This window comes from Nicotiana tabacum, chromosome 6 (assembly GCF_000715075.1).
Source record: "Nicotiana tabacum cultivar K326 chromosome 6, ASM71507v2, whole genome shotgun sequence".
NCBI classification, from domain to species: Eukaryota; Viridiplantae; Streptophyta; class Magnoliopsida; order Solanales; family Solanaceae; genus Nicotiana; species Nicotiana tabacum.
This window is the reverse complement of record NC_134085.1, coordinates 116,702,133-116,774,221: the sequence shown is the minus strand read 5'-3', so window position 1 is coordinate 116,774,221 and position 72,089 is coordinate 116,702,133. Positions and strand designations below refer to the sequence as shown.

Genomic DNA, 72,089 nt, shown 5'->3' with positions numbered 1-72,089 from the left:
TGTTTGGAGGCACCATTTTCATAGCTCGAGAACGCCATGCCATGGCCTGAGGACCCCATTTTATCTTTTGCATATCATTATTCAAAGGCATCATGGTTCAGAGGCACCATTCTCATAGCCCGAGAACATCATTTCATAGCCTGCGAATCCTTTACCATACGCCTCATGGCCCAGGACGTCATCCTAACCGTCCGAGGACATCATTCATGGTTCAATGGGAATTTGCATCACGTTTAAATTTACGCACAATATGCGCTCGTATTGCTTACTTGCAGGTGCACCGGCTGGCAATGACCGTCTCAGCAGGAGCGATCCCGCTCCGGTTCCCGCAGCCTATCGATTTTTCAGAAAACCTCTCTCAATCTAAACATCGCATTCGGCCGTTTCAAATCTCCATAGGCATATTCCGTCAATGGTTCCGGAACTACATATGACCTGATTCCTGTAAGATCAGGGATATGTAGGCGGCTCAAAAACCAGAGCTCGGTCAAAACTCCTTTCAAATCGCCACTTCCGGTCAAAATTGACCATCTTATCTTTACCCGACAACTCTTTCATCCTTCCCGGGTAAAGAGGGGCAGTTGTTGATACCCAATTTTTTCCTATATATTTTTGTACTCAAAATACTTTCAAAATAGCATGTGTATGCATATATAAGCATGCCCAAGTATTTTGGTATTTTTCCCAAATTTTTAAAGATTTTCAAAACCAATTTATTGTATATTTTAACAGTACAAAATCCAATAATTATTTCCGAAATTATCATTTTGGTGAATAATTTATTTTCATCCTCATAGTTACACCAAAATATAATTAACGTGATTTTTGCATATTTTTACAAATTCATTTGATATTTTTAAGCTAAATTACATAAAATTGCAATTATGGCCTATATTACGATTAATAGCGTTTTGCAATCATAAAATCATTTCCATCATTTTTAGATTAATTTTTATATATTATTAATTAGCTCAGTGCTTTTAATTTATTTTTAAAATCATTTTACCATTTTTTATAAATAAAAAGGGTAAAACTGGCTATTTAACATGTAGCCTCAGTTCATTTCAATTGTAGCCCCATTACATTTCAATTCTAGCCTAAAAGTGATCCAATTTCAAACTCAAATTCGGACAACCCAATTCTTATTTTTACCCGACCTCTTAACCTGTTTTCAAACCCGTCCGGATTTTCTTTTAAATCATGGTAGTTGATCATTTTGATCAACGACCCTGATTCACCCTTTCCTTTTTTAATCCCTTAACCCCTCTAACCCTAACCCCATTTGCACAATGATGCCGCCTCTGAATCCCAAAACTCTCTCACGACTCTCAAGGTCCTTCGGAACCCTAGCCTCCTCCTACCTTGTTCCACCGTGTTTTCACCGGAGTCCATGGCTTCTCAGGCCATGGACAGCCTATACTCACCTCCTCCGGCTCTTGCATGCATGATGCTTGAAGGTTCGAGGTCAAAACTCGAAGGTCTTCACTCAGACCTTCACCGATTCGAAGATTCCGGCCATCTCCGGCCTTGCTCCGGCATACCATGGTGTTTTGAGCCTGATTCTGACCTCTCCGACTCAGATCGGTGACATTTTCAAAGCTTTCTCTAGGGTTCTTCTGAAACCCTAACCCGTCGAGGTTTTCCCCGATTTTTCTTTTAGATCTGTTGTGTATCTATGCTCTACTTAAGTGTTCAAACGATTTCCCTAACTTTTCTTTCAAAAATTACTTTTCGAAGCCTCTTTTACCATCTAGGGTTTTCTGAAAATGCGTAAGTGTTTATCTGACTTTCTTCTCCTTTTCTTTTGTATGTATTTGCCTCTACTGTGTTCTTATGTTTTCCTTCTTCCACGTATGTTCCTATACCGTGCTTTCTATATTCCGTTCTTGTATGTTCTACTATTGTGTTTTCTACACTATGTCCTTGTATGCTTTTCTACTATGTTCTACTATTTTCTTCTACCATGTTCTGGTATGTTTCACCTACTGTATTCTTCTATCATGTTCTTAAGTGCTCTTACTATTTTTTCCTTCTACTGAACTTTGTTTAAGCCTCTTCTAAAAGAATCTTTTTAAGCATGCTTCCTTCTACTGTTCTTATCAGTTTTTTCTCATCATGCTTCGAATTAGTTCCTTTACTCTGTTGCTTTGAACTCTTCTATTATATTTACATGCTATTCATGAGTTCTGTTGCTGCGAGAAACATGTTAGAAGTTTCAGTTCTTTTCAGAAACCTCTGAACATGTTTCGATTCAACTGCTGGCCCTCTCATCTTTGCTTTATGGTTTGCCCGAACTGGGGTTCTTATTTCAAAACCCCCAACTCTTTTAGATCAATTTCGAAGTTTCATATGATTCTGACCTTTTGACAAACTCTTCTAAACTCTGTTACTGGATTTTCCACTGATTTTACGATGGCATGATAATTTTTCTTTCATACTTAACGTGTCTGTATGCTCTTTGTCTTAATCCTAGAGCAGCTTGTGGTTTACCCCGAGATTTTATTTTTCCTTTAAAACGTGGTCTAGAATCTAGATATTTCTTGTTTAAAATTATCCAAAATTTGACAATTTAAACCTGACTTCAAAGCCGTGCAGCATTTGAATTGTAAAAACATTTTTTTAGAAAATAGTCAATTCATTTAGAAAATCGAGTTTCTTACATGTAAGAGAATTCCTTTTTTTAAAACACAGGTTGATGCTAATTTTCACAAAAAATTAGTCCACAACCAAAATTTAAAAACACGATTATTCAAAGCATGTTGTTCACGTACTTCTCTTCATGATTTAACACATGAATGTAGGACTCAATCCAATATTTCCTTGTTAAATTGGGTTAAGGGAATACAACTTTAGCTGCACCGTCCCTCTCCCTTCCTAATTTTCTTTTAACAAAATATTTTAATTTATTTGTATTATATTTAGGATCCACAACAACAACAACCCCTAGTATACTTTCGCAATTGGGAGACCTTACCTTTACTTCGTGGAGGTAGAGAGATTGTTTACCATAAACTCTCGGTATCATGTTTGATAAAGAAGAACAGTACTAAAAAAGCCATATAAAAAATAATAAATGCAAGAACAGTAACAACAACAAAATAACAAAATAATATATAAGAAAACCGATAAGAGAAACAATAGATAGCAATAAAATTGAAGTTATCATAGTAAAGTGAAAAGTCAGAAAGACGAAAATCCATTTTCATTTTTTATTTTACGAATCGAACAAAACTTATGTTGGTCGCGTTGAATTTTTACATCTACAAAATGGAAAATCCTAAATTCAAACAATAGAAAATGAAACCTAGCTAATAATCGGAAGAGGAATTTTTTTGACACCACTATTATTTAGTGGTTATTAACTTCTTACAGTTACCAAATACATAATACTTTCTATAACTACTATTTAGTTGTTACACGATTGTATTCATGAATACAGTAGCAGAATTTGCTTAAAAAATAGGAAAGTCCAGCTGTACGACTGTATTCGCGCTACTGTATTCATAAATACAGTAGCAAAATTTGCCTAAAAAATAGGGGAGTCCAGCTGTCTAATAACAGAAAGAGAATCAACTAGCGTGTGTCACTCCTAATTTAACTCAACAAAATCAATTCTACATAACGCTACTACGTGACTGTATTCGCGCTATTATATTCATGAATACGATTAATAGGGGAGTCCAGATGTGCGATTGTATTCACTGTATTCACACTACTGTATCCATGAATACAGTAGCAGAATTCGACTAAAAATAGGTAAGTCAAGCTGTTTAATAATGGAAAGAGGATAAATTAGCGTGTATCAGTGTTTTAAAAGGCTTTTCTGGGACTCGCCCGGGGTGGGGCACTATCAAAACGCCTTGAGACTCATGTGCGGGGGCTTAGTTCGTGAGACTTACGCCCCCAAGTGCCCGACTGTGCGCCCTAAAATAACTAACACTCAACGTTCAGGATTCGCCCAATAGTTCATTTGCAAATCATGTGTTGAATTCATTATTTTGCACCTTTGACTCTTAAAATTCTTTAATGGATTAAATGAATGATTAAAGTTCTTTTTATCTATAGAAATATAAAAATTGTGAAGAACTCAAATAACGAATTATAGTATTGCATATTTACTAATTGAAAACATCGTGAGGGTGAATATCATTTGAATATTTCTTCTAGAAATAAATAACCAAAATTTATATCTTTACTTGACAGATCTTCATGTCTTAGTCTATGTCTTTCAAAATTATCATACATTTCTTATTTTACTATTTAAAAACAATTTTATATTTACACATGAAGGGGTATAAATTACAATGTTGATAAAATTTATTGAGTATATACTTTTAAAGAGGTAAAATATACAGTTTGATAATTTTTTTTGAGAAATTATAATTTTTAATTGTTTGAAAGTTAAGAGATTATAGTTAATTTATATTTTATAGTAACTTTAACAATATTGTATTATTTATACTTGTAAAATATGTTAAATATTTTATTTTATATGAGTTTCTTTAATCCTGTTTAGTTTTTTGAACTTTTAATGTATCCTTTATATTTTTATTGTGTTATAATGATATATTATTAATGTATAAATTTAAAAAATTAAAGATCCGCCCGTTGTCTCAAGGTTTTCCTCTTGCCCCGTATTAAGTAAAACGCCCTGCTTCACGCCCTCACCTTTTAAAATATTGGCGTGTATCACTCCTAATTTAACTCAACAAAATCAATTCTACATAAACTTTACTACTACTGTGTTATATTCCATATATTTGCGTAAATGTATTTATAAATAAAATAAGGTAATGATGAAATAGGGTGTATATTGTTCTACTCAATTCGACTCTATACATTGTATTTAATTTACAAATATTCATTATTCACTATTATACATTGTATTCAATTCACCGTATTCAATTCGACTGTATTCAAATAACAAAAAATTACAAAACACAGTGATATTCGGCTATATTCAAAAAATACAGACCTTTGGAATACATAATAACATGCGAAATAATAATGTATTTATATAAAATATAATATATTTGAGTGTATTTGTATAGAATATAATTTATTTGTATCATTATATGTGACTAAATTAGCAAGAAGAGAAGAAAGTTCGCCGGAGATGGCTTTTTTCGGGCAAGTAAAATACTGTATACATTGTATTAAAACTAAAAAGGGAGACGAAAAACCTGGCCCTCAAATCTTCTCCAGCGTAGCCATGGTCAGATCTGTCCGCTAAGAGAATGAGCCAATAGCGGATGATGACGCCGGCAATAGAAATTGAGTGCTTTAGTGAATATACCTCGTGTAACCCTATTCGGAGTTGTTGAAGCAGCCATTGAAGATGAAAATTGGAGTTTCTTCCTAAAAACCTAACAATGGCGAAAACTAAAAAAAGAGTAAAGAGAAAAAGAAGAATGACAGAATAATTTGGCGTGAACCGGCCAAAAGGTTTACCAATTACCACGAACTTTTGGAGTAAAAATATTGAGGATCAATTCTGAAAAATTTATTCATACAATCTTGATGTGTGAGAGAGAGATCGTGGAGAGAAAGAAGAAAAATGTTGATGTGATTTGAGAGAGAACATGTGTTAACTGAAAGAAAGAGAGTGAAAAAATATAAATAGCGTATTTCACACCTCAGCGGTGGTGTATACAATAAATATCTATTTTGTTATAAAATATAAAAGATAGCTATAGATAATAATATTTTAAGATAATTTTAGTTTATAATAATATGGTGTATTAATTTGCTATATGATGTAAAAATTAGGAATGCATGCAACTGAACCGTTTAAAAGGATGCCCTCGCATTTTTCATCTGAATCCAAAACTAGATGTCATATCACGGTCCATGTTGTACTTAACTTTGGGCCTTCAGTCTTTATTTGAGCCCTAGGCCTATGAGACCAAAAAAGGGTGTCATATGAAATCCGGCTTTCATCAATTTATTGAGTAATACTAGTGTAATACACATATTATTTGCTTATTTATAAGCAGTTTGGCTTTGCAATATCGGGCAACAACATTAGTAATTTAACTTTCATTTCATTTATCTTTTTTTTTTTTTTTTTTTTTTTTTTTATAATAATAATATAAGAAATTATCTATAAAAAAACTAAACAAATAAACAAAAAAAAAGGGGAACTTAAAACAAGGGCCGAAGCCCATTAGAAAAGAATGAAAAAAAAGGGGTTAAACAAAGCTTTCAAAAGCTTTTTGAAGCAAAAGCCGCACAAAGTAAAACGCAAGCAAAAAAAAAGAAGAGAGAAACGAACAGAAGAAGAAGAAGAAAGCTTTGGGTAAAGGCCTTAAGAAGAATTGAGAATTGAAATTGAATTTATTAAAGCTCTCCTTCGACTCAAGAGGTTAACTTCTTCTCCTCATCTGTTGAATTATTTCATTATATTTATGCAATTTCATGTGGTACAAAGGAATTCAATATCAACCTTCTTGTATATAAAAAGAAATATATAATTACTATGGAGATAACAAGGCTATAAGGGTTTGGTTTAAGCAATGATAGGTCTACTTCTAGAGGAATAAATTATATTAAATAGTTTGAAATTGATAGAATTATGGACTAGTTCTATGATTAAATATAAATACCTTTTTATTTACAAGATTTTTGGACTAATTTAAATTACTCATAGCATGGGTAAATATAAATTCGCAAATTAAGATTCAAACATGAACCCCGATGATTGGGTTTTCTAAAATAGCTATGGATTAGCCTAAATAAGGAAATTAACATGAGATCGATATTATGTAATTATAGATTAATTGGAGGAATTTGTACGAATTGCTCGATGTGAAGCATTTGGTATTTCGGCATGAGTACTGTGAGTAGTAATCTTACTGCAATTTGTGTTTTCATAACTTGCATGATTTACACATGATTTTTAATATGAATATGTTACCGATTATTTTGAGTTGCATGTGGGACAAGTCTTTTACTCGATATGATACCGAAATAGTTATTTGAGAAGATTATCGTGTTTTAAATATTTTCGTTGTTACTAGATCAGTTTTACCGTTATTTGAATTTACTGTTATTGAAAAGAAATTATATGATTTGATAAGAACCGAAATGCCCTATATTGGTTTAAAATATTTTCTACGAGTATATACGGATTACAGAGACAAGTATAAATGGGAGTAGACATTGAAGGATCCCGTAGCTAACGGCAGGTTCATTGGACCTGGTGCACCTTGTAATTACAGATTACCTTTATAGCCCTCGCTAGTGGGAAAGTATAACTAACATATTGTTACCGACTTCCCTCGAGTAGGGACTACCGTTATATTTGACTTCTTGCGAAGAAGTCCACAGTTATACCGATTACATGATCCGTTTATTGAAACCTCCCAATGTGAATATTGATATTGTACAGTGGTTACCGAGCTTATTACTAAATTGTTATTTGTATTATACTACAAGAAGAACATGATGAGAATGAAAATTTATTATTGTTTCTGAAAGGGCATTTTTATGTTATCTTCTGTTTGAGATACTAGCATGTTTTCTGACTTGTCCCCAATAAAAACGGTTGTGGTTAAGTGTTATTACTCACTGAGCTAGCGACTCATTCCCCGCTATTTTTTTTTACAGAGGCAACAGTTCACGCAGGCGAGGATTTTGTTAATTAGAGCACACAGGTTGATATTTCTCGGTGAGCCTCACACTTGTTCGCGTGGGCAGAGCTTTTATTTATTGTTATGGTCTTTTCATTGAACTCTTAGAGTCACTCCATAGTCATTATTTTAGTGTCATGAGCATTCTTTTGTTATTATAGTCTTATGTTGAGTATCGTTCTCATTTATCAAAGTTGGAGATAAATTAGTATTTCTAGTGGTTAGTTAGTGGTTTAGTTATGGTGGAGACTTGTATTGGTTAATTGACAAGTTGTCAATTGTTTGGTATGATATTAGGATGTTTGGTTGTTGATTTGAGACAGGAAAATTTTTGGGATGGTCCAAAAACTGGAGAAACTCTGTCCGATTTTTTTGTAAAATTTCGATGAGACTTACTTGGGAGCACTTGCTCCTAAGCGCCGGTCACAATCCTAAATTGGGTCGTGACAAATTTAACTTTCATTTCATTTATCTTTTTTTTTAGTAAAAGAGCAAGTGGATTTAGTACTTTTATACTTTGTCGGACGAAAAGGGGTGAGATGCATAAATAGACATTTTTAGCAATGTTTTAAAAGGCGGGGCGTGAGGCGAGGCGTTTTAACTCTAACGAGACGAGGCGTAAGCCCTGAGATATGGGGCATAAGTTCCACGAATCTTTAAATTTTACTAATGTCAAGAATTTTAAGATTGTATAATAAAAAAATAATTATAAAAATTACATTAACATCACAAAATTAAAACAAATAATCTATTTAAAATATTTATAAATTATAATTCAACTATGAATAATAGTAAGAGTATGACATATATCATAATATGCAAACTAGCTTCAATGTCGTTACAACTCAAACATCAAAAGTAATGTATTCGATACGAAAGTTTATCTGTATCTCTTAAGGAGTAATAAATCTTGAAAGAATTCCGAGTTATATTTGAAAGAGAATTTATATAAAAATATAATTCACAATTTAAATATGATTCTCTAGCATCATTTATTTTTAAATTTAATGTCCAAAAGGTCCAATTCATAAACTAAAAGTTCAACTACAAATCCTAAAATTTAAATTTATATCCTAAAATTTCAATTCATAAACTAAAAGTTCAACTAGTACTACTAAACCCTAGATTCTAACTAAACTATTCAAGACTATACAAAATATAATTCAAATCTTACTAAATTATTCAAGACTAATTAAACTAATTAGTTAATAAAATTAATAAACAAAACTAATTAAAACAACACCTAAACCCTAGTCATCAATAATATACAATATTCAAAGAATTGAAACACTAATTGAAACAATAAAATACAATGTTCAAATAATTGAAACAAAAACTAGAAATAACAAAGAAATGGTTGTAATTCAAACCTTGATTTTTTAGGGTTATGAGAGAGGCGGAGCAGTGGCAGCGGCAGCTCCGGCGACGGGGACGACGTTGGGCGGTGGCTACACGAGGTGGGGAAAGAGATTTGTGTGGGGGAAATAGAGAAAGGGAATAGGGAGGAGTTAGAAAAATTTGAGGAAGAAAATAAGAGAAATGGGGGAAAACCCGTTTTTAGTTTCTGATTTTCAGAATTACCGACCAAAGTAATTTTAGTCAGTAATTTGATCGGTACATTAAGTGTTGACCGTTTGACCAAATACCGACCAACTTTGGTCGGTTTTCTAAAAAAAACTATTTTGTTTTAATTTTTAACATATTATAAACTATAAAAAAATTATTAATAACTATAAACATTTATTTTATTTAACTACAGTTATTATAAATAATTATAAACTATAAGCATAATCTTTACAAAAAATTATATTAACTAGATAATAACTTTTAATAGATTATAATAGCATCTATGTAAGTAAATTTTTAAGTTATATTTAAGTATATGAGTAATTTCTCACATACACATAAACTATATTGTAATTGATGATCAATCTTATACATTACTACGTACGTATGAATGATTTATTAATTTATATATATATATATATATATATATATATATATATATATATATATATATATAGGTGAGATCGTTGAATATTAAAAACAAAATGTCTCACCTATATCTATATCTATATAGATAAGAGTCAGGTTCTTTTAGGGATTGATAGACTTGTGAAGATCCTAATTAGTATATACAATTTATCATCAAATATATTTGTTTGTAAATTGATTCATCGACTTATAACTTACTCAGATGCATCGTTGAATATTAAAAACAAAACGTCTCACCTATATACTATAACATGCTATATATGTAATTAAAGTAGTACAACGAAGCGTGTTATATATATAACGTCTCACCTATATCTATATCTATATGGATAAGGGTCGGGTTCTTTTAGGGATTGATAGACTTGTGAAGATCCTAGTTAGTATATATAATTTATCATCAAATATATCTGTTTGTAAATTGATTCATCGACTTATAACTTACTCAGATGCATCGTTGAATATTAAAAACAAAACGTCTCACCTATATTTATATGTGATGACCCGAGAGGTCGTACTACTTTAACTACATATATAGCATGTTATAGTTATATATTAGTGTATTCATCTCTTATTTTACAAAAGTGTTAACGGATTACTTTTATACTATTTAGATAGTAAATATAAAAGTGATTTAAATTTTGACCAATGTTGACCACATAACCGACCAAACTTGGTCGGTTACTTTCTAGATGTTAAAAAAAAGCGACCAAAAGTTGGTCGGTAAATGCTTCCCCTGTATTAACCGACCAACTTTGGTCGGTAATTTTAAATAAGATTTCTTTTTATTTTATAAAATATTTTAAATAATAATATAACTATTAAATTTTTTAACTGGCCCCACATTACTGACCAGAGTTGGTCGGTAATGTAAAATTTTCTTTGACTATACAATGCTGACCATCTGGGCCAACATATTGACCACTTTACCGACCAACTTTGGTCGGTAATTTATATAAAATAAATATAAAATATTTTTCTCTCCTTTACCGACCAACTTTGGTTGCTAATCTGGACAGACCAAGTTTGATCGCAAAATGTTGGTTGCTAAATTCCCGATTTCTAGTAGTGTAACAATGAGAAATTTTAATATAAATACAATAACATTTTAAAATAAAATAGAAATAGCAAACATGTAAAAAAATACAAAATACCATTACGAGTTTATTGATATACCTTCTCAAATAATTTGTACTCATTTCCTGTTTATGTTTATTCTCTGTTCGATTTTGAAATGTGTACTAATTTGAAAGAAGTATATCTTATAAGTAGTAATTATCTTGAGTTACTTTTTCTTTTTAATTTTACTTTATGCTGTTAGGTTGATATTCATATTCTTTCACGATTATCGCTGGGTGCATAAGGTAGTGTGGCTTCCAAAAATGTGCATAATTACACTGCAAATTAATACAGAGGTGATCACGCCCAACTATGCTTTATAAAAAGGATAATGCGATCGCTGCAAATATAATCTGAGTATTTAGCCCAGAGTCGAATCCTCAGAGAATTAGCCTATCAATTACTTTTGTTAGACTCACTAAATTCTTTGTAATCAACTTCCCAGATATTTAAATAACAATTGGTGATGGTTTAACTAACTGTAACACCCCGTAAATTCGGCTTAGGTGTGAATGTGTTAAATGAGTGGTAAAGTTATATCTTGAACATGTGAAGTCCCATCAGGATGATTATGGGTGAAAATAGTTACTTCAAAATCAAGATGGAAAGTGAGGTGCATAAGATTTGACAAAATCGACTAAGTATGCAGAAGGTTCGTATTCCATCAGGTTTTAGTGAAAATGTGTAAGGAATTTGGGAAAACGCAAAGCATGAAAGTAGTAGGCCATTGAAATAGATTTCCAACGATATATTATGGAGCCCGAACGGACCTTTGTGCAAAATGTTATGCGCATTTTATATAACAGTATGCGATATAGCGTGCCCCTAGCGTGGTCGCACTTCTTTTGAGGCAGTGTTACTGCCGTTTTGCTTGGTCAGTAGTGCGGTTAGGTCTTCAGGTGTGCAGGAACGCTTGTGGGGGGTCGTTTTAAAGCCATATTCCGTCCCCCACAGCCCCAAAACATAAAAACTTGCTCTAGAAAGAGGAACTCTCAAAACCTAACTCCTTAAGGGTCCTACCACCCAAGGTAAGTTCTAATGGTGATTCTAAGTTAATTTGAATTTTCCAACATCTTATTAACATGGGTAAACCCTCCATATCATTAGATATTCGATTGAGATATCATTGTTGAGAGAAGGAAGCCTAGAACTCAAATTCAAAGGGTTTGAACTTCAAAAAGGTAATGTCTTCACCCTCTAATTGATTCTAGCATTGGTTTAATGATTATGAACCCTAGTTCATGAGATATGAGTTGATGGGTTTGATAGAAAAGCATTAACGATTATAGGGTTGGGGTGTTGAGCGTTGATTATTGGTTAAGGGTATTGTTTACATTATGGGTGATGAAGAGTAATGTTGATATAATCATTTGAGACTTTAAAATTTATCTAGGAACAAGAGAATAGGTTGTTGGGTGTAGAGACACCATTAATAAGGACTATGAAGCTTTATTTTCACCAAGTGTTTGATAAAATGCTTAAGTGACCAAAACATGAGCATCATAGCTAATATGGAATCCCTTTGACTTGTATTGTTATAGATTAAAGTTGAAAGGGTTGACAACCATTGTATTACGCTCAAAGGCAGGAAGATAAGGTATGTAAGGCTAACTCTTTACGTTTGGTGATGTCTACGATTCTCCCTACGTCCCATTCATTATGACCATTATCAGTTTCCTCAGAAAGTAACTGTGCCTTAGTTCCCTGAATAGCAGCAGAACTTCTATTCTCTAGATGGCATAGTTTCATAATCATTCGATATTCTATGAGTTTCAGTTATGACGAATCAAATCATTATGAATACTTATCTCAGTCTAATCCTATTCACTATTCCAGTGTCATGTAACTCGATATGACTCATTATTTCAGTATCATGTATTGCAGTATGACTCTCAGTTCCTGATTTTAAATTCCTGAATGTTGAACACCTGTATTTGGGCCTGAGGCCGTAGTTTCTGCTTTACGCATTTTTTGCCTGAGGTCGTAGCTTGTGCGCACGCACATACATACATCAATCTCACACACACACACACAAAATATGTAGCTTGCGTATATATATATATATATATATATTGGGCCCGAGGCCGTAGTTTATCAGATAAACAGGTTGTTCATCATTCAGAAGAGGGAGTATTCATATCCTTACTTCCTTGTTCAGTTATCAGTTTATCAGCTAGCAGTTCAGTTTCAGTTTCAGTATTTACAGTTCCTTTCTTTAGTTGTTTTACATATCAGTGCAATTCAAATGTACTGACGTCCCTTTTGCCCGGGACCTACATCTCGCGATGCAGGTAACGATTTTCAAGTTGACGATTTTGCTTGCTAGGACATCTCGTATCAGCTATTGGTGAGCACCAGTCTTTCAGGGCCTTATCTCTATTTTGTTTTAGTCATTATAGTATTTCAGTTAATAAGGTATACCGGGGACCTTGTACCGGTAAACAGTTAGCATTTTCAGTATTCTTTAGAGGCTTCGTAGACTATAACCCAGTCAGTCAGATATTAGCAGGCCTTCATGTGTTAGCCTTGTCGGCTACTTGTTTATTCTTGCAAAACTTTCAGTATTTTCCGCATCTATGACATTTCAGCCAGACTCTTCAGTAGATTGTCATGTTTTACATTTACCTCTAGCTCATAGTTATACCACATGTTGATCCAGCCATGCAGTTGGTTCGCTCGGTCACATGCAGTCAGGCCTCAAGTGCCGTGTTACGCCTAGACCATAGTTCGGGGCGTGACAAAGCTTGGTATCAGAGCCCCAGGTTCAAGAGTCCTAGGAAGTCTACAAAGCGGTGTCTAGTGGGGTCTCTTTTATGTGTGTGTGCGCGCCACACATGTAAATAGTTGACCACCAAGACAACTAGGATTGTTCCATTTCTTTCATACTCTAGATCGTGCAGTTAAAGCTTTGCTTTCAGGAATCTTTCTAACTTGTGCGAATTGCGTATTTCAGAAAAATGTCTGCAAAAAGAAAGTACACCAGGAGGGCCTCAGCTACTAGCCAAGGGGCCACAACTAATGCTGCTCAGGAGGGGGACACTCCAGCGTAGGGGGTTGCATCGGGCTCAGTGCCTAGTGCTTCAGACATAGATGTCAGGGAAGCTATCCAGTTGCTCACCCAGATTGTTGCTAATCAGGCTCAAAGGCAAGGAACAAGTGATGTTCATGAGACGGGTATTTCCAGGTCTAGGGAATTTCTCAACATGAAACCTCCCATCTTCACAGGGTCCAAAAAGGATGAGGATCCGCAAAACTTCATTGATGAGGTTCAGAAGATATTTCGAGTGATGCATGCTACAGACACTAAGGCAACAGAGCTTGTTGCGTACCGGCTGAAGGATGTTGCTAACACTTGGTATGAAACATGGGAAGAGTCCCGAGGGGAGGATGCAGATCCAGCGACTTGGAAGGAGTTTATAGATGCATTCCTTGAACACTTTCTACCCATTGAGATCTCGGAAGCTAAGGCTTTGGAGTTTGAGAGGCTGAGATAGAATGATATGAGTGTGAATGAGTACTACCTCAAGTTCGTCTCTCTGGCTAAGTATGCTCCAGAAATGGTACGTGATATGAGGGCCAGAGTTAGGTGGTTTGTGTTGGGGCTTTTAGATGATTTGTTTGCTGATGCTAATATAGCTGCTCAGAATAATGACATGACCATCACTAAGATGGTTGCCTTTGTTCAAGGGAACGAAGGCAGGTTAAAAGAAGATGAGCGGCTACAGAAAGAGAAGGACAGGGAATTCAGCAAGAGAGCTAAGTCTGCAGGAAATTTCAGCCATGGGGGATCTCAAGCAGGAGGCAGTCGCCAGTTCTTCAGGAAATCAAAATCAAGACCCGCTCCATCTTCATCTAGTTCACCAGTTTAGAGGTCCAAGTTTAATAAGAAAAACCAAAATTTCAGAGCAGCAGGCTCACAGTCACAGACTAGTGTGGGCTAGAGAGGCCTTGAGTACCCAACTTGCAACACATGTGGTAAGAAGCATCCAGAGGTGTGTCGTTTGGGCACAAATGGTTGCTTTGGGTGCGGTCAGCAGGGCCATTTTTTGAGGGATTGTCCATCAGCAAAGCAGAACAATGAAGGCAATGTAGCTCAGTCCACTAATTCAGCAGCCCCTCATAACTCTCAGGCCCAACAAGGGCGCAGTGCAGCAAAGTCTAGTAATGCAGGCGATGGTCGAAACCGCTTGTATGCACTGGCAGACCGTCGGGATACCGAGGCTCGTGGAGATGTTGTCATAGGTATGCTAATAATATTCACTTTTGATGTCTATGCTCTTATAGATCCGGGATTCACCCTATCTTATGTAACCCCATATATTGCTAAAAAATCTGGGATAGAACCAGAAAAGTTGTGTGAACCCTTTGAAGTGTCCACTCTAGTTGGAGAATCAGTTATAGCAAGGTGTATCTATAGGGGATGTCCAGTCAAAGTGCATCATCGTCTTACTGTAGCAGACTTAGTAGAATTGGAGATGTTAAACTTTGATGTGATCATGGGCATGGATTAATTAGAGTCATGTTATGCCAAAGTGGGTTGTAGAACCAAAATAGTAAGTTTTGAATTTCCCGGTGAACCAGTCTTAGAATGGAAGGGTGATGTCGTAGCATCTAAGGGTAGGTTTATTTCCTATCTTAAGGCCAGAAAGATGATCTCCAAGGGATATATCTATCACCTGGTTCGAGTTAAGGATGCAGATGCTCAGATCCTCACTCTCCAGTTGGTACCAATTGTAAATGAGTTTCCAGAAGTGTTTCCTGAAGATCTCCCTGGAGTCCCTCCCGATAGAGAGATTGACTTTGAAATTGATCTACTTCCAGGCACTAAGCCGATATCTATTCCGCCTTATAGAATGGCTCCAACAGAGTTGAAAGAGTTAAAAGCCCAGTTGAAAGATCTTCTATATATAAGGGATTTATAAGGCCAAGTGTCTCACCTTGGGGCGCACCGGTCTTGTTTGTCCGAAAGAAGGATGGGTCTTTGCGTATGTGCATTGACTATCGTCAGTTGAATAAAGTCACCATCAAGAACAAGTACCCTCTTCCCAGAATAGATGATTTATTTGATCAACTTCAAGGTGCCCAGTGTTATTCCAAGATTGACCTCAGATCGGGATACCATCAGTTGAAGGTTAAAGAAGTTGATATTCCAAAAACAGCTTTTAGGACTCGATATGGGCATTTCAAATTTTTGGTAATGTTATTTGGCTTAACGAATGCACCAGCAGCTTTCATAGACCTTATGAATAGGGTATTCAAGCCTTATCTAGATTTGTTTGTTATCGTGTTTATTGATGACATCTTGATTTATTCCTGTAGCGAGACTGACCATGCAGAATATCTCAGAATTGTGTTGCAGACACTGCAGGAACACAAGTTATATGTCAAATTTCTAAGTGTGAATTCTAGTTGAAATTAGTAGCGTTTTTGGGCCATGTCATCTCATGGAAGCCGTGAAGGTGGACTTTCAGAAAATAGAGGCAGTGAAGAATTGGCCTAGACCCACCTTCGTATCCGATATAAGGAATTTCTAGGTCTAGCAGGCTATTATAGGCATTTCGTAGAGGGATTTTCTTCTATCTCGTCCCCTTTGACTAGATTAACTCAGAAGAAAGTCAAGTTTCAATGGTCGGACGCGTGTGAGAAAAGTTTTGAGAAGTTAAAGAAGAGGTTGACTTCAGCTCCAGTCCTGACACTACCGGAAGGAACCGAAGGGTTCGTTGTTTATTGTGATGCTTCAGGGGTTGGTCTTGGGTATGTATTAATGCAGCACAGTAAAGTCATAGCCTACGCGTCGAGGCAACTCAAGGCTCACGAGAAGAATTATCCGACTCATGATCTTGAATTAGCAGCCGTGGTGTTTGCGCTAAGATCTGGCGCCATTATTTGTATGGGGTACATGTTGACATTTTTACAAATCACAAAAATCTCTGGTACATCTTCAAGCAAAGAGAATTAAATCTACGTCAGAGAAGGTGACTCGAATTACTTAAAGATTATGATATTGATATCCTCTATTATCCGGGGAAAGCAAATGTTGTAGCGGATGCTCTCAGTCGGCGTTCTATGGGCAGCTTAGCTCACGTTGAGGCAGACAAGTGAACTATGATGAAGGAAGTCCACCGCTTAGCAAATCTAGGAGTTCGACTTTTGTACTCCGAAGATGGTAGCGTTGTTCTCCAGAACAGGGTTGAATCCTCCTTAGTAGCTGAAGTAAAAGAAAAACATTTCAGTGATCCCTACTTATTGAAGCTGAAGGAAGGAATCCACAAACACAAGACTATGGCTTTTGAACAAGGGGGAGATGATGGTACTTTGAGATATAGAGGCAGACTATGCGTTCCAAACGTAGATGGGCTCAGAGAGCGGATTATGTCAGAAGCCTACAATTCCAGGTATTCTATTCACCCAGGTTCCACTAAGATGTATCATGATCTTAAGGAGGTTTATTGGTGGAATGATATGAAAAAATATATAGCAGATTTCGTGGCTAAGTATCCAAATTGCCAGCAGGTGAAAGTCGAACACCAGAGGCCTGGCGGTTTAACTCAGAATATAGAAATTCCCATTTGGAAATGGGAGATGATAAACATGGACTTCATAACAGGTCTACCTCGCTCGTTACGGAAACACGATTCGATTTGGGTGATTGTAGACCGACTTACCAAGTCAGCTCATTTCTTGCCAGTGAAGACTACAGATTCGGCCTAGGATTATGCCAAGTTGTATATCAAAGAAATTGTCCGATTGCATGGGACTCCTTTGTCCATTATCTCAGATCATGGTGCTCAGTTCACAACAAACTTTTGGAAATCCTTTCAGAAGGGATTGGGCACAAGGGTGAACCTCAGCACCGCTTTTCATCCTCAGACAAATGGACAGGCGGAACGCACCATTCGGACTCTGGAGGATATGTTGAGGGCGTGTGTTATTGATTTTAAAGGTAATTGGGACGATCACCTACCTCTCATTGAGTTTGCTTACAATAACAGTTATCACTCTAGCATCAAGATGGCACCATACAAAGCTCTGTATGGGCGAAGGTGTAGATCACCAATTGGTCGGTTCAAAGTCGGATAAGCGGAGTTGTTAGGACCCGATTTGGTCTATCAGGCTATGGAGAAAGTCAACTTGATACAAAGGCATTTGAAGACGGATCAAAGTTGCCAAAAGTCCTATTCAGACGTGCGGCATAGAGAATTAGAATTCCAAGTTGATGATTGGGTGTTTCTGAAAGTATCGCCCATGAAAGGCGTTATGAGATTTGGGAAGAAGGGGAAGCTTAGTCCCCGCTATATTGGTCCATATAGAATCATGTGAAGGATCGGACAGGGGGCTTATGAGTTAAAATTGCCACAAGAGCTAGCTACTGTACACCCAGTGTTTCATGTGTCCATGTTGAAGAAATTCATGGGAGACCCGTTACTTGTGGTTCCTACAGAGATTATAGGGGTTAGAGACAGCATGTATTATGAGGAAATTCTAGTGGCTATTCTTGATCGAAAAATCCGCAAGCTCAGAACTAAGGAAATTGCTTCGGTAAAAGTGCCTTGGAGAAATCAAAAGGTTGAACAGGCTACATGGGAAGCCGAAGAGGACATGAAGACTAGATATCCCCATCTCATTGAAGAGCAAACGGAAAATGTGGAAGGTAATTAACCTTTCCATTCAGGTCTTATATTATAATCTCCATGTCCTTCAGTATTAACTCAGCTTAGAACTCAATTATTACATACTCATTCAGTTTGATACACATGTATTCATGATATTTCAATATTCGCATATCACCATCACACCCGTTTAATGTCCATAGATAGTTGTAGTTGCAACCAGGACCATCATTCGAGGACGAATGATTCCAAGGGAGAGATAATGTAACAACCTGTAAATTCGGCTTAGGTGTGAATGTGTTAAATGAGTGGTAAGGTTATATCTTGAACATGTGAAGTCCCATCGGGATGATTATGGGTAAAAATAGTTACTTCAAAATCAAGATGGAAAGTGAGGTGCATAAGATTTGACAAAATCGACTAAGTTTGCAGAAGGTTCGTATTCCATCAGGTTTTAGTGAAAATGTGTAAGGAATTTGGGAAAACTCAAAGAACAAAAGTTGTAGGCCTTTGAAATAGCTTTCCAACGATATATTATAGAGGCCGAAAGGACCTTTGTGAAAAAGTTATGCGCATTTTATATAACAGTATGTGATATGCGCGCTCGGTAGCGCGCCCATAAGCGTGACCGCGCTAATTTTGAGGCAGTGTTACTGCCGTTTAGCGCGGTCAGTAGCACGGACAGGCCTCCAAGTGCACGAGCGTGCTAGTGGGGGGTCATTTTAACGCTATATTCCGTCCCCCACAGCCCCAAAACATAAAAACTTGCTCTAGAAAGAGGAACTCTCAAAACCTAACTCCTTAAGGGTCCTTCTACCACCCAAGGTAAGTTCTAATGGTGATTCTAAGTTAATATGAATTTTCCAACATCTTATTAACATGGGTAAACCCTCTATATCATTAGATATTCGATTGGGACAACATTGTTGAGAGAAGGAAGCCTAGGACTCAAATTCAAAGGGTTTGAACTTCAAAAAGATAATGTCTTCACCCTCTAATTGATTCTAGCATTGGTTTAATGATTATGAACCCTAGTTCATGAGATATGAGTTGATGGGTTTGATAGAAAAGCATGAACGATTATAGGGTTGGGGTGTTGAGTGTTAATTATTGGTTAAGGGTGTTGTTTACATTATGGGTGATGAAGAATAAGGTTGATATAATCATTTGAGACTTTAAAATTTATCTACGAACAAGAGAATGGGTTGTTGGGTGTAGAGACACCATTAATAAGGACTATGAAGCTTTATTTTCACCAAGTGTTTGATAAAATGCTTAAGTGACCAAAACATGAGCATCATAGCTAATATAGAATCCCTTTGACTTGTATTGCTATAGATTAAAGTTGAAAGGGTTGACAACCATTGTATTACGCTCAAAGGCAGGAAGATAAGGTATGTAAGGCTAACTCTTTACGTTTGGTGATGTCTACGATTCTCCCTACGTCCCATTCATTATGACCATTATCAGTTTCCTCAGAAAGTAACTGTGCCTTAGTTCCCTGAATAGCAGCAGAACTTCTATTCTCTAGATGGCATAGTTTCATAATCATTCGATATTCTATGAGTTTCAGTTATGACGAATCAAATCATTATGAATACTTATCTCAGTCTAATCCTATTCACTATTCCAGTGTCATGTAACTCGATATGACTCATTATTTCAGTATCATGTATTGCAGTATGACTCTCAGTTCCTGATTTTAAATTCCTGAATGTTGAACACCTGTATTTGGGCTTGAGGCCGTAGTTTATGCTTTACGCATTTTTGGGCCTGAGGCAGTAGTTATGTATACGTTTACTTGCGCCTGAGGTCGTAGCTTGTGCATATATATATATATTGGGCCCGAGGTCGTAGTTTATCAGATAAACAGGTTGTTCATCATTCAGAAGAGGGAGTATTCATATCCTTACTTCCTTGTTCAGTTATCAGTTTATCAGCTAGTAGTTCAGTTTCAGTTTCAGTATTTACAGTTCTTTTGTTCAGCTATTTTACATACCAGTACAATTCAAATGTAATGACGTCCTTTTTTCCCGGGACCTACATCTCGCAATGCAGGTAATGATTTTCAAGTTGACGATTCTGCTTGCTAGGACATCTCGTATCAGCTATTGGTGAGCCCAGTCTTTCGGGGCCTTATCTCTATTTTGTTTTAGTCATTATAGTATTTCAGTTAATAAGGTATACTTGGACCTTGTACCGGTAAACAATTAGCATTTTCATTATTCTTTAGAGGCTTCGTAAACTATAACCCAGTCAGTCAGATATTAGCAGGCCTTCATGTGTTAGCCTTGTCGGCTACTTGTTTATACTTGCAAAACTTTCAGTATTTTCGCATCTATGACATTTCATCCAGACTCTTTAGTAGATTATCATGTTTTACATTTACCTCTAGCTCATAGTTATACCACATGTTGATCCAGCCATACAGTTGGTTCGCTCGGTCACATGCAGTCAGGCACCGAGTGTCGTGTTACGCCCAAACCATGACACTAACTATAATTGAATAAAAGCAAGTAAACTAACAGCTAACTATGATTGAGTTGTAAACAAATAAGAGAAGGATCTAAGGTTATGATTTTCCCTATTGATGGAATCCCTTCCTGTTATGTTTCGCATAGATCTGCCTAATCATCTCTATCGAGCATGAGCACTGTTATTACTGCAAATCTCTCCCGAGTAATCGCGACAATTTACTAGATGCACTCTCCCGAGTTACACTAGTTGGCTTTTATTACAGCTCACCTTAGATCGCACCCAAGGCTTCGTTATCCCTAATCCCGCCTTTAGTCCTTTCTGTAAAAGGGCTTTCCAACTTGTGATTGATTCATAATCCCTTTTAATGGGTCTAATTGATTGCTACTGATTTTCCTTAAGTTAAAATCTTTCCTCTCTTTCTGACTTGGTTCATTGGTAATGTCAAATCCCTGATTCCTTAATTTACTAGGTACTAATTGATTTACTGTGTTCTTGCCTTATTTGGGCCAACCGTATATTTTAAAATTTTCTTTCCTTAGTTAAACCCCTATGTATTTGCCCCTAATTTCCTACTTTACACAAGATGTTTACTTGATTCTCTTTGCTTAACTGATTGATGTCCATTACCGTTTGAGTTTGAACTCCTTAATTAAAGGATGCTCTTATGTTGATTGATTATAATTGATACATAGTTCCATAATTATTATGATTCTTCCCTTACTCTCTACCTATTTTCCAAGCTGTAAATACTCGACTCTTTTTCTTTTCACCTTAACGGAATACACTTCAGAGCTTCACTTAATTCTCACAACCCCTTCTAAAACTTTCTGCACTTTGTCTTTCTCAAGACTTCTGCTTTCATTTGTTTTTGGCAAAAATACATAGGTTACCCCCAAGCTATGGACCAAATCCCTGTTACACACTTTTTGCGGATGAAAATTACCTTACACACTCAACCTTTCCAGAGTGTCCCTAAGACACACCACCTTTTTCTTGACCAGTTTTTCAAAACATGTGTACTATCATGCACCAGTCATACAACGACACGTGTCATTGACTTAAAAAATGAAAAAGAAAAAGAAAACCAAATCCCACCCAATTTTTTTTTTTAAAAAAAAAAAGCAAAAATGGAAAGGAACTCACCTCCTTCAGGCTTCATTGTGCCTTCAATTAGAGCTTTTCAGCTCATATCTCTTCATTTATCAACATTTCTCTTTCATCTTTCATCCATTAACATACACATGTTCAAGAAAAAATTATAGATAAATGAAAAACATAACCTAGTTTTCATCGTCCCACCACCATTACTCACATTCCACAGCCTTCTCGTTATCTTCATTGTCGCCGACCACCAAAGAACCCAGACCTCCACCTTACAATTCAAACAAAAGAAATAGAAACCCTAAACAACTGCTCCTACCTTCTAATGCATTTTTTTGTTGAAATTTTTTCAGATATAACAAGTGGGTTTTCTCCATGGTTGCCCCATTGAAAAGGAAAAAAAGAAGAGAAGATTCTTCTACATTGTTCTTCTAATCTCACTTGAAGATTTCATTACAAATTCTTCTACATTGTTAAAAATTTCTTCTTGAATTGATTTTTCCAGATATTTTTACTCAATCTATTACAATTTTAACAGATTTCTTAATTGAAAGTGGATAAAATGGATAGTAAACATCTATATTATCTCCAATTTGAACCAAATTATTTTAGAAAAATACAAAAAGGAAGATATATTGGAAAATGACAAAAAGAGGATTCATTTAACCGTTGGATAAATTTTATTAAATCTGGACTCTTTAAATAAAGAATCAGATGTACAGTTTTTACAGTTCAGACGTCTTATTTTGTTTGTAAAACACGCACCTGCCACTTTGACAAAGAGGTGTGTCTTAGGCATAATCTGGAAAGGTTGAGTGTGTAAAGTAATTTTCGTCCACAAAAAGTGTGTAACAAGGATTTGGTTCATAGTTCAGGGGGTAACTTATGTATTTTGCCTTTGTTTTTCCTGAAACGGGTATGTCCTAGTTTTGATTCTAGCATCAACCCCAATGTGTTTACTTACAAGTTTTTATGTCTATGCCTACTTTACTGCTCTGTAGAATTCAACTTCTATGATAGTATGCTTATGTCTTGCTATCTGTTACTGCAATGAATCCCATTCCCCATACCCCTTTATGTGCTTGAGCTGTGGTTTAAGACATGGCAATACACAAAGTTATTGTCCATGGACTAAAACTGGATCCTTTGGATCCTAGACTCTTTCAATTTCCCATACCCCATTCCCTTAGGTGTGTTGAGTTGAGGTATAGCCTGGCAGCATCCAAGTTACTGTCCAGGGCTAAACCTGACCTTCAATAGGTCGTAACTCTCTAATTTTTAGCTGACAGGCTGGTCAGGGGTGTGCTAGCACTCCTAATTGTTGGGCATGACCACCAGCCTGCCTTGGCATTCCCTAATTCCCCTCTATTGCACCTACACCTATTCCTAGAACCTTAAGTTCTGCCCCTCTCTTTTGAGCCTTGCTTTGGGACCTTGAGTTCCCTCTGAACTTGGACATTTGAGGGCTGGCCCTTCCACACTGCACTATAATCTAATTCTGCAATATATTTGGGGTGTAAGCACTACCTAGAGTTCCTGAAACTCCTTGGATCTCTGAAACACCCCGGATGAGAGAAGGCTTTGGAATCTGATCATTGGAAGTTGGTTTATTTCATATTTCAGACCTGGGGTCTGAATTAGGCTCTCCTTGGTTGGAATCTTTAATTTCTAATATATTTTTCTTATTCATTCTGATCTGTAATAATCTTGTAATAAACATTTGGGGTCGGCTAGTGGAAAAGGGTAGGGGACTATGCATGTAAGGGGTAGATACCATGTTCATAGAGAATTACTATACTTCTAAAATTCTGCACTCATGTAGATACCATGTTCATAGGGATTACTATTTTTCTAAAGTTCTGCATTTTATAAATCATTGAAACTCTGCATTCTCATATAGATACTATGTCTATAGGGTTTTTTGCAATTTCATAACAGATGCCATGCCTGTAAGCCGATTCTAAAATTCTGCATCTTCATATAGACACCATGTTTATAGGACTTTCTGCATTCTGCATCCATCATTAGGCAAACCTATTATAGGATTTAAATACCTAATCAATTACATGTAGACAACCTGCCTATGGGATTCCTGCATAAGCAATAACAGTGCTCAAATCAGTAACACCTAGAAAGCATGTCCATAAGAGCTGTTAACTAAACCTGAATCGTCAACTCGCTTATAAGCCTAAAATCAGTAGCAATAATGTTTGACGCCTGCAGATCTTATGTTCCTGTAATTGACAATTCTTTCTCTACAATCAGTTTACTTCTTTATTTCTGAAACTAATAGATATCATGCCTATAGGTTCTGTTTAACGCCTAGGCAAGCCTTAGGGTAAAATTTTATAATTGCATCAGTTTTGATAATTACAACAAGCAGGCATGCCTAATTCGGACTTCTTATTTGAAAAATATGTGATAAATTAGCCACCCTTCCTACGTTAAGTTTAATACAAACCAAACTAGTATTTGTAAGTCATGCTAGATAATCTGTTGTTTTGAATGAGGAGGCTGACTTGAGCCTTAACTGCTATTTGTTTCCCTTTTAACTGTTATCTGTTATTGCTTGTCGCCTAGATTTCTATCCTTTGAAAACTCCGCAAAAGCCCCAACTCCATCCCCTTTAGGATTAGGAGTCCCATATGCCTCCGGGACTGATAGGATTGGGACGGGTAATAGCATGCAATAAGTAACGATACCATTTCGCGCTTTAATACCTTAACATGGTGGGAAGGGTAGATATGGATATGATGACCGATGCGCTAATATCACGTGCGACCCCTCTTTTGAGGAGTGATTGTTGGGTATTGCATTGAAGTGATTTATATTAATTATAAACTTAGGACCCCCTCCCTTTATTTGCTTTCATCTCTTCTTGTAAAACTATTCAAATCTTTTTTTTCATAAATTTCTGCCCTCTCTACTTACCTTCGAAAGTTTTCGACCTGATTGCAATGTTATATGCGAATCCTTATTTGAGCCTTGATTGTTTACTTGTAAAGTCACAATTGTAACATGGCCGAGACCACACTAGTGGATCTTGAGGGGTGCCTAACACCTTCCCCTCGGGATAATTTCTAGCCCTTACCCTAATCTCTGGTCTCTTCATCTCAAACCCTTCTTAAAGTGTCCTAATGCATTATAATCATTAGGTGGCGACTCTTCAAATTCCAAAACCCAATTCTCAAAAGGAAATAGAGTTGTCCTCCCAATGTCGTATACCCGATTTCGACCCATTAGAAAAAGGGGGCGTCGACAACCCTCCTGTTTTAAAGCCCCATGAGCATCTCCTGCCATTTTGTGCTTCCTTGTTGAAGACTCTGTGGCCTTGTTTTGTGGATCTGAACTTTAGAAGAAGTCCTTAGCTCGTTCTTTTGCATTGAGCTCACCAAGTTGACCCTTCCTGTTGTCAAGCACAAGGCATTATCTTCCAATTTGGCAGTTCCTAGTGAGTTTTAATTTAGGAGGCACCTGGTCCAACACTTGTTCTCCAAGTAGAGAGTAATGTTCATTCCTTTTCCCAGAGTTTCTTAGCTATTCCCTAGACGATGAACACAGTTCATGCAGCAATTTCCAAATCTGTTCTTTCTTTCTGCTACTCCATTTTGGTTATGCAATCCTTGGAGTTTGAGAAATTGTGCCTTCTCCTCCTCCTCCATGAGGGTTTTCTTGGTCCACGCAGGCAGCATCCGCTTTTTGCGAGTGGTACATGGTCATTTGCTAGTAGTCACTCTATCAGTAAATGCTTTGTTCTTTTGAGCATACTGAACCCTAGCCTGTCTTTAAAATGCCTATTGTTTCCGCAGTGGGTATATAGCCAGTTATCAAGTACAGTGACATACTTGCTGTGTGGGTTGTAGGGAGTTTTCTCCCTTTGGAACCCGATGCCCTGCTTGTTCCCACTATTGTTGAGATACATGACAATGACTGCATTTGAAGACCAGGTCCATTTCAAGGATTTTTCAAGAGCATTTCTTACTTTTTCCAACTCAGCTTAGAGTTGCTGATTTCTCTCGAGTTCATTGCAAAGACTGGTTTTTACAATAGTTAACTCTTTTTCGAGCAAGATATGCGACTCACTGGCTACTTCCTTCCCTTTCCCAAGAGTTACATTCCTATGTTCTCTATTGAGTCCCTCAATGGTTTCCTCTAGATCAATGCATACTACTAGAAGGTCATCTTTTTCCTCCTCAGTGGAGGCAATGTTTTCTTCTAAGGAGTGTTTCTCATTGCTAAGACCTTCTATTGTTTTATTTAGATCAACGACTACTACCATCAGGTCGTCTCTCTCATTCTCCACACTGGTTATTTTTTCATTTAGGGCTTCCTTCTCTAGTTCAAGATTAGCTATGGTTTCATTTAAGTCCACTACACAGACCACTAGATTATCTCTAGATTGTTCAGCCTCCCCTAGTTCTACGGTCAAGATCTCCTTATCATTTATAAGACTATAATAAGCGTCAATTATGACATTTGATAAAGACCTTAGTTTCTTAGAGGAATATGATTTCAGATTTCTCTGAACATCCCTGAATTTTACCTCATCGTCTTCATCTTCATCATCATCATCATCTGACTGAGTCATCAGCGCAAATAGTGAATCGTACTTTGTTGCTTCAGTTTCCATTGCCATCATGGAACTGTTTTCTGCATCTGATTCCCTTTCAGATTCACTTGAGGAGTCTCCCCAATCAGTAAGAGCCTGCTTAACAATATTGTTTGCAGCACTTTTTCGATTAAATCTTTTCTCTGGAACCAGGTTCCTTTTTCCAACTTTGTCAGGATTTTGCTTGTACTGCTCCTGTTTTGCGAGTGGGTAGTCTTTAATGAAATGCCCTGGCTTTCCACATCCGTGACAGAGATCGTTATTCCTTGTTTTACTTGAACTGTCCCACTTTGGTATGCCACCATTTCTTCGAACCATTTTTTGAAATCTCTTCGTAAGATAGTCCATGTCGCAATCTTCATCACTTGATTCACTCCTTTTAGCCTTAAGCACCAGGTTCTTTTCCTTCTTGGGTTCTCTTCTTTCACTGTCTTTTTTTTTTCATCTCATATGTTTTCAGATTACCAATCAGCTCATCTATGGTCAGAGTCTGTAGATCTTTAGCTTCCGTGATAACATTTACCTTACTTTCCCAAGACCCAGGTAGAACACTGAGAATTTTCCTTACAAGCTTGTTTCTGGAATGACATCTCCAAGTGAGTAAAGCTCATTTATGATGGAGGTGAATTTGGTGTGCATATCTTGTATGGACTCATCATCCTTCATCTTGAAGAGCTCATATTCAATGGTGAGCATGTCGATCTTGGATTGTTTGACTTGACTGGTTCCTTCGTGTGCAGTTTGTAAGGCTTCCCATATTTCTTTGGCAGTATCACAGGCTGATACTCTATTGTACTCATCAGGTCCTATGCCACACATCAAGATTTTCTTGACACTATAGTTCTTTTCTACAGCTTTCTTGTCAGTGTCGTTGTACTCTCTTCTCCCTTTGGGCAACAATGGTCCTGTTTCTTCAAGTTTCTTCATGGGAACATGTGGACCATCACAAATAATGTCCTACAGTTCTGAATCTTCAGCCATTATAAAGTCATGCATCCGAGCCTTCCACCATCCGTAGTATTGACCATTGAATCTGGGAGGTCTATAGGTTAATAGTCCTTCTTCAAAGCTTGGTGGAGCAGCCATTTAAGGATCCTTCCTAGGTGTTAGCCTGATAGGAGGAACCTGCTATGATACCAATTGATAGCCTGTATGAGTCCACCAAACTATGGAGTACCTGGTCCCGTATATGGCTGATACGTAGAAAGCAGTAAGACTGAAAATAAAGAAGGCAAGAGATTTTCTACGTGGAAAAATCCCACACAAGGGGATCAAAAAATCTTGACATACTCTTGTAGGCTTTTAACTCAACTAATTTGTAATCTACCTATTACAAGCCACTTTGCAATACAACTGATTGCAAAGACTTTAAACTAATTTGTGATGCAACCACCACAAGCCACTCTCTAACTCTCCTAGTTACAGAGGATTTAATTAACGACTATTCCTTGTCACACATAAACTCTAAAGTTTACGAATTTGATTTGTTCCTAAAACAACACTTCTAAGAAAGCAAACTAGGAATTACAATGTAGAGCAATTAACAAGGTTACAACTCAACTATAGATATACATAATACTCGTTTAGAAACCGATCCTTAGTGGAGTTGTCTTCTTGTTCTTGACACACCAGTGACTTCAATGCTGGATGAATGCTTCTTCTTCTTGAGAGAATATCACTGAATGCACGAATCCTGGTGTGTCTTGCACCAGGTTGTTTTATCACAAAAGATATCTCAATAGGTAGTGATGTCAACTCGTGGTGTACTTTTGCCCAGAGAGAAGTGACTGTTGTACTGTCTGCACAGCCACTACTGGGCAGTTGCGTTCCAGCTGGATAGTGGACTTTGTACTTCTGTCATAACACACTAACAGACCAGGTCCTCATTGTGTTCCGCTTCTGTAATAGTTACCAGATGGTCACTTTCTTCTTTCACATTCCAAATGTGTACTTGACCTGTACTTTTGTCAGAGAACCTACAGGGAGCAGGTCCCTGTTGTGTTCCTCTTTATATTGATTGCGTACAGTCACTGACTTCTTTGTACCGGAGAACCCTAAGAGACCGGGGCACCAGGTCCCTGTGATGTTCCTCTCTATGATCGTTTAGTTCCTTTCTATTGCTGACTTGTTCATAGGAGATGTGTAGCCTGTGCAACAAAGTTCTCTATCTGGTTCTTCATAACAAGTTTGTTAGATCATCAAAACATAAGAAGTATAAGGCTAAGACATTGAAAACCCATCATAATGAAATGATTGGGTTCCTCCTCATTTTTTCTCTCTTTAAATTACCCATTCAAATTACAATGCTGGCCTATAACAAAAGCCAGAATAACATGTTGATACTTCAAGAAAGTTGCATAGACTCATCAGGTTCACTAGTAATCTACAGCCCTATGGATTTGCCAGCCATCAATATTGCATTGAGTGGTGAAGATACCACTTACATCCCATTGCTACCTTCCGATTTTACGATATCGTCGGACGGACGACAAGGTCAAAGGTCCAATGAGGCATCATGCAACATCACAAATAATGGTACAATGGGAGACAATAGGTCGGGGGATTACTTGTTACAGTTGTGTTTCAAATTCTGGTAAGCAGTTTGTCATTGTCAGCCCAAATGAGCCCAGAATCAGTAAACACAGTTAATAACCTTATAGGAAACACTATCTACCAAATTAAAGCTGTCTTGATTCACCAGAGGTATGAGAGCAAACTTAGAAACCTAAATATGCAAGTTAAATATAACTCTTGGAGATTTCATTATCTTGCTCTCATAAAATATTAGTACCAAACCCCAAATTAATAGTGAAAGCAAATTAGAAGCAAATCATGATCAATTAAAACAAAACGATATTCAGGAAAAGAGAGATAAAAAGAAAAGGCCTTATTCTTTGTTTATTAGGTTGAGAAATACTGTAAATAAAGAACAAGGCAAAGGAAAAAAGTTTAGAAACTTAACCATCCGCAGAAAAGGAAGTAACAAGCAATTAGTGTTGGCTATTGTTTCTGAAACGCTAAAAATCTACCTAACTACTACTCTATCCCCACATATTATTCTCTTTTTAGCTTGTCTCACTCTCTCATATATCTTATTCCACCAACCTTCTTCATTGTGTGTGTGTCTTACTCTTACATCTTCTACATCTTATATCATAATATCTTCTTCACTAAGCCAATCGTTATCTCCTAATATCTCTCTCTTTATCTCTTCAACTATTCGTAGTATCTTTGATTCTTGTTTATTTTCTTTTTTTTTTTTCCATTTTGGTATTTCTCTTTTCTAATATAAGTACACAAAAATTTAAAGGATAGATCAACGGAGAAGTTTGTGGTGTTTCCATTATCTTTAGGGTGTGGTTGTGAGTCAAGTGCTTCAGTGGCAAAAACTAGCAGAAGCCAAGTTCCAAAAAGAATGTTTCTTTTAATTTCTTTGAGTTAATTTGCTCAACCATGTTTGTATGTTTAATGAATGGATTTTCTTAGTTTTGATTGAAAATTACTTCCATGTTAAACTTAATAAACACACATGTGAATTAAAGATTTAGATCTAGCCAGTGAATACAGAATAACTATGTATGATTTTATATTAGTTATACATAAGCATCATTACTAAAACAGGAATTAGTGACACGTTAATATAACAACAACAACAACAACAACCCAGTATAATCCCACTTAGTGGGGTCTGGGGAGGGTAGTGTGTACGCAGACCTTACCCCTACCCTAGGGTAGAGAGACTGTTTCCAAATAGACCCCCGGCATCCTTCCCTCCAAGAACTTCCCACCTTGTTCTTGGGGAGACTCGAACTCACAACCTCTCGGTTGGAAGTGGGGGTTGCTTACCATCAGAGCAACCCCTCTTGTCTGACACGTTAATATAGACATCTTGAAATGACACATGGTGGATGTTCTAGTATTTTGAGAATGAAAAGCATCTACTTCCTTTTTTTTTCAAACTTTTGTTTTCTTTCTTAATAAAGTGAAAAGATTTCTTCTAGTCTAGATGTCTAAGTGCCAATCTAATTCATTTACTAGCAAGCATTTGAATATATCCTACTAGTCAATGTATTTGAACATCTTCTGTAGAGTTTAAAGAACAAACTCATAAAATTGCATCAAGGAAATTTTACTAAGCCTGATTCATATAGAACAAAGACCCCCAACAATTAATAGAATGTGCCGAGGAAATTATTCAAGAAAGTTGGCAAAAAGTTGGATATAATTACCTTGGCAGTATAGGAGTTCTAGTATTCAAGAAGATCCTTAAAGTGAGACTACGGAACTCAATCGATCTATTCTCCATTTGAAGCTAGTCATTTTAATGGTTTTTGGACTGATGCATTAGTCCATACTTCAATGTCTACTAAATTAAGAAAGATATACCTGAAATTATTTCAAGAAAGTGTTTTGCAATCAACTAATGCAGTAAATTAAAAATCAGACCAAACTCCAAAATAGTTCACAAAGAAAAGGTCCAACATAAGAATATCCAAAAAAGGGGAAAATATTGAAAAAGACGAAAAGGGGATCAAGAATCCAAAAAGAGAAAGAAGATATAATTGAAAGCAGATGAGTACAACAAAGAATTTGACATAAAATTACTCAAAGACAGAAGCTGAAAGCTTATTCCACATATAAGCAGAACTCTTTCCAATAATTCAGTCACAAAAGACCAAAGCAATCATATAAATATTTGTAAAAAAGAAAAATCACATTAGTATTCAGAAAGCTAACAACAGTAAAAAAAATTAAGTCAATGGTGAATGTGAATTAGCTACATACGAATCTTGAAATTATATAGTAATCAGTCAAAACATAGCACTACGTACGTGTAACAAAGACAACAATTTTGATTAACAAAGACAACATTTCTTTTAATTTTCTCTTTTTGTTAAATTATTTATTTTGATATCCCCAATATTTTGATACTCTACATTTAGCTCATCATACTATTATTAGATCAAAGACTCTATATAGATCCAACAGATTGGAATCTCCTCGAGCTAAGACAAGAATTAATAGAAAAAGGTAATCACACAAAATTTTCTTAGAAATAGAAATCACAGTTAAGCAATTTAACATCAACCATAACAACAATCCCATATTCCAGAAATTACCGAAGATTGAAGGGTGCTTCGGAATCAACAAGATAACCATCAATCATGCTAATTAACACAATAAGAACTCAATTATTCTTAACACATTCAGCAATAAAAAAGGAAATTTTATACTTAGGGGATATTCTACCTTGGCAAGAAGACCCCGAAACCTGCTACTATTCTGCTTCAAAGGCGAAAATCGTGCGATTTTTACAAGAGAAAATAGGATGAAATTAGGATGCAATTTTATGTTTTCGTCATAAAATCGATTGCAAAAAGGGGGTGAATTATAGTACAAAAATACCTTAACATATTTCTAAGATAGATTCAAAGCTTCAGCAGAAAATACTCACAACTTAAAGGAAGGAAAAAATAAATAAGGTGAACAACAAAGACGAGGGCTCTTCGATTAGTTTTCAACTTATCTTTCACCATATGAACAGATTTGACTCTCTTCCAATGAACTCGAACACCATTTTGAGAATCCCTAGTGGATTATCAAGAGGAGCATTAGCCTTAAGGAGATTTTCCAACGTTGACACCGCCGGTGCCGCCGATGGTGGTAACGTCTTCTCCTCGTAATCTCCGGTAACGAGGAAGGCTTTTTGGGAGAGAGAGTTGTGAGTGGCGTTTTGAGTGTAGTATATCGGATGTAGTGTATTATTAGGTTTGTACTCTTATTTTATTAAATATAAAAAATAATAGAAAATTAATTAGAGTGGGTCTCGTTTTAGCGAGAGTCATCCAAATTTTGGGGAAAAAGTTAGAGGGAATTCATAACCGTTGCAATAAATCAAAAATTTCAAGAAACCATTACCATATATAGACTTATTGTTACGGTCGTCTAAAACATAGCCACAGAAACACCTATTGTAACGGATTTTGGACTAATGCAACGGTTCAGGTGCTAAACTGTGCCGATAGTACCAATAACCTTACTCAATGGTTGGAAGCGTTGCAATAGACCATCTATAGCAATGGTTATAAATTCGTTGCCATTAAAATCGTTGCCATAGCCCAAATTTCCAGTAGTGAGGTTATTGATTTTTATGATGTTTCTATAAGAAAGGCCTTCAAGTAGAGAAGAATGATAGGATAAGACTTAGAGCCCGTTTGGATTGACTTATTTTAAGTGCTTTAAGCTAAAATAACTTTTAAATCAATTTGTAGTATTTGGATAGAGTAAAAAGTACTTTTAAACACTTATTTTTAAGCTAAAATGACAAAAACAAGCCAAAAGTCAAAAGCTAGAATTCCTAACTTATGGCTTAAAAGCTATTTTGGCTTAAAAGTCACTTAAAATAAGTCCATCCAAACGGGCTCTTAGATACAAGTATCAGTTTGGGTGTCCCTTTAAATGTCTTATTCTAAGGATGACAGAGATCAATGGGTAAAAATAAAAACTTGGAGGGATGAACATAATTATGGTGAAGTATTTGAGAACAGAAGAGCTACCCCTGCTGCTTTAGCACATTATTTTAAGGGAAAGATTCAGAATAATCCTAATTTAAGGTTAAAGTGATGAAGGTTGATTTAGAGGATAGATTTAGTCTGAATGTGAGTGATTCGAAGTTAAAGAGGGTTAAGAGAATGATTTTAGAGAAATTAGAGGGCAGCTACTTGGATGAGTACAACAAGTTGGAGGCATATGCTCAAGATTAGAGGGAAAGCAACCTTGGGACTAATGTGGTGATACAAATATCCAAGGATGAAATGGAGGAAGGTAAGAGAATATTTTTGAAGATGTATGTCTGCTTCCAGGCCCTCAAAAGTGGCTTCAAAATAGGGTTGAGACCTTTTATAAGTCTGGACGGAACCTTTTTAAAAGGCAAATGCCAAGGGATGTTTTTAGTTGCTATTGCTTAAGCTTCTTGCAAGCATGTGTATCTGCTAGCTTGGGTTGTGGTGGATAAGAAAACAAAAAAAACATGGCAGCGGTTCCTGGAGAACTTGGAGGCTTCTTTGGACTTGAAAGATTATGAAGGGTATACATTCATGTTAGATATATAGAAGGTATATTGCCATAATTTCAGAATTTTGTTATTCAAGATTATGTTATTTAGTTTGTTAATGTAATGTTGCTTCATGTGCATTGTCTATTAGATGTTGTAAGGAATGTGTGTCCACAATCCTATCACAGATATTGTGCACGACATATTGAAGCAAACTGGAGCAGAGATTGGAAGACTGATGAGATGAAAAAATTAATATGGTGGTGTTCTTGGAGCACATATGAGAAAGAATTTAAGGATATTTTGAAATAGTTAGGTGAAGTGTTTGAGAATGCGGTTAGGGACTTGTTGAATTATCCACCAGTAAAGTAGTGTATAGCTAACCTTGATACCCAATGATGGACAACAACTTTACAGAGTCTTTCAACTTTTGGATTCTTGAAGCTAGACATAAGCCAATTGTGAAGGTGCTTGAGAATATAAGAGTGAAGGTGAAGTCTTCCTACCTTTTATGTTTACTACTTGTTAATTTATCTATTGTTGACTAACTATTCTTTATATTTACTGGTTGATAATAGAAGGTGATGAATCAACTGAAGGATAAAGCAAATGAAGTTAGCAGTTGGAGAGGTAAATACAGCCCATATGCAATGAAGTTGTACAATGATTACAGAGAGATAACTTCAAAGTGCAAGAAAAATTTCAATGGAGATAGGGTTTTCGAAATAAGTGAAGGTAAAGACAGGCACACAGTTATTCTGGAGCAATAAAGGTGCACATGCAGGATTTTGGAAATATTTGGAATCACATGTGCTTATGCTATCAAGGCATCCAACTATAAGAAGTTGGACCAACACTTGGGATTCACTAGTGGTATTCCAAACAAGTTTGGCAGTTGGTGTATCAACACAAACTTCAACCTGTTAGAGATGAAAAATTCTGGAAAGTTGAGCCAAACCAAGCCATAGAACCACCACCATTAGCAAAGATGGTTGGTAGAAAGTGAAAAGGTCAAGAGAGAAGGATGAGGCTAGGAAAAGGCAAGGAGAATAGTCAACTTACAAGAAGAGTTTTCAAATGAACTTGTGGTTTTTATGGAAAGTCAAACCATAATAAAAGAAGATGTCCATTAGCCATTAAGGTATACCTAACTTTCTTAATTTAAATTCCAGTAAATAATTTATACTTACAATCTGCATTTATTGATATAGTCCCAGAATGTGTAAGACCACACTCAAACAACTCAAGACCAAGAATAAAAAAAATTCATGGTCCCTAATCCTGGTTTTACAGTACAAGACCAAGAAATGCCGAGTCAGGCTAGTCAACCAAGTCAGCTATCCAGTCATCAATCCAGTTAGTACTCCAGTCAGTACACTCAGATGGCAAGTCAACAATCCAATCAATACATCCAGATAACTCAGATGCCAAGTTAGCATATTCAAACTAGAAGAAGGCTTATTCAAACAGAATTTGGTGCAGAAGTTGACCCAATTTTGAGGCCTAAGTTTGTCTCTGACATTAAGACTAGACTTCAGCATAAGAATCAATACAATTCTGGGACTAGGAAGATACAATTCACAGGAGATCACACTGGTAGCTCACAACCAACAAAATTGCCTTACTCCCCAAAGAGAACTACCTGGAAGGGAAATGAGGCAATGACAACAACTCAACTATTGGGTTTGAAACAGAAAAAGATTGGTAAACTTAAAGCTAGAAGAGGCAATGGGAGGGCAAGGGGGAGTACTATAACAAGTAATGATGAGTGTAATATACATTTTCTTCCTTTTTTGCATAACTGTTTGACTATACTATGTTTGTTCATGTTCTAGGTCTTTAGACAAGTAAATATTGTGACGGTGGTATAAGTTTTTGGATCACACATTTACTTGTCTAATAGCAATATTTTATTGGGCTTAAATATTGAAACAATGTATGTTTGCTACTCGATTAATGGCAATGTTCTTCTTATCTATCTATAAGAGATGATTATAATTATATCGCCATTCCATTATTAGTGATTTTCCTTGTATGCAAAAATATGTGTGAAACTTATAGTATCAACAAAAACTTCATTTCATACCAACAAAGTACCATTACAACTGCAACATCACTAGACTCATCAACAATTACAACATCCCAAATCAATAAACATCAAAAAACCTTCAACAAAATCGGCAGAATTACAAACTTTGAACCAAATAATCTAACTACACTACATCATCTTAAAAACTAGCACCAACACAAAGACGACTCAAGAAAAAATAATAAACCACTTGTCACGACTCAATTTCTTCCTCAGTGAGTTGCCGTGATGACACCTAGTCTCTACGACTAGGTAAGCCTAACACTTTGCGGAAAAATAAAATAAAAGCATGAACATTAACTACTAACAGTGATAAATATCTAATAAGCAACTGAATGCCACTCCGTATATACAATTTTTACCTATGAAATGTATCAAATAATTCCCAAAACCCGGAATACTGTAAGTCACAAGCTACTAAGAAGTCCTAAATATTATATACATCATCTCTACAGAAAGAGAGGAAAAATGAACATAGGGTAATAGAGGGGAACTCCGAGGATCTGCGAGCACGGGCAGATATACATTGAAGTCTCCAATAAGCAGCAGTGACTGCAACTAGTGATGAGACTGGTAAGATGAACCTGGATTTGCACACGAAAAATATGCACAGGAAAGGGCATGAGTATACTACAACGGTACTCAGTAAGTACCAAGCCTAACCTCGGTTGAGTAGTGACGAGATCAGGTTAGGGCCCTACTGGTATAAACATAATGAAATAAGGAAGAATGAAATACCACAGGAAAAAATAGATACGGAAAGCTAACAAAGATAGAAAAAATGAAAGAAAATAGCTCATAACACAGTGATAACAACAAGGGATCTCCCGAGATATCGTCTCGTAGTCCCAAACGTAAATATGCAGGGGATCTCCTGAAATACCGTTCCTTAGTCCCAAAGTAAATATGCAGTGCTGGAGGATCTCCCTGAATACCGTTCTGTAGTCTCAAAGCAAATATATAGCTCAAGTCAATGAAGAAACATGAATTTCACTAAGCATGTTGCACAGAGTTCAGATAAGCAATTAAGACACGTAGACATGATGTCCTAAACTAAACAGGATAATTACATATGCTAGTATAACTCAGTTAAAGGAAAGCATATATTTATTTAATGAAAATGGAGATTTTCGACAAATAGCCTGTGTACGCACTCATCACCTCATGTACACGGCGCTAATACATCACACAGTACCAAATCCTAAGGGGAGTTTAACCACATAAGGTTAGGCAAGTCACCTACCTCGAACCAAGCTCAATCAATCTGCCACAATGCTTTTGAAATGGCCCAAATTTAGCCAAAACCAATTACATAACATGAATATAACTACAAGAAACTAATCTAGCTATTGAAATCAAAGCTAAAGCAAGAAACTGAAAAATCGCTCAAAAAGCCTCCCCGGACCCACATTTTGAAATCAGGTAAAAGTCACAAAGTATGAACACTCATTCACTCACGAGCCTAAACATGCCAAATTCACTCAAATTTGATACCAAAATCTCGATCAAAACCCCAAAATTTGGTCTAAGAACTCTTCTCAAATTTTCCCAAATTTTCATCCCAAATCCAAAATTAAATGATAAAATTAATAATAGATTAGTGGGATATAACCAAAATCAAGTTAAGAATCATTACCCAATTGATATATCTGAAAATAAATTAGTGGGATATAACCAAAATCAAGTTAAAAATCATTACCCAATTGATATCTCTGAAAATCCCTCAAAATCTCGTCTAAATCCGAGCTCCCACACTCAAGTTTTGATAAAAATGGCTAACCCTCGATTTTGAAATGTTTAAGTACTACCCAGGTAATCCTTCTTTGCGAATGCGGACATCTTCTCGTGTTAACTTAGAACAAAAGTCCACTGATCGAAATTCTTCTTTCGCGAACGCGAGAGTCCTCTCGCGAACGCGCAACTTCACTTGCCAGACCCTTCGCGAATGCGTTCTCCTCTACGCGAGAACAAATCCTTGGGGTCCCAGCTGTTCCATTTTTTCCTCTACGCAAACGCGTCCTACTACTCGTGTTCACGATGCTTCCAATGGCCACACCTTCGCGAATATGAGCTCCTCTTCGCGAACGCGATGAACAAACTTCGGCAACAAAAACTAGAAAAAATCTGCTATCTTTCTAAAGTCCAAAATGATCCGTTGAGCATCCAAAACACACTCGAGGCCCCCGGGATCTCAACCAAACATAGCAACCAATCCTAAAACACCATACGAACTTAGTCGATCCCTCAAATCACATCAAATAATGCCAAAATAACGAATCACCCTCCAATTCAAACATAAAGAACTTGAAACTTCAAAATTCTACAACTGATGCCGAAACCTATCAATCCACGTCCGATTGACCCCAAATTTTGCACACAAGTCATAATTAACACTACAGACCTACTCCAACTTTCAAAATCAGAATCTGATCCCGATATCAAAAATTTCTCTACCGGTCCAAATCTCCAAAAATTTAACTTTCGCAATTTCAAGCCTAAATGAGCTAGGGACCTCCAAAACACAATCTGGATACGCCCCTAAATTCAAAATTACCTAACTGAGCTAACGGAACTAACACAACTCCATTCGAAGTCATCTTCACATAGTTTCGACTACAGTCCAATTCCTAAGGCTTAAGCTCCCATTTAGGGACTAAGTGTCCCAAACACTTCTAAAAATCAAAATGAAACCTTCCGACAAGTCACAATAGCAGAAATAGATATGGGGAAAATAGTTAATAGGAGATCGGGGTTTTAAGTCTCAAAACGACCGGCCGGGTCGTTACATCATTTCATCATTTGTAGTTTATCCTCCATCCTACCCGCATCCTCTAAGTTTGCTGAATTAATTCCCTCAATCTCTTACATTATTTTCTCCATTTTCAGTCTTTCAGCAGAAACAACATCTTCCAAGTTGTCATCATCTTCTTCAGTTAATTCCTTTCAACTTCCACGGACTTCAGTGAAGTATTCAAGTTGTTGATTAACATCGTCACATGTGGCGACATCTCTTCATCCCGCCATTCTCACAAACCACATGAAGCTTCCTTGTCAAAATGAGGACATTTGTAGAATCTACGACCACCGTTCAAGGAGTCTTAGCTACAAAATAATTTGCAATTAAACCACAACCACAACGACACGACGAACCGGAAGAGACAGATTTTTCAGACATCTTGAATTTTCTGTTAATCAATTAAGGCACAACTTTTACAACCAAACACAATATTCGAAGGGAACAGACAAAAATTAATTAGTTAAAAAAGAGAAATTTTGGGGAAGAAGTTGGTATGAGCATACTTGATGACCTAGGAACTAAATTGGGAAAGAAGACGACTGAAACAGGTGGGTATAAGGTAAAAAGAACTGACCTAGGTAATAAAGGGTGGGTTGGATCAGTTAAATAGGTCGAAAAATACCCAATTTCAATTTCAGCCCCACAAAGCCACGTGGCCAAATGAAAGGTTGCCACATCATTTAATGAGAGACCCACATGTGTTGCCGTTAGTCGCGATGGTAATTTTGATAATAGAATTAGTGTCCCATACATTTTCAGACGAATAGATCAGACGATTAGATGGAGGAGGGTGTATATAAACAATTTACTATACGATAGGGATAGTTTAAGCCCTTTTCAGATCTAACAATAATTATTATTGCTTAACTTTTTTAGTACTTCAATTCTATCTCACTTTAAAACATTAATTCCATAGAAGGGTTCTATGCTCCTTTGACATGTACTAATTTATTTGCGTTAAATATTAACTTTGTTTCTCTATATAATAATATGTTACTATTTTATAGGAAGGTGTCACGGGGATATAATGGAATTGTTTTCCGAGGTCAAGATTCTCAAGAAGGTACAGTAAATGAAGAGGTGGAGGGAAATTAGCACACCCTTGATAGATTATGTTGTGTTGTCTCCTATGCAACTAATGACATAATCAAAGCTATAATGTAGAATTAAAGTGCAATTCCAATGGTTAAGTCCATATAAAGGTGGAACTAATTGAAGGTGAAGACAAAATGGGATACAACAAAATACTAAAATAATTGGTCCAAAATTGCTAATCGAACACTCATAATCCCTTAGATGAGACCAAAAAAGAACCCATTGGTGGTAGTGAGAGTCCCCCTCGTAGTCTTTTAAGCCATTGATTGAAAATCAATTTTTTTTATTATAACCCAAAAGGATATAAAAATAAAAATAAAAATTATGGTTTGCAAGGAAGTAACACTAGAACGCAAAACAATGATATCCAAACAAAAATTCCTGGATTTATCCAAGAACTTCAATTTGTGGCCATCCTTTAATGCTCTAATGCTAACAATAATAGCAAGTCTCTTGTATCAAAGAAGATAGCCCACTCAACTCTCTGTCCAAGCAAAACAACCAAAAACAAAAACTTTAGCTCCTCTTACCTCTAGCTAGCAATGAATGACACAGTTGACAAGCTAGTAATTTTCTTGGCAAAGAGAGATGGAATTGACAAACTTGTCAAGACATTCCAATACGTATCCAAGCTCGTAAATTGGCACGCTGAGAAAACGTACCCTGAATTTGCTACTAGAGCTAAGCAATGGGAAGTTGCATCTGGCCTCAGTCGAAAAGCTTTCCGAAGTGGTCGATTCCTCACTGGATTCAATGCCCTACGAAGGAGCCCCGGCACGTCCTCAGGTTTCAGATTGCTAGCAGTTCTTGCCAATTCAGGAGAGATGGTCTATTTCTTCTTTGACCATTTTCTCTGGCTGTCGCGAATCGGAGTTATGGATTCTAAATATGCAAAAAGGATGAGCTTTATTTCTGCATTTGGTGAGTCTGTTGGATACGTGTTTTTCATTATCTCGGATTTTATTCTCATTTCAAGGGGCCTAAAAGCAGAAAGGAAGCTTTTGACTGAAGAGGAGGAGCCTAAGGAAACAGAAGGAGAAATCAAGAAAATTAGAATGGATAGGATTATGAGATTGATGGCTGTGGCAGCTAATATAGCTGACCTTATAATTGCCTTGGCTGAAATTGAACCAAATCCATTCTGCAACCATACTCTTACTTTAGGCATTAGTGGCTTAGTTTCTGCATGGGCTGGTTGGTATAGAAACTGGCCCTCGTGAACTTAAGTCATCAGATTGATGGCGAATTTCAAAGAATATGAATGTAACAAACTTCAGTTATATACGATCAGCGCGAGCTGAAACGTTGCAATTTACAATAGGTTTTTATTTTTCTATTTTCTGTTCTAAATTGGATTTTGTTTCTGACTTATGCAAAGTTCAGATTTAAGTTATAAGTATACATTAACGAAGATCACACAACTATTGATTAGGCCATTCAAAAATCACTTTTAGAAAGTTGTCTAAGTTAAGCATCAGTAAGTAACCTTAAAAATAAAGTCGTAAATAACTTGTTATTGTAATCGTAATGTAAAAGACCACTATATTGTCCACTATACATTTAAATTCATTTGCAATTACTCTTTTAAAGGTTATATATTCAGGTTTTAAGAAGAATTGCATATAACTCCTGCACCGTCTTTTTTGCTTTCTCCTCTGTTTTTTCCCGCATTTGTAACTCTTGCACTAATAGTATTTAATTTGTTACAGTATGACTCTTCTGTTGATCTCTTAATTTTGGTATGGCGAAAAACATTACGTGGAAATTAAAGACGCTAAAGACCACTAGCCAAGGAGAATATTGTATATAATGAAAGTTACAACTAGAAGCTTTCTTTTCAACCTTCTCTTCTAGTAATCCAAGGTAGAAATGGATTATGATTTTGTGCATTGTATTTGTATGTGAAAATTAGTTCCTGTTTTGTTAGGATATACTATTACCAATCCACTTCGTTTTTATTCTTAAACACATAAAGTGGTTTTAGCTTTATTTACTTTTTACGAATATAACTTTTTACTTAATCAGATATTTTCGTCTTATTTATGTTCGGCTGCTACGGCCGTTTAATCAGTCAAAGCTTTAATTTAGAAGAACACGGTTTATTGATAATAAAAACTGAATAAAGGAAAGTGATTTTGCTAACAATAAGATAGACAGAAGAAAACAAAGTAAACCAGTATATTCAGATGATCTTTCGTGTCCTTACAAATGATCCATTCTCTCCTTTTTATAGCTATCTTAAAGATATACGTTTTGCCTTTGTTTTAATTAGGCCACTATAGACAATTAAAGGCATTAAATGCTACGTTACATAATCATTGTAATTTAATACAGATTCTAAAACGTTTTTAGTATTTACTGCTTATTAAATACTGTATTTGTACTCTCTTATGCTGTCAGATTTATTCTCCTTGACTTTTGAGTATAAATAGGTACAAGCGTTGAGTCTTTTGAATAACTGCTCGTGCCTCTACTTGTACCTTCTGCTCGTATCTATTGCAACTCGTGCCTCTTTGCCAATCATCACTCTTTGACCAGCCTTCGTGTCATGACATATCATCTTCCAATCACTTTAATATGTAAACTCGATTTTCCCAATACAGATAGTCCCCTCACTTACCATTTATTCATCAATTGAATATTTGGGAAGTGGATTTTATTAAAGCGGGAATGTTGCCGCTATTAATGCTACTGTAAAAGCGACGCTTCAATTGTCACTTCCATTTAATACTTATCACACGTGGCACCCTTTTATTGGCTCTGTAACTTTACAGCACTTTTTAGGGCTTCAATAATCACGAAGTGACAATTCTCATTATGACCTTTCCATCATTGCACTTTTTCCTTTGACGGTTGCTTCCTAGTATAAACATAGTTTTCATATTTATCCTTATTACATAAAGTTCTCTGAGTATTCAATTCTTGAATTTTTATTTGCTTCTTCCTCGTACTATCATGTCTTCACCAAACTCTAACCCTAGAAGAGTCCCTATAGTTGATAACTCTCCTCTTGCCCCTAGCAGGAGTAGAAGAGGAGGTAGACTTCGTAATTTAGGGTCTTCTTCTGTACGTGGTTCTTCTCTTCCTTCATCTAGTTCCAGTCCTTCCTTTAGAACCAGAGGTTCTTTCTCACAAAGATCTTCTTCCAGGGGTAAGAAACTCGCTGAACCTGTTCGTGAACCTACAGTAGAAGAAATAGTTCCTGCAGAACTATCTTTCTATAATGACAGGGAGTCCCTTAGAAATCAAGTATTCTCTTTAGATCGTGCTGATATCTATCCAACTCAGATTACAGAGGGTCTGATTTCTTTAGTTCGTAAAGACTGTCATTGGAGTCATGACTTCCCTATCATAATTCCCAACGCGAATTAAAGAATCACCTCTTATTTAATTGGATTTTCCTTTGTTTATACATACCATTTCACATTAGGATTCAAACTTGCTATTGATCCTGTTATTCTCGAATTCTATCGTTTTTTCGATGTTTGCTTAAGCCAAATTGGCCCTATAGTGTGGAGGGTTGTTGCCTGTTTGAGGCATTTGACAAACATGACCGGTGTGCCTTTCACTTTTGCTCATTTAATTCACCTTTACTCTCCTAGACTTTTCCGCCAAGGTGTTTTTACTTTAGTAGCTAGGAGCAAAAGAGTTCTGGTTAGTCCAGAAGATGACAGAGACCGTGGCTGGTACGCCAGGTTTGTTGCTTCCCCCACCGTGGGTTTAGTCGGTGATGAAAATGTCCCCTTCACCGAGAAGTGGAATTTTGCACGTGAGTTTTCCTTTTTAATAACTTTCTCGTACCTTTTTCTTCAATTTTGATGATCTCTATTCTCATTTTCCTTTTTCTTTTTAGCAACCATGGGAATTGTTGAAGAAATTCCCAATTTCCGTTGTTGGATAGGAAGGTTACTGAATACAGCCCCAATGAAGTGTAGATCTTGGAAGCATCTTTCCCAATGATTTGGTTGGAAAGTGAAAACTCATGGTAAGAGTTTTTTTTATTTAACTTTTTATTGTTTTTCCCAGAACTTATTTTAATCCTTCTTTTTATCAGGATTTACTATTTGAGGGATTAGTGCCAAGGCGGTCGTGGCTTCCTGCATTTCTTTGGAAAAAGCCCAAGAGATAATCTTGGGTTCTTCATCGAAAAGGAAAGCTGCTAATGACCAAGATTCTGAAGAAGAGGAATATGGGGGTTCCTTAGTAAAAAGGCCACGAGCTCGTAAGCGAATCATTTCTGATGATGAAGCATCCCCCTCGTTCTATTCCTCTTATCGAGTTTATTGAAGCCCCGGTGATGATTCCTGATGATGAAGTCCTTGTTGCTGCTCATGATTCAGTTGAGAAACTTTTTAACCGGTGGTTTGATGGTGAATATTTAGGTCCGATTTCTGATGAAGCACCGCTTGCTTCTTTTTCTACTCCCGTTCATGTGATTCCTCCTTCAACTGCTCCTTACACAGAGGTTGGTTCTTCAAGTAGGAATGATGCTATGAGGCGAGTTACCATTGAAGTCCCCACTGAGGGTAACCTTTTAAGGAAATCAGGTCAAGCTGACGTGTGGCTAAAGCCTTTGATTGGTCTAGTTGAGAGAGCTAAGCTTGATGGCCATAGTTCTGTGACCTTGATGAATGATATAGTGCATACTTATTTAAAGGTATTCCTTTTTCAAGTTTTACTTTGTCATTTTTCTATCTTCAGGATTCTTATTTTTTTCCCCTCTCTTTTTTTTAGGTCAATCTAATTGACACAGAGATGATGAAAATGGTTACCCTCTCAGAGCAATTAGTGCGTGACTACCAAGTGGAGGCGGATAATTGGAAGGAACGGTGTGAAAGTCTTCAGATCGACATTGAAAATTTAGAAGAAAGTAAAAGTACCTTAAAGCAGCAGGTACGGGCTTTGACTTCAAAATTGGCAGTTGAAAAGCTTCTTCAAATCAAGCAAGTAAGGAAAAGGCTCATCTGGAAACCTCTTTTTTCGAGCAATTGTGCAAGGCAAGTGAAGAAATTAGAGAGTTGAGAGCTCTCTTGAGTGAAAAAGAAGCATATGCTGGTGAACTCGTGCAGAATTTGACTCAAACTCAAGAAGACCTCCGAGTATCTTCTGATAAGTTTGCTCTTTAGAGAGTTCCCACGTTTTTCTTCAAAGTTATTATGAATCTGCCTTGACTGAAAATGAAAAGTTAAGAAATAAAATTGCTGACTGGGAAAGAGATTACGAGATCCTTGAAGATAAAACTGCCATTGAAGTGAGTTGGGCGTTTTTAAATTCTCGCTATGATACCCTCGTTGAAGTTAGCCAGGAGAATTTTAATTTGGAATCTGAGTTAGCCAAGATCAAAGAGACTATTGAGAAGACTCGGCAGAACCAAGATTTTTCTTCTCTCGTGGCTGAAGTTTCTGAAAATGTTGAAGATAATACGGGTATCCCTACTCCTTCAAGTCAAGTTGAGCCCACTGCTGCTGATGACCCTGCTTCAGTCCCTTCATCTTCTCATTGAAAAGTTTATGTTGTTTGATTTTTTTTCCTTTTGGTGGTTTGTGATTGTGACCCTTGATCTTTTTAAGGGTTTGTTGGAAACGTTAAATCCCCAGTCCTTTTATGGGGCACTTTGTATAAACAACACTTTACAACTGTTTACAACACTTTACCCTGCTTCAGTCCCTTCCCCAAGTTTTTATTTGAACTTTGTCCAGTTTTAAATAATACTTTACATGTATTTAAATTACTTCTATAACTTTCTCGCAACTGTTTTCCTTATAACAGATTTCAATAAAGAAAATGAATAAAAGGTTTTTACTTATAACCCGTTTCAGTACATTGCCTTTACCCTAACTATGATAAGGTTTTTCTTTGGCTTTGGCTCGTGACTTCAATCGAACGATCCCGTACTTCTATAGAATCTTAGGCGTGCTTCTCTTTTTCCTTCAAGTAGATCAAGATTTATGCGCATTTCTTCGCCATTAGACTCTTCTGACATTTGTGTAAACCTTGCGCTTGGCTCTCCTATCTCAACTGGAATTAAAGCTTCAGCTCCATAAACCAATAAAAATGGTGTTTTTCCCGTACTTGTTTTTGTTGTTGTGTAGTATGCCCATAAAACACCAGGTAACAATTCTGGCCGATTACCTTTGGATTCCTCCAAATGTTTCTTTAAATTATTGATAATGACTTTGTTTGTTGACTCAGCTTGTCCATTACCCGTCGGATGATAAGGTGTGGATGTAATCTTTTTGATCTGCCAACTTTGAAAAAACTCTGTAAGTTGTGCGCCTATAAATTGAGGGCCATTATCACACATGATTTCCTTTGGCACACCGAACCGACATATGATATTTCGCCAAATGAAATATCTAACTTCTTTTTCTCGCACCCGTTTGAATGCTCCTGCTTCCACCCATTTAGTAAAATAGTCAGTAAGTACAAATAAGAATTTTACCTGTTCTTTTGCTTGTGGTAGTGGACCCACGATATCCATTTCCCATTTCATAAATGGACACGGTGCAATGATCGGATGTAACAACTCCGCAGGTCTATACATGTTATTACCGTATCTTTGGCACTTATCACATTTAGCCACAAAATTTACCGCAGGTCTATACATGTTATTTCGCTTCTTCTTCCATTTTAGCCAGTAATAACCTGCCCCAATCATGGTTCTTACCAGTGATCTTCCTCCGGCGTGATTTCCACAATGCCCCTCGTGTATCTCTCTCATTACATATTCCGTCTGTGAAGGCCCGAGGCACATTTCTAAGGGTCTACCGAACATTTTTCGATAAAGATTGCCTTGCTTTAGACAATATCGAGCAGCCTTTTTCCGAAGCGCGTGAGCTTTTTTCTTGTCTTTAGGGACGATTCCATACTGCAAAAAGCAACAATCTTATTCCTCCAATCCCAGGTTAAGTTATTAAAATTTACCTCATTTTTGTCTGGATCGAGCACTGAATGAAACAAATGAATTACGGAAGCATTTTCATTGCTTGCCACGTCTGCTGCAGATGCGAGATTGACTAGGGCGTCCGCCTCGACATTTTCATCTCTTGATATTTGCATAACTTTCCAGGTTTGGAATTTCCTGACCAGATCCCGTACCTTCTCTAAGTACTGCTGCATCCGTGCTTCTCTGGCCGTATAAGTCCCCAGCATTGGATTAACTACGAGCTAGAATCACTTTTGATCACAATCTGATTAATGCCGAGTTCTCATTCTAGTTCTAAACCTGCAATCACAGCTTCATACTCTGCCTCATTGTTAGTTATAGAATGACATTTAATGGCTTGTCGAATGGTTTCATCTGTAGGTGGTACCAAAACAATTCCCAGGCCTGCACCCTTAACATTAGAGGAACCATCAGTGAATAAGGTCCAAATTCCTGGATTAGAGCCGTTGAACACTTGTAATTCTTTTTCTGCTTCCAATTGCATTCCTTAGCTAAAATCAGCCACAAAATCTGCTAACACTTGAGATTTTATCGCGGTTCTAGGCTAGTATGCAATGTCATATTCACTTAATTCTATAGCTCATTTAGCTAACCTACCTGACAACTCATGCTTATTTAATATATTGCGTAATGGATAAGCAATTACTACAACGATAGGATGACATTGAAAATAAGGCCTTAATTTTCTAGATGCCATGATTAATGCAAGTGCTAGCTTTTCTAACTAAGGATACCGCGTATCCGTATCTAATAAAGATTTGCTGACATAATAGATCGGAGATTGTTTACCTTGGTCTTCACGGACTAAAACAGCACTTACTGCTACTTCTGAGACAACAAGGTAGATGAACAATGTTTCCCCAACCTTTGGTTTTGCGAGTAATGGCGGATTTGACAGGTATGCCTTCAAATATTTGAGTGTCTGCTGACATTCCTCAGTCCATTCGAACTGATCTTGCTTTTTAAGAGCTGAAAAGAACTTAAAGAATTTTTCTGATGATTTAGAAATGAATCTCCCCAAGGCTGCAATTCTTCCTGTCATCCTCTGCACTTCTTTTCTACTTGTAAGCATGTCAGGAATTTCTTCAATGGCCTTAATCTGTGTGGGATTCACTTCAATACCACTGTTATAAACAAGAAAACCAAAAACTTACCTGATGCAACACCGAATGCACATTTCTCCGAATTTAATTTCATATTGAATTTTCGCAAGACCTGAAACGTATCAGACAAGTGCGATATATGATCCCCTGAATGTTGGGTTTTAACGAGCATGTCATCTATGAAAACCTCCATTGTTTTTCCCAAATGTTTTTGGAACATTTTGGTCACAAGTCTTTGATATGTTGCACCAGCATTTTTGAGACCAAAAGACATTATTTTATAACACTAAGTCCCCTTATCTGTTATAAATGAAGTTTTTTCTTCATCTATTGGATCCATTTTGATCTGATTGTATCCTGAATACGCATCTAAAAAACTTAACAATTCATGTCCTGCAGTAGCATCAATTAGTTGATCTATATGTAGTAATGGAAAAGAATCTTTAGGACAAGCTTTGTCAAGGTCTGTGTAATCTACACAAACTCGCCACTTACCATTCTTCTTCGGCACCACAACAGTATTGGCTAACCAATTAGGATACTTTACCTCACAGATAGACCCAATCTTTAACAATTTTTGAACCTCATCTTAAATCACCTGATTTTTGAAAGTTCATCGCTTTCTCTTCTTTTGTTTGATTGGGGGATACGATGGGTCTTTATTTATTTTGTGAGTCATTACCTCCGGTGGTATTCCTGTCATATCATAGTAGGACCAAGCAAAACAATCCATGTTAGTTTTTAAAAATTCAATCAATTTACCTTTCATGTCTTGGCTTAGATTGGCCCCTACGTAGACTTTCCTTTCAGGCCATTGTGCAAATAATATTACAGCTTCTAGTTCTTCAATCGTTGTCTTGATATTTTCATTTTTTTCTGGTTCTTGAATGGCATCTGGCCTTGAGTCCACATCTGATCGTCCTTGTTCAGTTGAGGTTTGTGTTGTGGTACCCTCAACTGGATTCTGTAATTGCTATTTTTCTTCATTTCCCATACTTGAATCTGCTACAGAATTGATGCTTCTGGATGTATGTTGATCCCCACGGATTTGACATATTCCCCATGGTGATGGAAATTTAATAACTTGATGCAAGGTTGATGGAACGACATCCATCTCGTGGATCCATGGTCTCCCAAGGATCATATTGTAAGCCATCTCCATATCTACCACCTGAAATTTTGTATCCTTGACAACTCCTTCTGCGAATGTTGTAAGTATTACCTCCCCTTTTGTCACTACGCTGGAATTGTCAAATCCAGATAGAGTATGCGCCTTTGGTATTAATTTATATTCAGCTTGCATCTCACGTAGTACTCTTAGCAAAATAATGTTCACGAAACTACCTGGATCAATCAAAACTCATTTCACATTAGTATCATGTACAAGTAAAGATATTACCAGTGCATCGTTATGTAGGGATAATACGCCATCCGTGTTTGCATCATCAAACGTAATGCTTTCTTCCTCTAAGACATGTTGCACCCACTTCCCGTGGGTAATTGTGACTTTGGAGACTTTATTGGCTGCTGTGTACGTCACACCATTGATGTCTTCACCTCCACTTATCACATTAACGGTCCTTTTGGGAGAAGGTGGTTTTGGGGGCTCCTGCCTATTCTTCATATATGCTTGCTTACCTCTCTCACTGAATAATTCAGTGAGATACCCTTGCTTTAATAGATGATCAACTTCACCTTGCAGCAACCTACAGTCTGCCGTTTTATGCCCGTGATCATTGTGAAATTCGCACCAGTGATCAGGGTTGTGCCTGTTTGGGTTCGATCTTATTTCTTTCGGCCACCGTACCTTATCACCCATTTTTCTTAAAACAGCTACGAGCTCGGAAGTGCTTACATTAAAATTATAACTGCCAAACCATGCTTTCAAATTTCTATCATCATCCCATGACTCTCGCTCGTTTCGATCTTTTCCAAATCTTGATGACGAGCCCGACTCTCTATTCCTCGACCTATGATCGTACCTCGGATTGTCCTGTTTTGACCGTGAATCTTTTCCTACTGGACTCATATATGGTTCGTACCTGTTTTTACTGGACCTTTTTTCGATTTCCGCCCGTCTCGAACTCACCTTTTCTTCTTTTTGAGATCATGAGATAATATCCTCTTCTATCCTTAGATTCATACTGTATCTGTTATAAACGTCATTCCACGTTGTTGCTGGGAATTCACGAAGACTTTCCTTGAGTCGCCTCGTGGCTTCAGAGCTTTTTTCATTCAAATTACTAGTGAAGGCTATAGCTGCCCAATTGTCAGGTACGCGCGGTAACGTCATTCTTTCACGCTGGAACCTATCCACGAACTCCCTAAGCAATTCTGAGTCCCCTTGCTTGATTTTGAAAATATCTTCCATTTTTTTTGACTTTTTGAGCTCCTGAGTGTGCTTTGATAAATGAATCGGCAAGCTCAGCAAAATAATTTATTGAATTTTTAGGTAAAAGAGAATACCATGTTAATGCATCCTTAGTGAGTGTTTCACCGAATTCTTTGACCAATACTGACTCAATTTCTTGTTTGATCAAGTCATTGCCTTTTACGCCTGTTGTGAATGCAGTCACGTGGTCTCGTGGATCAGTTATTCCATCGTATTTTGGAATATCGGGCATTTTGAATTTCTTTGGAATTGGGAGGGGGCAGCACTTGGCTTCCAAGGTTGTTGTGAATATTTATCCATATCTATCCTTTTGATTACGGGTGGTACTCCAGGTATTTCCTCTATGCGGTCACTTTGTTCCTTGAGCTGTTTCTACAATGTTAGTACTAAATTTTGTAAATCCGAATTGACTAAGCTACATGGTTCTCCTTCTCGTGACTCACTGGGGATTCCACCACTACCTGAATTAGCAAGCCCAAAACAAGGGTTCTCCAAAGTGTTATTATTTGGAGTGGGTGTTGGTGGTGCAACGGGTAATTGGCTGACAAAGGCCTCAAGAGCTTTATTGACCTGTTGAGCGATTAGCTTTTGCAAAGCTTCATTGATAGCTTAATCATTTTCGAATTGAGAATTTCCATTTGCATGAGATCTATCAAGAGTGCCTTCTCGAAATCATCGAGGAGAACTTTGTGGAGAAGGGATTGGGATGTGATCATCCTGTGGATTCTCCTGTAATTGTTGGTTTCCTTGGTTTCCTTGGGTGTTGTCATTGATGTTCGATATAGTTGATACAACAAAAAAGGTTAGGCTAAGAAAGAGTAGATTATCAGATCCCCGGTAAGGGAACCAATTTGTTTAACCAAAAAGTGGAATTTCAGTGAAAGCTTTAATTTAGAAGAACACGGGTTACTGATAATCAAAACTGAATAAAGGAAAGTGATTTTACTAACAATAAGATAGACAGAAGAAAACAAAGTAAACCAGTATATTCAGATGATCTTTCGTATCCTTACAAATGATCCATTCTCTCCTTTTTATAGCTATCTTAAAGATATACGTTTTGCCTTTGTTATAATTAGGCCACTATATACAATTAAAGGCATTAAATGCTACATTACATAATTATTGTAATTTAATACAGATTCTATAACGTTTTTAGTATTTACTGCTTATTAAATACTGTATTTGTACTCTCTTATGCTGTCAGATTCATTCTCCTTGACTTTTGAGTATAAATAGGTACGAGCGTTGAGTCTTTTGAATAACTGCTCGTGCTTCTACTTGTACCTTCTGCTCGTATCTATTGCAACTCGTGCCTCTTTTCCAATCATCACTCTTTGACCAGCCTTCATATCATAACACGTCATCTTCCAATCACTTTAATATGTAAACTCGATTTTTCCAATACAACGGCATGTTGTAAAACTAAATGAACCGAACTATTTCTAAACTGAAATATTTACAACATCAAAATCTTTTAACTTTTGAATGTAACTCTATCTAGTTTCCTGACAGAATAAAAAGATATCCATCTAATGACCTTTATAGGTAAAGATACCATGTGGTTAAGCGTAGAGAGTAATCTTCCTAAGATAAAGCAGTAAAAATTTACTTGCACATGATACTTGCATCAAATTAATAAATAGATAATATGTGTTTGCATATAAAATTTTCACTTAATCATAATTAATTTTTATATATTCTCGCCTAATTTTTTCACTTAACTAATAAAGTAACATAGTTCGCTATAAAACACTAGTGGCTAATAAGTAGGAATAGTAAGTTTTTATGAAATCAAAGTGCTCATCGCCAATAGCTTACACGGGGAATTAGAGAGCAAAATCAACCTATATATATAAATGATTTTTACTATAAGGTAAATTTTAAAATATCTAGACGAATGTAACGTGTTGTAACGACTCGATCGGTCGTTTTGAGCTCTAGCATGTCGTTCAGCAGTTTGAGACCTTGAGTAGCTTCACTTCATGTGTTATGACTAGCACGCGCAGTTGGTTTTGATTTTCGGGAAGTTCGGAGTTGATTTGGAAGGATAATTCTCAATTCGAAAGCTTTAAGTTGGAAGAGTTGATCAAGGTTTAAAACAACCTCAGAATCGGGATTCGAAAGTTCCTATAAGTTCAGAAGGTGATTTCAGACTTAGGCGTATGTTCGGGTTGAGTATCGGATGGTCCAAGAGCGTTTCAACGCTTAATATCGGAAGTTTGTATTTTGAAGGTTTTGAAATTTGCTAAGTTTGACTTGGAATGGATTTCGGAATTATCAAACTCCGGATGGAGTTTTGGGACCTTGGATAGGTTCATTTAGTTGATTGAAACTTGTGTGTGACGTTTGGTCGTAACCAGAATGTCTAAGTATGATTCGGACGCATTCGGTGAAGTTTCAATGTTTGAAAGTTAAGAGAAGGTTTTGATCCTCGATTCATGGTTTTGATGTTATTCATGGCATTTCGAGTCTTTGGGGAAGTTTGGATAAGGTATTGGGACTGGTTGGTATGATTGAACGGGGTCCCAGGGGCCTCGGGGTGGTTTCGGACCAAGTTTGAGTGTTTTGCTAGTGCATGTTTCTGGTGTTGTCCTTGCGAACGCGGTGGGGAGCACGTGCTCGCGGAGAAGGATTTGAGCAAGAGGTTGTTGTGCTTCGCGTTCGCGATTAGCTTGTCGTATTCACGAAGGTTTGCGCAGTGGTGCTTCGCGTTCACGAATAAGGATTTGAGTAGGAGGTCGTTGTGCTTCGTGTTCGCAATTGACGTGCCGCGTTCACCAAAAGTTTGGGCAGTGGTGCTCCGCGTTCATGAAGGAGTAGTTGACCTGGAGTCTTGGCCTTCGCGTTCGTGGAGGCGTGGTCGCATTCACGTTCGCGAAGATGCGGCCTAGTAAAGCAACACGTTTGTGGGCCTTGTCTTGCATTCATGATGATGATTTTTGGAGCAGGAGTTTGAGTATGCTTCGCTAATGCGAGGCACACGCCTCATTCGCGAAGAAGGTTCACCTGGATAGAATATAAGTTAGCAAATTGAGAATTTGCTCATTTTTATCTCTTTTTTCACATTGGAGCCGATTTTGGGGCGATTTTGAAGAGCCATTTTCATCATATATCACGAGGTAAGTGATTCCTACTCATTTTGAGCTAAATACATGGATAATATTTGGATTAAAATATGGAAATTATTAGAAATTGTGGAATTTTGGAAGAAAATCTAGAAATAACATTTTTGGATTTTGACCACAATATTGGATATGAAATTGGGAATAAATTATATATTTGAATTTGTGGTGCTATGAGTAGTATTTATTTTCAAAAACTTTTGGAATTCGGGCATGTGGGCCTGGGGGTTGACTTTGTTGACTTTTTGTGTAGAGATGGGAATTATTTCTAATTGGTTAAATTACGAGTTTGAGTATATTTTGATTAGTTTGTACATTCTTTGGCTAGTTCGGATCGTTTAACATTGGCTTGAAGTGTTAGAGATGTGTTGGAGCCGGTTATCAAAAACTACTCATAGTCGGTGCTATGAGTAGTATTTATTTTCAAAAACTTTCGGAATCCGGGCACGTGGGCCCGAGAGTTGACTTTGTTGACTTTTCGTGTAGAGATTGGAATTATTTCTAATTGATTAAATTACGAGTTTTAAGTATATTTTGATTGGTTTGTACGTTCTTTGGCTAGTTTCGGATCATTTAACATTGGCTTGAAGTGTTAGAGATGTGTTGGAGCCGGTTATCGGATTTTGGAGCGATTTAAGTTTCCTGTCTAACCTTATGAGGGAGAATTTATCCTATAGGTGTTATGTTTTATATGTGCTACATATTGTGAGAGCTACGCATGTATGAAGTGACGAATATCCGTGCATATGCTAGAATTTATGATTAGGTCAAGGTAGACTTAGACTCACTCTATGCTTTAATGGTAATACTTGAGTTATTCTTGCACTTTAATTTATATTTTTTCCTGAGATTAGACTTACATAAAGTAGCGGACTTGCTACTTAGATATTTGGCGAGTTGCTTGATTAGTAGTAAAATTGTACTTTATTTTACGAATTTCTCCCACGTTGTACGAAATTGTCGGATAAGTTATCTAAATTTCATAACTCACATATATATTCGTGAGTAGAGCCAGTGACCCGTCAAGTTACACTATTCCTAGGGGATCGGGTTGAACGCCTCAATAGTACTATTATGGATCGGGTCGTACGATTCGGTGGTATTATGAGATACATTTATGGTTCAGGCTGGTCGACCATCGACATTGTATATGATTATTATGGGATCGGACCATACGCCACAATAAGAAATCATGCCATTACTCTTATGGGATCGAGTCGTTCGTCTCAGCAGAATCGTGCAAATATTTGATAAGGAGTCGGCGTAATTATGAGTTTTCTTGACTTGAAATGTGACCATTTATTTGGTGTTGACCATTATGTATTCCATTTGAGGAAGTATCCAGTATTTGAGGACTTCATGTTTACTCTTCAGTTGAGGATCGTATTATGTACCTATATCTATTTTCACTGCTTTACTTGTCATACTTCATACCTGTCTGCTTTTATTGTACTTGATTTATTGGACCACTAGTAAGTGTCGATGTCGACCCCTCATCACTAGTTCTTCGGGGTTAGGCTAGATACTTACTGGGTACGCGTTAATTTACGTACTCATACTACACTTCTGCATTAATTGTGCAGGTACTGAGATAGGTTCATTTGGTGGTCATCTTGGCACATAAGCGCAGTTGCTGAGGGGACTTTATGGTGATCTGCATTTCATGTTACGATCCGCAGTACAGTAAGTCTTCATCATATTTATTTATTCAATTTATCATGTCTATTTTATATTCCAGACAGACGTTGTATTAGTATTATACTCCCTGATAGATGCTCATGTACTTGTGACACCGGATTTTATGGATTTAGATTTTGCTCTTGATTGTATTCCTCTATGATTCTTCTGGTTTATATTTTTGCTTTATTCGAACATTTAAAATATTAACATCTATATTTTTTATTTAAAAAAACGATACCACTCTGTATTTCTTTAATAGTTTCGAAATGCATTTTAGATTAACTATTGACATGTTGATTTAATAGTTGGCTTGCCTAATAGTAGCGTTGGGCGCAATCACGACTTACGGTGGATTTTGAATCGTGACTATATAACATGAGTTATTAGCAATTGTCTTTCAGGTAACTTGATTGTTATATATTTTTTGGTCAAATAGGCAAAAACTTTATTCAACCAAGTATAATTATGTAACCACCAAAGGATGTGGTGCAGTGGATGAGACTGTTCCTCCCTTAACAAGAGGTCTCGAGTTTGAGCCCTGGGTATGGAAAAATACTTGGAAGGGAGTGCTTTCCCCCGAATGGGGCCCTACGCGACGCGAATCCGGATATAGTCGGGCTTCAATATGGATACCGAACACTGGGTGGGAAACCAAAAAAAATTATAATTATGTACATCCGCTAGCTCAATTGGACTATAACTAGATCCATATTAAAATTCATGCCAAACGAAAAACCCTTCAGCCACTTAACAGTTTCCTCTATAAACTATCCATTTACATAGACTAGGTAGGGATACTTATTTTATTTGATTTTTTATTGTCCTCTAATGTGCAGTTGAAGAACCATATTTCGAGTTATCTGAGTGCACTCTTTCCTTTTCCCCTGAAATCTACGCATATTCCTTTGAATCTAAGTGTTATATACTAGTACTGCAAACAAAAACGCCAATATGATTGCTCGAGGTCTGTCACTCTTAGGGGTCGTTTGGTAGGGTGCATTGGAGAAAATAATGCATGCATTAATTTTTGGTATTAGTAATCCCTTGTTTGGTACACTTTTTCAACCTATGTATTACTAATGCAAGTATTAGTTATACAACATATTTGGTATTATCCTATGTATAACTAATACATAGCAAACTATGTATTAGTTTTCCGAAGTGATCGATTCCTCACTGGATTCAATGCCCTACGAAGGAGCCCCGGCACGTCCTCAGGTTTCAGGTTGCTAGCAGTTCTTGCCAATTCAGGAGAGATGGTCTGTTTCTTCTTTGACCATTAATTTTCTCTGGCTGTCGCGAATCGGAGTTATGGATTCTAAATATGCAAAACGGATGAGCTTCATTTTTGCATTTGGTGAGTCTGTTGGATACGTGTTTTTTATTATCTCGGATTTTATCCTCATTACGAGTGGCCTAAAAGCAGAAAGGAAGCTTTTGACTGAAGAGGAGGAGTCTAAGGAAACAGAAGGCGAAATCAAGAAAATTAGAATGGATAGAATTATGAGATTGATGGCTGTGGCAGCTAATATAGCTGACCTTATAATTGCCTTGGCTGAAATTGAGCCGAATACATTCCGCAACCATACTCTTACTTTAGGCATATTTAGTGGCTTAGTTTCTGCATGGGCTGGTTGATATAGAAACTGGCCCTCCTGAACATACATAAGTTATCAAGATTGATGGCCAATTTCAAAGCATATGAATGTAACAAACTTCAGTTATATATGATCAGCGGGAGCTGAAACGTTCTGATTTACTATTCATGTAAGAGTTGATGACGCTTTTCTTTTTCACTTTTTTCTTACAATATACATTGCTGTAGCTAATACTACTATTGATTAGGTCATTCAAAAATCACTTTTAAAAAGTTTGGATAACTCAAGCATGAGCAGAGGGGCGGTTCAATAAACGTAGTGACCTGAAGCAAAACTTCAACAAGAGGCCTTAAGTTTTTTGTTAAAAAAAAAAAGACAAAAAAGAACTTCATATATAATTTCATTTGAAGTCCATTTTTCTAGATTTTTTATATGCAAAGTTATTAATAGTTTGTTATAATCGATTTCTTCTAATAATTCACTACTAGAAATCCGCTAAAAACCGACCAAAATTTTCCGACCAACGTTGGTTGGTCAAAACAAGCGACCAAAAATCGTCCAACTTGGACGGAAATTGGAAATTTAACAATGCTTGTGTGATGACCCAAAAGGTCATCTCGTATTTTAGAACGCAATTCGGGGTTCCGAGGCCTTCAAGACCTCATTTTCTTTCTTCTTGATTTGCCTGCGCAGTCCAGGCGTATATCCGGAAAGCCCTTATGTGAAATTTTTTAAGAAATAATGAATTTTGGCTTAAAAGATGATTATTATTGACTTCGGTCAACGTTTTGGCTAAACGGACCCGGACCCGTGTTCTGACGGTCCCGAGGGTCCGCAGTAAAATACGGGACTTGGGCGTATGCCCGGAATCAAATTCCGAGGTCCCTAACCCGAGAAATAAATTTTTCAAAATTTTTTTTACTGGAAATATAATGGTTTTTAGAAATTTATCAATGCTTGATTTTGATGGTATCGGGCCCGTATTTTGGTTATGGAGCCCCGTACAGGTTTAACATGGTATTTAAATTATGTCTGTGAAAATTGGTAAGAAACAGAGTTTATATGACGTGATTCGGACCCTCGATTATGAAAATAGAAACTTTAAGAGTTCTTGAAATTTTCATTGATTTTGATGCTAAATCCGTAGTTTTAGGTGTTATTTTAGTGATTTGATCGCACGAGTAAGTCCGTATGATATTTTTAGACTTGTGTGCATGTTTGGTTTGGAGTCCCGAGGACTCGAGTGAGTTTCAGATAGGTTTCGGGATGTTTTGGACTTAGAGATTTCTGCTGTTTTGATGTTGCAGGTGCATAGATGTATCCTTCTTTGCATTCGCGAAGGAACTCTCGCGAACGTGAAGAGTAAAATTGTATGAGGGAAAATTCCTTCTACGCGAACGCGAGGCACAGGTCTCGAACGCGGAGCGTTGGGGGCATTACCCTTCGCGAACGCGACCTGGCTATCACGAACGCGAAGGCCATTTTGGCAGGGACCTGGGGAGGGGTGAAATACTCTACGCGAACGCGGCAAACGGCTTGCGAACACGAAGGTCGGGGGTGTGAACCTTCATGAACGCGTATGGTATCTCGCGAACACGAAGGCTCTTCTGGCCAATGCTTCACGAACGCGACAGGCTTCTCGCGAACGAGAAGAAGACCTGTCCAGCGATTTTAAAACAGAACCTAAGTCGGAATTTGCTCAAAATTTCATATTTTCTTCCATAGAACTCGACCTTGGGTGATTTTTGAAGAGGGATTTCAACATCAAATCATAGTTTTACGTTTTTAAACTCTTTTCTTTCATTTTCTATCAACACCCATTAGATTTCTAGGCCTAAATCTTGTTCTTTAAGGGTAGAAATTAGGAATTTTGGGGAAATTGGGGGTTTTACAAATTTAAAAATTTAGACCTCGATTTGGGGTCGGATTCCGAAACTAATTACTTATTTGGGCTCATGGGTGAATGGGTTTTGGTCCGAACCTCGAGTTTTGACCAAGCGGGCCCGGGGTCGGATTTTGACTTTTTAGGGAAAGTTTGGGAAAATTTAATTTATGCATTGTAGTTGATTCCCTTAGCAATAGTTGTTGATATTGAGTTAATTGTGGCTAGATACGAGGGGATTGGAGGTGGAATCTAGAGGGAAAGTGATAGTTGAGGCTTGATTTTGGCCGTGGAATTGAGGTAAGTGTTTGGTCTAACCTTAACTTAAGGGAATAGGTGTTGTTGTCTTACTTGCTACGTGTTTAATTGTTGGGTACGATGTATAGGTATGACGACGAGTATCTATACGTCGTTGTTGGGTCATAGCATGCAAATGAGCCTTATACTTGTAACCATTATGTCTCTCATCACGTATTGTTCATGCTTAAGCCGGTTACTCTACATGTTGAACAAGTTTAGTTATATTTTTTTGTTATTGAGTAATTGTTGAGTGTTGACTCAAGTTGAAACTTACATTGTGAATTTAACTGTTGAAACGAGATTGGTTATAGCTGATTCCCTTACCGGAATGTTATTGTTTCTATTGTTTGGGTGGGAAAAGAGTGATAAAGCACGAAGGGTGATACCGTGTACATTCATACTTATGCATATGGTGAGGAAGAGTGATAAAGCACGAAGGGTGATGCCGTGCACATTTACATTTATATTGATGCATATGGTGAGGAAGAGAGATAAAGCATGAAGGTTGATGCCGTGCACATTTCTATTATTCATATGGTGAGGAAGAGTGATAAAGCACGAAGGGTGATACCGTGCACATTTTTATTATTGATTGCATGGTGAGGATTGAGAGTAAAAGCACGAAGGGTGATGCCGTGCATTTTCTGTTTGCTGTGATTATTTCCTGTTACTGGTTCAAGTGCACTAATTAGTTAATTTCCGTTACTACTGTGATTTCTTATTCTGGTACCCCCATAGCATGTTGCCTCTTCCCTCTAATTTATGTTTAGCTTCGATTATTGTTATTTTGTTAGTATATTATTTAACTGCATCAGTTTATGTTGTTTGTCGTGTCCTAGCCTCGTCGCTACTTCACCGAGGTTAGGCTCGGCACCTACCAGTACATGGGATCGGTTGTACTGATACTACACTCTACACTTTCTGTGCAGATCCCGGTACTGGACCATAGTTCGAGGTTGCTGCCTTCAGTCCATTGGAGACCCAAGTAGTCCTGCAGGCGTCCGCCTGCCCTGGCGTCCTCTTCTATCCTATTTCATTTATATTTTATCTACTTTCGAGATAGATGTATATTTCTTTGTTCAGACCATTGTTTGAAGTATTCATAGACTGTTCGTAAGTTTGTGACACCAAAAGGATTTAATCCTTTTCCTCTCAATGACAGATTCGAGAAAATCTCCATTTCGAACTAAACAACCAGCGCGCTTGTTCCTATTTCATTTTCTTCTTCCAAGTCCTTGCACTGAGTTACTTACGGAATCTCAAATCTTGAGGCCGGGCCTCAGATGGATTAGGCGGGGACAGGATTCGAACCGATGACTTAAGTAATTTCTGTGGAAGTCATCAGTTCGAGCCTGATTATCCCTAAGCCCAATGTGAGTTTTTCTAGTTGGATTTGCTCCCCCGCCGTCGTTCAATGAGAATGGATAAGAGGCTCGTGGGATTGCGGGCCCCCAGTGTTCTGGGTAGATTTTATTACGGCTTCGTTATTAGTATAAAGATAATTTGTTAAATTCTGTTCTTCCGCATTTATTCTGATGATTTACTTTTGTTAACTTGTAAATTATTAAAAGATAAATGAATAAGGTAAAATATTCTGTAACGTTGGCTTATTAGCGAGTATAATGTTAGGCGTCATCACTATCCCGACGGTGGAAGAATTCGGATTGTGACAATATATAAATATTAAAATAAATTATAGTATTTATTTAAACGATGAAAGTAAATATTACTACAATGACATAGTAGTTGAATTCAATATCTTTTGAATGCAAAAATAATGATTTAATACTTAGTTGTATAATATTTTGAAATTATACATATTTTATAATATGAGATACGAATGTTTTAAGTTGTATCTTACCTCACATCTCTTTATGAATATGTTTTGTCTTCTATTATTTCATCCTCGTTTCTCCAGCTTTACATTTTAACTAATTTAATTCTTAATGTTATACTATAATCGATTTTGTTCTATTTTCTGATTTCTTCCCTTTTATGGACAAAAAGTTATGTACTCTAAAATTTATGTAAAATTGAAAAGTAATTTTATACGTATGATGAATTCGAAAAGAATAAAATTGGACTATTCTGCTCATTATTTAATTCAAATACTTAATTAATATTTCAGGCGAATCTCATAATGCTCCTATTTAAATCAGGGCAGCTTAGATGACCTTGGTTGACGTGCTAATGTATATTTTGTTTGATTTGATATTCATATTTTCATTAATATTTACAACCCAAAAATGATGCATAATTTTGGAAGGCATGGTTTCTTTTTTAAGGAGCTAGCCAAACATGATCATCAATTAAATATTTATCATTTTCAGAAACTTACGCTTTACTTCTTTATAGGTTTTATTTTATAACTCAAAAATATTTTTCAATAATATTTGTATAATATTTTTAGAAGTTTATGCTCATCAATACACTGATACACAAGCATCATGCGACCCTAAGACTATGCAATATTCAAGATAACTTTTTAAATTTGAAATTGTGTTTTTTTCCCACAAATTTGCTTAAGTACCTCTATTTTTAATTTTTTATTAGCATCTTGGTTGATTATATTTATATTTTGTTAGTTTAGGAGCTCGGAAGTCGAGATATCAAAACTAAAGCTTGGCCAAACCTAAAAGAGGACGGATACATTATATCTTTGCATCGTCACAATTGCAATACTATGCAATTGTTCTATACGCTAATACACATATAATTTAATGGTAAGATGTATATAAGGTAATTTTTTTAATGAATTAAAGTTCAAAATATAATGATTTCTTACTTAGTCAAATAAGGAAAGACTTAATAAGTAAAATTTGAGCTAATTTTAAATTCCTAAAAATTAGAAAATAATCAAATGACCATTTTGTCTAGTGTAAATCTATTTTATTTTGACCTCTTTAATAAGATATTAAATAATGAGTTTTCTAATTACGGAAATTTAGACTTTCCTACTGAGCTATGATATGAAGGGGCGTTTCTACACTCTTTGCTAGAGTAAAAGTAGGGATTCTAATTAAAGAAGGAGTTTACTTCTTCTTCTTTTCTTAAATATTCCTTTTTTATCATACGACAAATTTTGTTTTTTCCAAAAGAGTATTATATGTGTATTTACAATGTTATCCATTATAGAGTGCACTTTGAAGGATTAGTAATTCAACTTTAACTTTAGAGGTTAATCGATATAAGTCGAGATGTTTTATTTTTACTATTAGTCGATATAGGTCAAACGTTTTATTTTTAATATTCATCGATGCATCTAAGTAAGTTATAAGTCGATGAATCAATTTACAAATAGATATATTTGACGATAAATTATATATACTAATTAGGATCTTCACAAGTCTATCCCTAAAAGAACCCGACCCTGTGGTCCTAGCGCTTCGTGTTCTTATATATATATATGGCTATATGCAACCTTTGATTGATGAGCAAAAACAGTTGTGGTATGATGGTGTTGGAACATCTGACATATCAACCAAGCAGAATTTTAATTTGTGTGCTAATTTAATGTGGACTATTAACGATTTTCCTGCGTATGAAATGTTGTCTCAGTGGATGATTGCTGGGAAGCTAGCTTGTCCTTACTGCATGAAAAAGGGTAAAGCATTTACTTTGAAACATGGCCGAAAGCAATCATGGTTTTATTGTCTCCGTCAATTCTTGCCTCATGATCATGAGTTTAGAAGGATGAAAAATGCATTCAAAAAGAATAAAATGGAATATGATTCTCCACCTCCGATACCTTCAGGTGAGGAAATTTTAGAAAGGGTCAAGAACTTTAGTAAAGTTACTAAGGCTCCACCTTATAGATTCCCCGGATGTGGTGTTACTCATAATTGGATGAAACAGAGTATATTTTGGGAGTTGCCTTATTGGAAGGATAATCTTCTCCGACACAACCTTGATGTCATGCATATTGAGAAGAATTATTTCGCCAATTTGTTCAGCACAGTGATGGATGATACAGATAAGACAAAAGATAATCTGAAGGCTAGAATGAACTTATAACGATATTGCAGGTCACCTGAATTATACTTGCAGACAACAAACAATGGTAAGGTGTTCAAGACCAAAGCAAGCTACACATTCACTTTAGAGGAAAGACGACAAATTTGTGATTGGGTTACGAAATTGAAGTGTCACGACCCAAGTTCGCCCTCCGTGAACTGTCGTGACGGCACCGACACCTATTCTCTACGACTAGGTAAGCCTAACAATTTCAGAAAAAGGAAAAACAATAGATAAAACTAATAAAAATTGTGGAATAAACATAATGAAGGTTTAAAATGTCGCTCGGCATATACAAATACAAGATCTCAAAAACTGAACAACTTCCCAAAACCAGGAATCTCATGAAATCACAAGCTAAGAACACTACATAGTGCTCTAGCTCCAGAATGTCTAAATCAAAGTAAATACATAAGGGTTGTAACTACAAGAGATAATGGAGAGGGACTCCTTGGTCTGCGGACGCGGCAGATATACCTCAAAGTCTCTATAGAATCGCCTCACCTCAAGGATGATAGGGCTGAACCGAAGAACCTGGATCTGCACATGAAAAACATGCGCAGAAAGGGCATGAGTACACCACAGTGTTACTCAGTAAGTACCAAGCCTAACCTTGGTAAGGTAGTGACGAGGAAAGTCAGGGCCTTACTGTATATAGATGAAAAACAAGGTAAAACAGTATAGAATATGAAATATAATTAAGTGCTAACAGTATGAAGTATCACATGATAATAAGAATAACAACAACTACAACAGAGAGAGAAAACACAGAGAGAATATAACTCCACACAACAATAGCAACTGGGGATCTCCCAGGATACCGTCCTGTAGTTCCCAAATGTAAATATCCAGTGGATCTCCCGGGTGTCGTCCCGTAGTCCAACTCATAGTGCGCGGGGATCTACCGAATCCCGATCCGTAGTCCTAAATGTAAGTATCTAGTACAGGGGGAATCTACTGGGTGCAATCCCGTAGTTTCAATATTAATGTGCATGGGGATCTACTGGAATACAAATCCGTAGTCCAAAAGTAAACATGCAGGGGATCTCCCGTGATACCGTCCCGTAGTCCCAAAGTAAAGGCACAGCAGGAACATAAAGAATATTCAATTAAACCCAAATTTCATACCAAGGTAAAACAGGTATTTCTAACCTAGCATGCTGCACATAATTCAATTTAAGCAGTTTGAGCAAGTAAGGCAATTAAGTCAATTAGATAGCTTCCCTAAGCTAACAATAGGCTTAAATTGCAAGTAGTATAAACAGGAAAGGAAACACAGTTATAGTTACTTAATAAAAACATAATTTTCAACAATTAGCACAAGTACGCACTCATCACCTCACGTACAAGGCATTTCATATATCAACAATACCAAATCCTAAGGGAAGTTCCCCCACACAAGGTTAGGCAAGCCACTTACCTCGGACCCGCTCAATCAACTCAATACCACGTTCTTGCCACGAGTATCCAACTCCAAATGGCCCAAATCTATTCAAAGTAATTGCATAATGTAAATATAATTTCAAGTAACTAATTCAATTAATTAATTCGAAGCTAATACGCAAAATTAGGAAAATCGCCCAAAAAGCCCCCCGGGCCCACGTCTCGGAATCGAGTAGAATTTACAAATTCGGAATTCTCACACTCTCGTGAGTTCATATATACAGAAATTACTCCAACTCAACATCAAAATCTCGATCAAAACTCCAAAATTAGGCCTAAGAACTTTTCCAATTTTCCACCCCAAATTCGAATTTAAAGGATGAATTTAAGCATAGATTCGTGGAAATTAATCAAAACCGAGTAAGAATTACTTACCCAAAACACCCAGGTGATAATCTCTCCCATAATCACCAATTCCGAGCTCCCAAATCAATTTCTAAGGTTTTGAGACTAAACCCTCGATTCTGCTCCTTTTCTGACTAGTAAAACTTCATCTGCGGCTTTGGGACCGCACCTGCGGTCCGGCTTCTGCGGAGACTATGTCGCACCTGTGACTTTTCATTAAACATCAGTTTCCGCACCTGCGACTCCATTACCGCACCTGTGGTCTCGCAGGTGCGTTTGATTTCTCGCACCTGCGGCTTCTGGAGCCTGTGCCAAATTCCGCTTCTGGGGTCACCCAACCGCTTCTGCGGTGCCGCACCTGCAGTCCTTCACATGCAGGTGCGGTTATGACAGGTTCAACCAACTTCAGATTTCTCCTAAGTCCAATTCTACTTCCGTTAAGCACCCAAAACTCACCCGAGCCCCCAGGACCTCAACCAAACATGCAAACCAATCCTAAAACATCATACAAACTTATTATAACCCTCGAATCACATCAAAAAACACTAAAACAACAAGTCGCTCTCCAATCCAAGCCTAAGGATTTCCAAAACTTCCAAATTCCGCTTTCGATCAAAAAGCCTATCAAACCTCGTCCGAATGACCTGAAATTTTGCACACATGTCACATTCAATACTACGGAGCTACTTTAACTCTCAAAATTCCATTCCGACCCCTAGATCAAAAATCTCACTATCGAACCAGAAACTTCAAAAATTCAACCTTCGGCATTTCAAGCCTAATTAAGCTATGAACCTCTAAAACACAATCTGAACATGCCACTACGCCTGAAATCATCCAACAGAGCTAACGAAACTGTTAGAATTCCATTCCGAGGCTATCTTCATACTACTCCAACTACGGTCCAACTTCTAAAGCTTAAACTCTCATTTATGGACTAAGTGTCCCAAAACACTCCGAAACTCCAAAAGAATCCTCCCGTAAACTCACAGTAACAGAAACAAACACGAGGAATACAGTTAATAGGGGATCGGAGCATTAATTCTTAAAATGATCAGCCAGGTCGTTACATGAAGATACCTGAGGGTTATGCGTCGAATCTTGGGAAAAAAGTAGATATGTAGGTAGGGAAGTTGAGCCATTTGAAAAGTCATGACTGCCATGTTTTCATGGAGACCTTAGTGCCTATTGTATTTTGTGGTTTGCCTGAAAGAATCTGGAAACCCATCACAGAGATTAGTTTGTTTTTCAAAGACTTGTGTTCTACCACATTAAGGAGAAAACCTACTTTGGATGGGTCAGAACATTCGTGTAACTTCTAGTAAGATGGAAAAAAATATTTCCATGTGGTTTCTTTAATGTGATAGAACACCTTCCAATCCACCTTGTATACGAGGCACGACTTGGACGGTCTATTCAATGCATATGGATGTATCCCTTTGAGAGGTAATATTATGAGTTTGATGTAATATTCTATTTTATTTGAATGTTCTTGGCTAACATGACATTATGTAGGACAATTGGCAAATACAAATAATTTGTTAAGCAGAGGAATAGGATTGAAGGATCTATATATAAAGCCTATCTTGCAAAGGAAACTGCACATTTTTGTTCTTATTATTTTGAGAGTAACGTGTCATGTTCTAGGAATAGGTCCAATAGGCACACGGTCAAATGTGTGAATGATGTATTATATCTACCAATGTCCATATTCAATCAACCAGGCCGATGAGGATGTTAGAAAGAGAAGTTTGAGTGATATGGAGTACAACTCAGCTACACTTCATGTGTTGCTAAATTGTCCTGAAGTTGTACCATTTCTCAAGTAAGTATTGATTTATTAGTTATCAAAATGTTAAAATTTACTGTGATTACATATTGATGAAACTACTAAAAATATTTGTTGTGTCACAGTCACTTCGTGGGTTAATTTGTCCATGATATTATATATACGAGATTTGATACGTGGTTCAAACAATTTGTACGTTTATCATGATAATGTTCTAACTCTATGTAGGTAACTAATGTTTGTAAGTTATGCTAACTTATGAATTTTTTTTAATACTATGTAGGTAAATAATCCAAATAATGGTATAAATCAATTTTTGAAAGATATATCTTGGGGACCTGGGCTTCAGGTCACAACAATATCTAAGTACGTAGTAAATGGTTAAAAGTTCCATACAGAGGATTGCTCTAAAAATAAAAATAGCAACAACGGCGGGGTGTGGGTTCAAGGTGGTGATGGCAACCAAGTTAGAGATGTTGATTATTATGGTGTGGTCAAAGAAATAATTGAACTAGAATATATAGATTGGCCATATAAGAAATTGATACTCTTTAGATGCAAGTGGTTTGACCCAAATCCAACAAGAGGTATAAGAGTACACCACCAATACAACATAATTGAGGTTAATCATATGAGGGAGTATGATCGTTGTGATCTTTTCATAATTGCACATAACGTTAGGCAAGTATATTATGCTCCTTATCCATTATGGCGAAATAAGTCCAATTGGTGGGTTGTAATAAAAACTAAGTCTGTAGGTAGGGTGGAAGTCAAGAATGTGTTAGATGTTGCATATCAAAACAATATCTCCGGTGTTCACCAAATAGTGGACGATCAATTAGAAAATGATTTGGAACATCCTGACATATTGGAAGAAGTTGATATAAATGAAGTAACAATTATAGAAAATGAGGACGAAGAATCAACTGATGAAGCTCAAATAATTGAGGACGAAGAGTTCTCGGACGAGGAACAATATGTCGATGAGGATTAAAAAGTTGCTGTTTTAAAGCACTCTCGTTTTATAGCTAGTTTCTTATATGTTTCAATCTAAATATGTATTATATTATGCAGATGGCAGGCAAGGGTCAAGGTAACAATAACCCTACTAGTTCTCGGGGTCGAGAAAAGGCTAGGAAGGGAAAGAGGAGGGTAGATAATAATACTCTCTCTTTTCCACCCTCTTTAGAGATGCCTATGTCTTATCCTCCACCAGATGGCTATACTGAGGTGCCACAGCATCACGAGCCCTACACCTTCATCGAGACACCAGGTCTTCCATCACAGGGCTATAGGACTATACGTCCGACATACAGTCCAACTGCCTCACGGCCACGTGGATCACAACCATTTGCATCGCAACCATCTATGTCACATCCCTATATATCATAGCCACATGGATCGCATCCATCCATATCACAGCCACTCAGGTCACATCCATTAGTATCACCGCCACTTGGGTCATATCCAGCTATATCGTAGCCACAGGGATCGCAACCATCTTCATCATCGACTCCATCTATTTCAGGCCTTCACTTGCGAGGCAATAGCTCTGACCCCCTACACCGTCTACACATGCCTCTGATACACATGCTTCGGACGATGATGATGAGTAAGTGCATTATGATCAATATGGAGGATCATCATAGTCCCTGAGGGTGATGGATAAGAGTTATTTGTTATTTTTGTGTCTATTGTTTTGTAACGTTTTTACTAAGATATTAATGTGTTTTTATTATTAAATTTCAGGTTCAAGCCGAGTAATAAGATTACGAGGATAATCACCAATGCCATCAGAAAGCTTTATGATGGCCCTTATGCGACTTGAACTGATTTCCCATTCTCGCTGAAGGAGCAAATTTTCAATTAATTTAAGGTATAAATGTTCTTTTAAGCAGTTTAATAATTTATATTTATGATGTTTCTGTCTAATATTTAACTTTTGAAATACAGAGCAAGTGTGTATGGGAAGGCCGCTATAGCGCGGAAGTGTCTGCAAATTGTCATCATAAAGCTCGCAAGAGATTGGCGGATGCTGGGCAAGAAGCAGTTGGATGGAGCACAGAAGTTGTCCCATAGGTGCGGGAAATGGACCACAAGTGCGAAATTGCTGGGCAGAAGTTATAAAAAGGTCTTTTTCGCGAATTTTTCTAAGTTTCTCCTTTTTTGAAGACGGGAAGTGAGCTAGGGCAGTAATTTTTCAAGGGGAATCGAAGGTTTCCAGTAAGCCACTTAAGCTTTATTACTTGTGTTTATGACTATTTTTCCATTGTTTAATCATGGTATTAGTGGAAATTAGGGATGAAAGTTGGGAGATTAGGGCTTGTAATTGGAGAGCTCTGAGAGGGGATTTAAGGGGCTATTTGAGGATTTCGATGCTTTTGGTATGAATAGACTCGTGGGTGAATGAGGATTCTTGTGATGTGATTTTTATCAGATTCCGAGACGTGGGCCCAGGTCGGGTTTGACCAATTTCAGAATTTTTGATGTAATGTGATTATTTTCGCATGGGCTTTGTTCCCTTAGCATATATTGATGTTATGGTTCTGATTTTGGTTAGATTCGAGGCATTTGGAGGCCGAATCTAGAGGCAAAGGCGTCGCGAGCTAGAGTTTGGCTTGGCTTGAGGTAAGTAACGCTTCCAAACTTTGTTTCTGCGGGTTCAAAACCCCGAACTACGTATTCTATGATTATTATTGAGGTGACGCAAATGCCAAGTGACAGGCGTGTGGGCGTGCACTGTAAGAAATGTAGCTTGGATCATTCCTGGGCATCGTTTAGTGACTCTTTCTTGTTGATATCTATGTTGTACTTATGTGATTAAGTTAATGAGCTGAAAATCATGCCAATTATCATGTTAAGACTTCACGCCAATACTGTTGAGACCCGAGAGGTCGTTTCTTGCTGTCATATCATTACCTTTATTGATATTCTGTACTCAGTCCTGTTCATGCATATTATATCATGCCTCAATCTCTATTATTGTTATTTGACACATCATGTCATTGTCCAGGCTAGTATCATGACATTTTTAGCCCGTGTGTGTGAGACTGGAGATTGATGACTGAGTGAGGCCGAGAGCCTAATATTTAGTGACAGTATCGGGCTGCACGTCGCAGCGAGATATTGAACATGCCTTCGTTGGTTTGTTATAGCCCTTGGGCTAAGAGAACCCCTCCAGAGTTTTTACACCCCAGTGAGCGTAGTTGATGATATTGAGGGATGGATCTTCCCTGGACATGGATCTTGTCCGAAGTATTGATACTTGGAGATGGATCTTCTCCATAGGGCTAGAATGGCCTTCCTCGGTACTAGATGACTACGGTCAGTGATGTATATATTCCGGGATGGATCTTCCCTGGGCCGGATGGCCATATACAGTACCGAGTGGTTGAGCACTTGCGAGTGAAGGTATACAGAACATTGATCATGCTATTTGTGCATAGGTACTTAGAGATTTCCTGAGCTTCTACTCCTTACTGGTCATATTTATTTACTTACTGATGAGCTTTTACTTGAACAACAAGCATGTCTACTTTTCCGTAGAGATATTTGTATATCTCTTGAGGTTTGGTTCATCACTACCTGTCAGTCCATAGTTTGGACTTGTTACTTACTGAGTTGGTGTACTCACGTTATCCTCTGCACCCCTTTGTGGAGATCCAGGTATCTCAGGGCACGTTAGCGGTTGCTGATCACTTCAGTTGTGGACCTTCCTTAGAGATAGCGAGGTAGCTGCTAGGACATCGCAGTCCTGCCTTCTCCTTCCTTATCTTCCCTTTTTAGTGTATTTGTTGTCTACTCTCAGACTATGTTAGTCTTGTTTTATTTCGAACTGTTGTAGTATGTTGCTCATGACTAGTGACACCCGAGGTCGGGCTTGTATTTTCCACTTGTTTTTTTCACTTTATATATTTTATCGAATTTCTGCTAAAAAAACTGGTTTTACTTAAGCATTAAATGAAATATGGAAATTTGTTAATAAGTTGGCTGGCCTAGTATCACGATAGGCACCATCACGACCGGGTCAGTTTTTGGGTCGTGACATGTTGGTATTAGAGCCTAGGTTACATAGGTCTCATGGGTCATGAGCAGGTTTAGTAGAGTCTCGCGGATTGGTACAGAGACGTCTGTACTTATCTTCGGGAGGCTGCAGAACCTTTAGGGAAAACTTCACATTCTTGAATTCTTTTTGTGCGAATCTGTTGACTCTGGTAACTAAACTTCTGTTATTCTATTCTCTCACAGATGGTGAGGACACGTGCTACCGGTCAGGACAGACTACCACCAGTACCACTAGTTGGGGCCATTAAAGGCCGAGAATGCGGTCGAGGCCGTAGTAGGGGCAGGGGTGTAGCCTGTACAGTAGCTAGGGCAGCACCTGCAGATCCACCTGCCGCCCCAATTCATGTTCAGGCTCCAGCAGGAGATGCTCCAGCAGCACCAACTTAGGCACCGACTGTGCCTATTGTTATTCTGGGTCTCCAGGAGACCTTGGCTCAGATTCTGACCATGTGCACCAGTCTTGCTCAGGCGGTTGCAGTTACTACCACAACAGCTATTTCTCAGGCCATGGGAGGCACTTAGACTCCCGCTGCCCGTACACCCGAGCAGGTTGTTTAGGGACTTCAGACACCGGAGGCACCACCAGCCCAGCCAGTTGCACCTGCTCAGGATTTTGTGGTTCCAGTTATGCCTAACGACAAGTAGCGTCGATTGGGGAGGTTTGGTAGATTTCAGCCTACGACTTTCAGTGGTGCAGAGGGCGAGGATGCCCAGAGTTTCTTGGATACGTGTTAGAGGATGTTACGTACAGCGGGTATTCTGGAGACTAGTGGGGTATCATTTACTACTTTTCAGTTTTCTGGAGTTGCTTTCACTTGGTGGGAAGCTCATGAGAGGCGTAGGCCTGTTGCTACGGTGCCCCTTACTTGGCATCAGTTCTCCATTCTCTTCCTAGAGAAGTATGTACCACATTCCCGCAGAAAGGAGCTACGTAGGCAGTTCGAGCAGCTGCATCAATGGGACATGACCATGTCGTAGTATGAGATGAGATTCTTTGGGTTGGCCCGTCATACTATCTGACTAGTTGCCACAGATAGGGAGAAGATCAAGAGATTTGTTGATGGTCTCAATTATCAGCTACGGATTTTTTTTACCGGAGAGAGAGTATCTGGCGCCCTTTTGAGGAGGTATTTGACATTGCTAGAGATATAGAGTCAGTTCGCCACCAGAGTAAGATGAGAGGGAGGCCAAGAGGTTTCAGGGATCAGGTAGATTTGGTGGTGTTCCTTCGGGAGGTCAGTTTCAGCACAGTAGAGGCCGTCCATTCAGACATGCTCAGCCAGCCCGTTCGGGTCACCATGGTAGGTCATCTGGCCATGGATATCACGGTTCACATCAGGGTCACTCGTCTCTCAGTGCCCTTCCAGCTTAGAGTTCGACTTAGGCACCATCAGTTCAGGGCTCATCCATGCCTGGTTCTTCTAGTGGGCATCCCGGTGCGTGGGGCTCCCTTCAGTCCCCACTGCCATTTGTCGGGAAAGGTTGCTTCGAGTGTTGAGATTTAGGTTATATTAAGAGGTTTTGTCCCCGACTTACAGGAGGTTCATCCTAGTAGAGGATTCAGCCTTCGACTTCAGCACCAGTTACTTCCCCACCCGCTCAGTCAGCTCGGGGTGGAGGTCAGTCAGCCAGGGTCGCCCTAGAGGGGAAGGTCGATCAGGTGGTGGTCAGGCCTGTTTCTATGCCCTCCCAGCCAGATCAGATGATATCGCTTTAAATTCTGTAATTACAGGTATTATCTCAGTCTGCCATAGAGATGCCTCTGTATTATTTGATCTTAGTTCCACTTTTTCATATGTGTCATCATATTTTGCCCATTATTTTGATACGCC

The 72,089-nt window shown here is 37.4% G+C and overlaps 1 protein-coding gene, 1 long non-coding RNA gene and 1 pseudogene across 2 annotated transcripts; 2 read left to right on the top strand and 1 right to left on the bottom strand.

Annotated features, from left to right (window-relative positions):
* Nucleotides 1-27,969: 27,969 nt before the first annotated feature.
* On the bottom strand, nt 27,970-32,412 carry LOC107780760 (uncharacterized). Its single transcript, XR_012710657.1, has 2 exons — nt 31,791-32,412; nt 27,970-30,926 (listed from the first exon to the last, which is right to left on the bottom strand). It is a non-coding gene; the product is annotated as an uncharacterized LOC107780760 (long non-coding RNA).
* Nucleotides 32,413-40,001: 7,589 nt separating this feature from the next.
* Nucleotides 40,002-40,943, top strand: LOC107780758 (peroxisomal membrane protein 11-4-like). The gene has a single exon (XM_016601339.2). The coding sequence runs from the start codon at nt 40,118-40,120 to the stop codon at nt 40,793-40,795; it is 678 nt and encodes a 225-aa protein (XP_016456825.1). The 5' UTR covers nt 40,002-40,117; the 3' UTR covers nt 40,796-40,943.
* A 14,889-nt stretch (nt 40,944-55,832) lies between these two features.
* Nucleotides 55,833-56,480, top strand: LOC107780761 (peroxisomal membrane protein 11-4-like; annotated as a pseudogene).
* Nucleotides 56,481-72,089: the final 15,609 nt, after the last annotated feature.

Coding starts and splice junctions, on each gene's coding strand:
- LOC107780758 (XM_016601339.2), top strand. CDS start 40,118: ATGAATGACACAGTTGACAAGCTAGTAATTTTCTTGGCAAAGAGAGAT.